The following is a 72,089-nucleotide window of genomic DNA, read 5'->3' as shown; positions in this document are numbered from 1 at the left end:
GTGCTCCAAATTTCGTTTTGTTATATTCAGTAATGTGCTCGAAAAGGCTATTGTACCGGATTGTACCGGATCAATGGAAAACTGCAAAAGCAATACCAATTCATGAAGCCGGTGATAGGCTTCAGGTGTGTAACTATAAACCAGTTTTTTTGCTTTGTTCTTGCAGGAAGGTTATGGAACATTTTTTTATTCAAGCATCTCGTCTCGTAGCCCTTGTGCCATTAAACCCCAAAGTCATCATTCAAGCATCTCGCGACTCACTTTGAGGCAAATAGCTTCATATCTGATCATCAGCAAAGTTTTAGGCTCGGCTTTTGGAAGGTTACGCAGCTTGTTCATACTGTAACTGAGTTTGCAAAAGTTCTTGACAAGGGGGGCCAGGTGAATGTTATTTTCTTGGATTTCGCAAAAGCCTTCGATCGAGTATTACATGAGAAGCTGTTTACAAAACTTAAGACTCTACTATGCAATGAAAGACTCGTGCGGAGGTTGGATTCATACTTAAGCAATCGTCATAAATTTGCTGAAGTCGGAGGAGTAAATTCCCCGACTATCCCGGTCATTTCTGGTGTGGCCCAGGGGTCTGTGCTCGGGCCTTTGCTTTTTCTAGTTTACATAAATGATCTTACTGTTGATGACAGCGCACAATGTCGGTTTTATGCGGACAACTGGGTATTGTTTTCAGAGGCAGGTTCGAGAAGTAATCAGGTAAAGCTCAGTAACTGTCTAAACAGTATAACGCAATGGTGCACGTATTGGCGGTTGTCGCTGAACAGTTCTGTGTATACATGTGCGTCACACGCAAGAAAACGCCCCTCGCTTTTAGCTACACCATTAACAACCATCCCTCAGAAACTGTCGATGAATGTATCTCGGTGTCACAATTACGTCAAAACTCAATTGGAACAGTCATGCAAGTAGCATGGATTGTGCAGAAAGCGATGGCAAAACTTTGGATCTTAAAAAGAAAATTAAGGCACTGTTCACCAAAAACAGAACTAGCAGCGTACAGCACTACTATATGCCCTGTTCTGGAATATGCTGACGTGGTATGGGATCCTACTTCCAAAATCAACGTAGACAGAATTGAGGGAGTTCAGAAGAAAGCACTTCGATTTGCGTACAACGAATACAGAAGAAAGAGTTCAATTACAAAATTATACAACTTATCAAAAGTGCCTCGTCTTAAAACCCGTCGCAAAATAAATCGTCTTAAGCTTCTTTATTAGCGGCGAGATGTTTTGGTGGCGCCCTCCTATGGTTCCCCCTTGTGACGTCATTACCTTGCAAACAACAAGTTCGATGGTGTTTGTAAATAGCATGGTGGAAGCTTAAAATCATTGCACTCTCAAAGGAACACTGCCAACACCGTCAAAATTAAAGTTCTTTCATTCCTCTTATTTCGTCAATGATAAATCCCCTTTCCGACGTCATAATCAGCGTTCGGCCAATCGTTGAAGGCCGACACCAGCGACGCTTTCGATCGCGCACGTCGCCAATACCATCGTGCACAACTCTTCGCGCATGTCATTCGAAAGGTACATGGGGTACAACTCAAGCAGGCATACGCGCAACAAGCATTCGAAAACTATGGTGGTCCCTTTCTGTAGAACTGACTATCTAAAAATAACTTTTTTACTCGAACAGTCAGCGACTGGAATACTTTGCCTGAGAGTGTTACAAATGCAGCCACAATGTCTTCATTTGCAGCAACGATAGAACGTTTTTCGCGGTGACTGCAAAAGGTATATCAGGTTATTATTGTTGCAGGTTATTTCTGCTTTTTTTTTATTTCTTTTACCCCCCACAGCCGTTGCTGTTTCTTGTTGTCGTTTCTGTGTGTGAGTACGCGATTGGCACCGTTTACTCAAAAGTTGAGAGTGTCAAGGGAATCGATGCCACTTTCTGCTACCATGATTGAACACTTTTTCTTTTCTTGATCTCCGATGATTTGTCATGTATGCTTGCTGTGTGCTAGGTTATCGTGCTTTCTTTTTGTGTGTCTGTCTATGCCCACCCCCGCCTTGGCTGTCAACAGGCGGCAGGCAGTATGTCCAAATAAATAAAATCAAAGAAGGAAAGCGCCATTAGCCCTTTCTCCTCTTCTCTCTCGCTCTCAAACTGGCGCTACCCACGATAAAGCGGTCTATGAAAGGCGTGGCTAAGAACACACCTCAAATCTACCAAGGGCTGTGCTGCCTGACACTGAAGGGGTATATAAAGGCATTCCATATACTTGCGTCTGTTGTAGTCCTTTACTTCTCAGCTCAGCACGTCTTGTGCAAAGAAAAGAACCCTATAGTTCGGACATCTGAGTGTGCAGGAACGACTTTCACGAATTGAGCTCTATAGCTTCGTGAAGTAAGTTTTTCTATTTTTCTATCCAATGATATTTGTAAAACATTTACATTTCTAATGGATTTGTTATAGTGTAGCCGCACAGCGTGACCCTCGCAAAAACACGCTATTGGAAATGCATGAGTAGGGGTTTACATCGTGAAAAATTTATGCGACATTCCTAGTAACTCGTGAGAACAAAACAAATAAATAGAAATTGGTACACACAACGCGTATTTTCAAAGTTCTCAAAAGTGTTTTGTAGTCACTTACACACATTAAGTGTAGCATTTTTGTTTTTAAATTGGCACTTCTAGATAAAAGTTTGTGTCAATAAGCGTACGAACATCACATTTCATGTCGGAGACCTCAGGAGGGTCACTTATGGTGATTAATGTTTACGCTAGCTTACGATAGCGGTGTCAATAACTACCTAAAAAGCGCCACAAAATACACAAGGACCAAACGGTGGACGACATGGGGCAAGCCTACTACTAACATTTATTGAAACTCCAGTCGTTTCAGGCGACTGACCCACTTCGCCGCTTTAATGCACCCAATAATTAGTTGAAAAAGCTTGGAAAAGTGTAAAGTATGGGACACTTTCACAAAGCCCCTCAAGAAATGTAATATAATATTTTAGGCACAAGGGTTAACCACGGTTTTTAAGTGGCAGAAATTGAATATTACTTGGAAGGGACGGGACTTGAAGTCACCTCGAACCAATTCTTGGCGATCAATCAAACCTGAAGATTTTATTTTTTTTTACCTTGAGCTTTTGTTGACTATCCGGTTCAGGCGTTGTGCGAGAGCTTAAATTGTCATTAGGATAAGTTAATATTTACTAACTGAGAGAAGAAACGTCTAGTCACGACGCTACAGCAACGTACGCCAAATATTCCAGACGAAATGTTAACACAAGTCAAGTTAAAGACCAAGTAGTTATACGGCTGTTTAGACAGCGAGAAGTTGTTCTACCTCAAAATGCCGACTTCTGTCCTTCCAGTAGAGCACTACTTTATTTAGTTTATAATTATAGCTTTAATAACAGCTTTATTTTCCAACAATGAGGAAACCCCGCTTAGAAGGACAGGGCATATCAGTCTTCGTTAGTCGACGTGAAATGGAAGAGCGCCCAGTATAACTCTAAATACAATGTTGTGCCATATCTGAACAAAAGTATTTAAGGTAATATTCTAAATAACCAGTTAAAATGTATTTAGAGCAGCATTCAAATTACTTTTACTACTTATTATCTTGAGTAGAGTACAAATTCTTTGAGAAAGTAATTGAATTACATTCGAAGATTCTCATGATGTGTGTTGCAACTTGTAAGTTGGTGATATTAGACTAAAAAGTCAGAAAAGGTGCTCAATTTCTGATTAATTTGCAGAAAATCACATTTTTATGTGACCCTAATAACTTTCAAGAAGCGCCTTGGCAGCTGCAATTTTAGTTTGCTTTGAAATAATTCGGGATATACAACATAATGGGTGGCGAAATATTTTTGGAACAAACGAGACTCCCGTCTCGTGGACATGGCACCTGCCGTGCTTGAAGGCAAGTTTGGCTCATGACGCATCCCGCAATAAGGTCGTAATAGGCCTCGCCAAGATTTGGGGAACTTGACACGTACGTAGTGCGGCATTGCATATCTCTAACAGCACTAGAAAATAATAAGGAAGCCAGACTTGTTGATGAGTACGCGAGTGGACGACACAATTGCACGCTCAGTAGAAACATCAACTTTGAGGACAGCAGTCTCTTTCGCTGATAAACAAACAAGAGCGAGTGCTTTCTCTCCCCAGTCAAAAGCGAGAAAAAGCACCTGTACTTTCAAACTGTAAAAAAGAAAAAAAAAAAGGAATGTCAAGAGGGAGACACAAGAAACATTGAAGAGCGTTCAAGAACCCGCTTCGAAACCCCTTCCCCCGTCTTCTGCTGCAGCCGTTCAAACCATGAGGTCAAGATGTAAGAGGTTTTAGAATCAGAATGCATCAGTTTAAAAAGAACTAACTCCACCTGGCAGAAAACTGGTTTCGAGCATTCGGAGGGCGAAATAATGTGCGCATTCGGAAGTAGACGAAAGAAACGCTTTTGAGTCAGCTTCGGAGCAAAAGTTAAGCCACAATAGGCATACAAGGAGCTTTGGGGGAATCCAATTCAGGTCACTCCAGCACAATAAAGCCAGCAGGGTCTAACTTCTTTGGCCGAGGGAGTGCCTGTACTCGCATGAATACACGACCGCGTAATTGTTTATTCAAAACCCCCTGAACCGGCGATTTCCGAAAATGGTTCATTGTGATCGTGCCGAGCGTTGGCGTCACAATTTTCTGCTGACGGAACCACTTTAGTATCAGACAAAAGGCGGGGTCTGAGTGTAAAATCTGGATGATGTCAACAGCACTTTGATAGCTACAAGCGGGACGTGCCATTCAAAGACAAAAAAAAAGTGAACAAGAATACGAATAGAGGCGGGCGTTCTTGGAGCTACGCATTTGGTTTTTGTTGGCCCTTGGAGACTGCGTTTTGCTCATGCCTTGTTTTCTGTTCTGAGATCGGTCGTTTGGATCCAAGTTTGGAATCGGTTCTACTTTGACCTACCGAGGTAGCACAAGAGGTGAGGCCCACGTGGGCAGTAGGGGCTCGGGCAGCTTCTACGAAACCCACGTTGTTCCCATGTGGGCGGAGCGTGGGCATGCGCAATACGGGCTGCCCACGGAATGCCATGCTAAGTCCCACCTCGTATACGCGAGGGCGAAGTCGGGCGCAGCGTGGGCGTGAACAACTTTGGGACTTTGGCTGCTCATGCAATCCTCTCATGGGTGCCACCTCGGCTATGCGAGGGCGCACCCAATTTAAGCTGCCCGAGCAATACCGCCGTGGTCCCACTTCGGCTGTGCGGGGGGAGAGTTAGTGCAGATGTGGGCTTTGGGGGGGGGGGGGGGGGGGGGGCAAAGTATGGCCATGCCCAACTTGGGCTGCCCGTGCAATACCTACGTCGGTCCCACCTCGGCAATGCGGGGGCAGAGTTAGTGAAGATACGAGCAAAGCCTGGGCACGCCCGAGTTGGGCTGCCCATGTGAAAACCCCGTGGGTCCCACCTCGGCTCTGCGGGGACCAAATTACCGACGGTGTGGGCTCCACAATGGCAAAGCGTGGGTGGGCATGCCCGACTTGGGCTGCCCATGTAAAACCCCCGTCGGTCCCACTTCGGCTCTGCAGGGGCCGAATTAGCAATTGTGTGGGATCCACGGCTGCAAAGCCTGGGCATGCCCGACTTCGGCTGCCCATGTAAAATGCCCGTGGGTCTCACCTCGGCTCTTAGGGGCCAGGTTTATTGAGATGGGGGCTCCATGGCAGCAAAGCGTGGGCATGCCCGTCTTGGGCTGCCCATGTAAAAGCCCTGTGGTTTACACCTAGGCTCCGTGGGGGCCAAGTTAGCGACGGTGTGGGTTCCACAGTGGCTAAGCGTGGACAGGCGCTACTTGGGCTGCTTAACTAAAACCCCCGTGTGTCCCACCTCGGCTATGCGTGGGCCATGTTAGCTATTATGCGGACTCCACGGTGACAAAGCGTGGGCGTGCCCCACCTGGGCCGCTTAGCTAAAACCCCGTGGGTCTCGACTGGACTGTGCGTGGGCCATGTTAGCAATGGTGCGGGCTCCGCAGAGGCACAGCGTATGCATGCAGACTTGGACTGCCCTTGGGAAACTCCCGTGGGCCCCCCTCGGCCACGCGGGGGCCAATCTCGCGGCGGTGTTGGCTCTAAGGGGGCAAAACGTTGGCGTGCCCAACTTGGACTACAGTGCAACTCCCAAAACGGCACTTTACGCTAATATTGAGAACATTCACCACAGGTTCTGGAAATGAAACTTAAGAGATCGGCTTAATTTGATACCAAATTACCGAGGATAGTAATTTTAGCGATTTTAGAGAAATTTGAGGCTTCCTAAACTTTATTACTAACTTACTACTCAGCGTGTATGTTGAAAAGCCGTTTTACGTGGGATGAATATTTTTACGCAGAGTATTGAATTTGAGGGTGATTTCGAAGCACGCTCGTAAGAATGTCATATCTGTTCTAAAATTCGGTGTCTGTAGACGGATCAAGCTGGATATGTATCCCGATTACCTGTCAAACATAATTTTATACAGAGATATGCACAAGTTGTTTGTGTTCTATTTCCTACACTTAAAACGCCCGATTTCTTACGGGCCTGCTCAAGGCGTTTTATTGATTTAATCAACAGAGAAAGTGAGGCATGCTCAATTTCGTATTCACCGCAATACCCTTTACCGTAAGGAAATTATGAAATGAACCCCCGAACGAAATGGTGTTCCTGGGGAGATTTCATCTGGGCTGCCCATGTAAGCTCACTGCGGGCCCCACGAGGGGGCCCATGTAGGCTTCCCACCTAGCCCCCTGTGGGCGCCAGGAAGGGCCCTTGTGGCTGCCCAAGTAGACCCACAGTGGGTCCCTCGGGGCAGCCCAGTTGGGCCGCCCAAGCGGGCCCTACTTGAGCCCGACTTGCAAAACCCACGCGGGACCCATGTGGGCTGCCGAAGTGGCATCCGCGTCGGCCTTCCTTTCAAATCCCACTTTGTGCTACTTGGGTGGAGCCTGACGATCTCTAGCTCCTAGATTGTTCCGGTGACAATTTTATTCCAAGGTTGCAAAATGTATTTTAAAAACCGAGTACAAGATAGTGAGAATTGTATTCAAAATAAAGTCGCGAATACTCGACTAAATATATTTGCAAGATACCAAAGTACTACCAAAAGTATTTTAAATACAGTATCCTGAGTATCGAAGTCCCATGTGTAGATTTCACGAAGTTGTTATTTAAAGAATCATGTGTCTTCAACTAAAACGACAGGTGCAAACAATAATATAATTATATAATTATATATTTTAAAGCAAGTCTCTACGGAGCACCACGCTTCTCACCAAATGCTCCCACAATTATGCGCAAAACAATTTTGCACTCCTTGTCATCTCGGTATCGAATCGTTCGTGAGCAAGCACGAGAGCACACGCTGCCGCGATAACAATGCGATAACGTTAAAAGTGCCTCAATCTTCTACTCCACATATTGGGCAGTGCTTGAAGTGCTCCTTCGGCATCTACTTTCGGAAGTTAGGGGAAAACATTTTCGAAGTAATGACCTTCTTTAAGCCCGTATCCATTTTCCCAAATTGTCATACCTGAGTCATCACCTAATTGAAATTTTAATTCACAGAATTGCAACAAGTTGGTGAGTGTGGGTAGTTGATTGATTACGTACGAGAAGCAAAAACAAACAGGGTGGTTTCATCTCAATTCAGGCACGGGTTTGGGGTCGAATTTTTAATTTTGAAAAAAAAACAAATATTTTGGGGAAAACCCTTTTGTGACAGGGAGTGTAAACCGCAAGTTCGGGCGATTTTTTGTTCTCGAGGTATGGACATATTAAAAAGCGGAGGTGCAAATGTAATGCAATTCAATGCAATGTAACTTTTTTCGGCCACTCTTAGAATAATAATTATTTATGGTTCATTTTTTTTGTGATTATTTATCTCCACTTTTGTTTATTGTCAAAGTGTGTCCCCTTGACAATATCTGTCAAAGTTCGACCGGCTCTTCCGTGTGACCTATTTGAGATATCGTAACATATTTGGCATTTTCAGAAAGCTGAAAGTATATTATTTCTATTGATAACAATTTTAATTGTGTGTGTAAAAGAGAAAGGGCAGCGTATTATCGTAAAGCAAGGACTATTTCAAAAGTTTTTCAAATTGGAGGTAGATTTTCTTAAAAACCCCACCTTTTAGTAGGCTGATTTTTTTTCGCTAGCTAGCCATTGCAGTGCTTTATAACGTAATATAAATAAAAATGTAAAATTTTGTTTGTACGGCTGCTATAAAAGCTTAAAATCGGACTTTGTATGACTGTTTTGTCAGTAAATCAACTTACTCGCAAAAATACACCAATTCCAAAGTGGCGACTCCTATTTTTTGAGTAGATACCTGTGAACACAATTATTCTGTGATAGACAATACAGAAGGCGCCTAGAGAAAATTTTACTAACTAGCCTGGGTAGGTCACCTGACGAAGTAGTCCAACAACCACTCAGCCTTTTACGTTCCTCTCTACTACTGGATGAAATAATTTGGCCAACTTACAATATCAATCCAGCTTCGGCGAAAAAAAATCTATACTACACTAAAGTGGTAACAACGCTAAAATCCAAACCAAGGCGAATCACTGGCACTGTTTTATTGAGACATAATACAATAATAACCAAAATATTTCTTTAAAATGACACTCGGATTTTCACCTATCAAGGTCAAAATGCGGCTGCCAGCTGCTGTTGAAACCACACTGGCCTACTTTTCGTGCACACGGGGCTTTTCCGCTGCTGTACATCCTAAAATTCGAGAAAAAAAATCCGTAGTTCTAATTTGCAGTTGTGTCCTAGTGACATATCTTGCACCGATATATTTCTTTGTTCAGAATTTTTGTAAGATCCATAGGTTTTGCTTGCTCGACATAGAATAAAATCATCCCCATACACTCTAAGAAAAAGTGAGCACCCCCCCTATTCATCATGCGTTTTGACGGCTGTAACTACCCCACAGGCTTACTTAACTACCCACTGGGCTCGAGCCATTGAGCGTTACCACCCTGTTGGCAAGTGACAAGCATGGGGTAGTCACGTTTTATAAACTCTTGAATTGAACATTCAAGTGCATGCAGTCGTTCAATAGTAAAAGTCACTTCAAAAATCTCAAAAAGTACTTGAAACTTGTTTTCTTTGTGCGTTGGTTACCATTTATTCAAATTTGAACCGGTCGAAACAGGCGTGTGGCTCGGTTCACCTAAACTGGCAGAAAACAAACATGCCAAAGAGTACAGGCAACCTTGGTAGGCACCTACTAAAACCTGAGGCAGATAAAAAGTATCGCGGTTGTCCTTTTTGGTTCCGTCGCGGGTTTTACCCTGTACTGCTAATAAACAGCTGGCAGCTGGCGTCGTGCTCGAGGAATTTAACCAAATCTCTAGAAAAGCACAGGAAGCTACGCACAGGCGTGAGTTGACTGGAATGTTCGCGGGACGAGATGCTCTTGTCTTTTATTGTGCGGTTCAGTAGAGAGCGTGCTCTCATTAAAGGTGTGATCGGCGAGTTCTGCGTGCAGATCAGGGGGGCTAAGCTAGCCTCCGGCGGGAATCTCTCCGATGCCACGTCACGAGGGAGGGAAGGAGCTTCTTTTGACTCCGCCCCGGCGAGTTTCCCACTCCCACTCTTACATTTCCGACCCCCCGGCGGCGGCGAGTTCCCCAGCGTAGCTCCGGTTTTTCCCTACGCTCCGCAGTGAAGGGTTCTTATTTTATTTAAATCGGGGGATCGGTGGCCGGCTGGGCTAGCGCACACCAGCTCGGAGCACGCCGAGCGAAAGGTCCGTTGCAGAACCCAGGATGCTGGGTTCAATTCCCACCCCTGCCCGTTTCGATGTTGATGAGCATCGTACCGGCGTGCAGTCTTGTAACAATACTGCGGGATGGACGTTAAAGACCCCAGGCTAGCGGTTGTACGGCACTGAATGGCTAAATTTCTCATCTACAGCTGGGAGAATCTTCCCCGTTTAGGCAGACCAAGTTTTAGGCAGTATCAACATACATACAGCCCAATTTTTTTTTAATTTAAATCGTAAATGACAAATGCTAATTTTACAAACATTGCTTGGATGTGGGCTAGTTGACTAGACATTGTGATGGTTTGCTGCGCCACGTAGATGCAAAAAAAAAACGTTCTTGAAACAGATATAAACTAAAGCAGAGTATAGACGAAAAACAACATACAGAAATGGCGCAGACTAACAACTGTGTAATTTCTTTCTCATCTTTCTCCCCCCACACCGCCAGACAGCCACAATATATATATATATATTTTTTTTTTCAGAATAGGGTGCACGTGGAGCGAAAGCTCGCGCTGCAGAACCCAGGATCGTGGATTCACCCCCACCCCTGCCCGTTTTTATCTGGATGAGCATCGTACCGGCATGCGGTCGTGTATCACTACTACGTGGTGCACGTTAAAGACCCTAGGCTAGCAGTCATACTGCACTGGCTAAATTGCTTATCTACAGTAGGTGACAATGTCGCGATGTTCTGGCATGTTTTCCTGCTGTATAAACAAGTAACGGCCAATTTGTTTGTCAAAATACGATGTGGAAGAAGAAAGATGAGAAAGAAATTGCGCAGTTGTTAGTCTGCGCCATTCATGTATATTGCTTTTCTTCTATCATCTGTTTTAGTTTGAATTTTATCAAGTGCGTTTATCTTGCATCTACGCAGCACAGCAACCCATCAAAATAATTGTAAAAGCCTGTAGGTAATGGTAAATTGCGTTCCTGGTTGCAGATTGCCGTAAAAACACATTTGTTTCTAGGATTAACTTTGTAGAATTTGGATGTAGGATTCACGACGGGGGCGATGGTCCATTCACGGCTCCATCGCCTAAAGCCCGGTTCGCCACGCAGTTCATCGCACAGCCACCTTACCACGTCTTTCGAGAGGCGCGATAGTGTTGTTGAAAATGAACGTCGTCGATGTCCAACACATTGGCGTGGTTTAAATACCTATGCTGACGGCAAAACACGAACGAAAACGCTGCTATTTTGGACGCTTCTCCCTGATCTCGCGCCCAACTCGCCCAAACTCGCCTAGGTCGGAGCCGGCAAGCTTTTCCCATCCGCGGCGGCTTCTGCCACGTCACAGTGACGTCACCGCATCTCGCCGCGAGTTCCGAATATGCAACTCTCCGACCGCCTCAAACCCTCCGTTTAAGAGGGGGCGCACCTCAGAGCCCCATAAAGAATACATGAGGTTTTTCACCAAATTAAAAAAATTCTCAGATAATAACGGCTGCGCAGATCTTCTTAAAAATTTCGGCTTTAAAGACATTGAGTCATTATCGAGCCACTAAGCGCAACAAATGTTTCATCATAAATTTAATTATATTCTTTAAGAAATCATGAAAATGGTCAAAATCGGCTAATTCGGCCCTTTTGCGTTCGGAGCGAATTTACAAAATTATCTAAATTCAAACATAAGAAGTATTGCGCTTAATGTCTTTTAAATTTATTACGGAATCGAATAATATTCAAATTATTCATGTAAGTCGATTTGTTCCGTGACTACAGCAAATATAAAGAACCAAGGTGTCGGTGCTTGTTTTCGTCGTTTTTAATGTACCTCTCTCTCCCGTGCGGTGGCGCTCGCTGTCCACGAAATGCGAAATCGTCCGTTCGGAGATCGGCCGGATCGGCACTGTGCGAGGTGTTCGTCCGCGGCCGTATTCCGCGCCCGTATCCTGTTTCATTCTGCACGCCGAGGCGTCAGTGTGCGTGTCTTGCTTTCCTGGTTCTTGCTTTCCTGGTTGTCGCTGGGTAGGTCTCCGTGTTTTCGCAAGCGGCAAATTCACCTTGGAGCTATGGGTCGAAGACAACCGTCCTGTGGCAAGCGGACCGCGAGGTGTTCCACAACCTCGCGGTCCGTCAACGCGCTGTGCTTTTTTCTACTTTTTTTTTTCTTTTAAAAACGGGCTTGGCCTTGAGGTCGTGGAAATCGGGGATGAAGCGTGCACAGAGTAGATCGTTGTTTTCCTCCTTTTTATTTTTCACGGACGTCCTGTGACCTCCGTACGATTCGTGGTCACCGCAATCTAACGCGGGGAAAAACGGGGCGCCTGCTCTGTAGTCAGGGTATTGCTAGGGTAGGGTGATAACTCACTGTTCTTCTGGAAATTCACATATCACCCAAAAAGGTGACATGGGTAATGATTACGCTATGTTTTTTCCGGTGTTTATTTTTGAGCGAAAATCGGTGCATGTTTTTCGGTGCTTATTTTTTAATCACCAGTGTATTATGCGTTGAACGTCTTGTGATGACGCTAAAAAGCGTTGATAACCAAAGAAAAATGCGATTGGACAAGAACATTTCAAATTTCCAATTCTATTCACATATCCATTACGCTCTTCTCGTGGGAGCATCTATCCTGACGAAAAATGCCTAAGTCATTGAGCTGTGAACGCATACTCAGTGTACAATCTTTCGGCCTAGAGAGGTATTGCGCACGCTCGAACGCGCTTCACAGCCCAGTAGACGAAGTTGGTGGCACCCAGAAGGCGAGTTTTTGAATGGTCTGTAGTAGGCAAAAGAAACAAATAACAATCAACGCATATCAGCTCTTCAAGCGAAGAGGCGCGTTTCTAAGGTCAATGGTTCCGGACGGCACTAATGTTGTGGGCGTTGTCGTAAGATGACGTCAGTTCCTACGAACTGACGTCATCTTACGTGATCACGTGACAGAAACACGTCATCTTACATGATCTCGGTACACGAAATGACGTCATCTTACGTGATCACGCTGCACGAAATGACGCCATCTTACGTGACCACGTAACACGTCATCTTGTAAGTCAACCTCTCCCCACAGCAGCGCGCTCCGCGCTTTCCGGGCCCGTGCAGTGCTGTAGTCGAAATCAAGCTCCCTATGGCAAGCGAAAGCTTCTGAAGTCTCACATTGAGAATACTCGCAAGCGACCGTCTGTGGAAGCTTCGCACGTTGAGGTTTTTGTTGAGATTGAGCCATCGTGTTCCATTAACTATAGTTGAAGTTATCGTTCAATACAGCCCTAAAAAATATGAATGTAGTTGGTGTAGACATCAAGATCTAATCGAAAATGCGGTTTGACGTCGTCTAATTAACGTGTATATACAAGTGTAGAAAAAAATGAGTCATTTGTGCACATATGTTTAAAAAAAGTGTTTATTATTCGACATAGGACTTCGGGAGAAGGATGTGTTCAGATTTTTCTTCATGAGCGCAAATATACCTGACGCAATAAATAGTGACGATTTCATCGTCCCAGTGGTGAGCAGGTGATTTCTTGCTCGAAACAATGATGCCATTTCATAAACCAAGTTCTGTGACATATGCTTTTCCAATGTCTGGTCACTATTTTGTAAACCTTTCAGTCCAAACGAGTATACTTCTGTTTGTTTTTGTTAGCTTAGGAGGGGGTCACAGAGCCTATCTTTTTGTCTTCCTCTAGGACAGACGTACAGAGTTATACCGCAACACGCATCTGTGGAGCACACAGAGCTATCGCTCTCCTGTTGGCGGTACAGTAGCAGACGACACAACGCAGCTCCGTAGTCTATCGAGGGCAGGCTAGCCGCGGCCCGTAGCGCGACCGTTCAGACTAGGGAAATGGTTTTGAAGAACCGAGAAATGGTATCTTGTATACAATATTCACATGTCGTTAGTATATTCTACTTGCTAAGCCAAATAAATATTTGCAGCTTGTGAGAATATGTTTGCGTGACGATTTACCGTTCACACTCCTGACGGATGTTAGCGAATCCTTCATGTTCGTGGCTCGCAGTTATCGGTACCCCCTCGGAGTGACTTCACCATATATATTTTTTTCTTGCTTGCAGGACATCATAAAAATCAAACACGCGAGAAAAAAGAAATCTTATGAGTACGCGTGATTTTGAGCTTCGCAGCTCTAAAGATGCCCGGTAAATGTCGTCCAGCTTGGGAAGAAACTAATTCTTCTTGTTGGAGTTTGACTATCGTATGCTGGCAGGTCGTTTCCGGTCTGTTTTGTCTATACTCCGTTCCACCGTAATTTGGCAATCCTCAGTCAGAGCTGCTGTGAGGGAATCACAGTCGCGGAGCAAAGCACGTGACAGCTACTTTTAGGAGCAGTACTATGGCACCTGCAGCGCGTCTCCGACCGGTGTGTTTAGCGTCTTATGCTGGCCATATATTAAAAGTGGTCCCGAAGTGCAACAAATGACGTCACAGAAGACGGAGTGTCACGCTGTTGCATCTCGCGATCCTGGCAATTCATCGTAGAAATGCTGGCGAAAACCACGAGGGAACAGGAGTGTCGCTGTCGTCATGGCGTCCCAACGAAAAGCAATTATACAATTTCGACGTTTTTGTAATTCGGTAATTTAAATTACTGTATACAATTTTTAAGAAAATAAAGACATCATAACCAAATAGGAACTTCCGTGCTAAAACATGCAGTGCGAAGTGAAGACAACTACTATCTTTTTTTTTTTTTCTTGATGTCCACAAAAAAAAAGGCTATGCAGCATCGATCCTACCGTTTTTGTTTTTTTTTCGCACATTATGTGATGTCCTCTAACACGAAAGTACCGACGTAAAAGCGCTGTAGAGACGATATAAAACAAAAATTTAAGTGAATCGAGCTTTGTAGTGGAACGGAAAAAAAATAAATAATTAACGACTTTTTACGGTAAACACTTCACCTCTAAGTAGAACTTCAAAAAAGTGTCGGTTACGCGCTTTCATGCCCATTTCAACAAAGTTGGGAGAACGATGTATTGCATCTTGTGAATAGACATGTGGAGCAGCATGTTTATGTTAGAGGCATTGTGTGTAATCGCTGCGCAGTACCTGCCAAAAGAAGATATTATTTTTGCACAGTCTCAACCGTTTCCGTCTGTGTGTGCTACGAATACAGCAACTCTTTTCGTAGAAGAAGTGATGAGGAAATGGCGTGCCCTTGATGATACGATTGTGATTATGAAATAAAATTTTTAATCAGCCAATAATTGCGACCTGTCCGGTCGCCTGGAACCCCGACAACAACTATCGTTCTCTGGAAAGTTCATTCTAATATTTACACGTTTTGTGGAGTTCATCGAGTGAATAAGAATGTTCCAACAATGAGCTAAACCTACACGAGTTCCCGAATCCAACACGGCGCTTTTGAATTTTAGCGCCGTAGATAGTTCTGCGAACAGTGTATACTTCTGAGCAAATATTTGTCTAACAGTTTTGCAACGTTGGAAAGCATCGGAACGATTCAGAATCACTGCGGAGTTGATACTCGGGAAGATAAGACGGGTTCTTGGGAGAAACGGACGGTGGCATTTGAGACAGGGGCACAACCGGGGGACAAACGTGCTACAACAATCGCATACTCTTCCAAGGTCATCGCTTGGGCGACCGCGCGCGCGCCCAAGAAACCATGTGCAAGAAACCTTTCTTTTTTTTCCTTTTAGGGGGGGGGGGGGGAGGGGAGGGGTGTAGGCGCTGATTGCTTCCTCCTTTGTGGCTTTTGACAGACGCACAACGAGACTGGCAGAACAAGCGCATGATTCATTTCTTTCGATGGAGGCGTTCTGTCTGTGTATGCGAACATGATTTTTTTCCCATTTTAGTAGTTAGTTGTTCTTGCCTTGACTCGGGTCCCAGTGGGTGCGTTGTCCTTGTATGCCCACTATTTTTTTTTTTTTTTAGTTTGTGGTAGTTTTTGCGCTGATGGGGTATCAAGGTAGACAAAAAGAAAAAAAAAGAAAAAAGGGCCTCCACAAAAAAAAAAAAAAAAAGTTGTTGCGATCAGGAACGTTTTCAAAGCGATTTTAGGAGCCTGCAGTGTTACCACAGGTGCAGGATTGAGAGCGTAACCCATGCACTTGAAGAGAAGGGGAAGCTCTCGTCTTATTGGAACTCTCTTTTATGGGTTTCCACGTCGCGATTGTCCTTCAAAATCAAGTGTCATTTATTTCTCGCTCGTGGCTTCCAAGTACTGGAAGCCACGACTCGAGCCACAATAGTTTTGCGAAATCAAGGTTTCGCTGAAATGGATAACTCTCACGTACAGTTCGACGCGTAATACCTTTGCCGTATTGACTCGCGAGAGATGCCCCCAACACGGCTGAGTATGGCGGTGCTCCAGACCTAACATCTAAATTTTGTTGCCTTACCTGTTACTATTTCGCGCCCATTTTGAGCCATATCAAAATGAAAGCGCATGATGAAATAAAAATGACACTCGTTTTCCGCTCGATGGAAATTTCACGCCAGCTCGCTGTCTTTGCTGGTACCTTGAGCGTTTCCCAGCGATGCGGAGAGTTAAAAAAAAAACAAAAAAAAACACGTACGATGGCATCCTTTGCACACTCATTACTTCTATAACACTGAGCCACCTCGTATCCTTTTGTTTTTATTTCATGGAACTAATTTCTTTCTGCGCATTACGGCTGTTACGACGCTAAGTCTGTCTGCCCTTCGAATTTGAACTTAGGCTCAGATCAGGGACGAACCAGTTTAGATCAGGAAATTATAATTAACACTGTAGCAAAGTAAATATATCATATCGATCGGAAATACGATTTGACAAATTCCATCTGAACACATATTGTGCACAGCGAATGCAATAGCGAGTCAGCGTGCAAAACGCCGCCACACTGAGCTACCATAACATCTCAGCGATTTTTGCATACCACCGAGCACGGAAAAGAGAAAACAGTTATTCATTCACATAAACGAAGCAAATTTATTTAAAGCCCAGACACTCCGTACGTCCAATCTAGCTAAGGTTATCAATAGACTCGACCACGTCATTTGTCGAAACAGATAAAAGACGTTGGCAAAAATGATTAGACTGAATAAGTGCATCTAACGCACGTATTTTACCAACCGACGGTCGCGCGCCTTCAATGCCCTTTCCAATTGTCATTGCGCACCTTGGACACACTTTGGGGAGCAATGCATATTTACATCGCCGCCCGAGGTCTCCATTGAACGTGTAGTGCTGACCCAAATAAAATGCTAACCTGACTCTCAATCGCTCACCGCAAAGGACGATTTCGAACAGGCGGTACTGTAGGTCACTTGAGATTAAAAAAAGAAAAGCAAGCTATAGAAACGAGCGTCGTAAAAAAGGGGACCGGCATTTTTATTCCTACCTCCGAACAGAAACGAGCGCCACCCACTGCATCACACAGCGCAGAGGCCGGACTCGGCCACCGCGCGTACATACCAAGCGCGCGCGAGGGAGGGAGAAACTTCCTCCGCCTGGAGAACACGGCACATTTCGGGATCTATTTCACGCAGCGGATAACGCGGGCCTTTTCACACCTCGATATTGGCGCCATCTAGAAGTTGCGCGTTCAACCACGTTTCGAGCCGCGCGCCATCTGGTGGCTGAAACGGACGAATAAATAGACGTACCGCGCCCTCTTAACGTCACGATCTAGGGAGTGTCGGCGCGTGTCGTCATGCACGGCGCCGACCAATCGCGGCGGTCGGCGAGTTTGGCGGAGAACTCGCCTCGATCTCGCCGCGCCGAGCTTAGCCCCCCAGTTGCAAATGGCCTCCTCGGTTCCGCCGAACTTGCACGCCTGTCATACCCATATTTTTTTTTTTTTTTTCAAGTGCAGTGAAGTATGAAGCATTGAACACCCCGACTGAGGCCGGACCGGACGAACGTACACAGATATCTGGGATCATGCCCTTGTATTTCAGTATTTCTCTGTCTTGGGATATATGATTCGCCTTCACTGGCTCATTTGGCACATTTCATCGAGCGTACTCGATAAAAAATGCTTCAAACAAGTGTGTGTCATCCAAGGTGGAGTACTTTGAAGGGGACTAGGATTTCAGGCCTTTTCGGCACGCGTTACTTTTACCTATATAAAAGATTCCAAGTAAATTTCCAAAAATAAGGCGTTGGCAAACACACACGTGCTACTTTCGGTTTAGATTTTTTTTTTTTTAGAAAACGTATTGCTGGAGAAGCCAGCAGGTGCAACGCAGAGAACTATGTTCTCGGCGTTCTTTGATGCTTGAGGCCGGTTCAGACATTTGCGTTTGAATGCGTTTGACAGCGTTGCGTCGAGAACCGAAAGCGACTCACCGGCACATCTGTGCTTCGTATGAAGCGTGGAATCCAATTCAAGGAATCGTCTTGGCACGCGATATAAGCTGCAGGGATGTACTGGTTTCTCGCTGCCGCAACGCAGTCAAACGCAACTGTCTGAACCAGGCTTCAGATCATTTAGCATACGTATTTCGCGTTCGCTGTAGGTGAAGGCACGGGCCTGGAAACGGCAATTCTGCACTGTCCTCTTGGCGCGAGCGCGAGCGCATAGAACGAATATTTAAAAGACACCCGTTGAGCAGAAACAATTGTAGCGAAAAGAAGAAAACTGAAACAACGCTTCGGGCAGGACCGGCGGATGGGCTTCGCTAGAATCACCTGCGCGCGCTCAGTGTACTCAACATTTACACAACCCCCGCTGAAGTCATTCGGATATGTAAAGAGAGAAAAGAAAAAGCATCAGCGTGTTGAGAAAGTTGTGATTGCAGAAATTGGTTTCGATAATTAATACAATTAATTAAACAGGCTTTTGTATACTTGAAGTGTTGGCAAGCGAGAAAACGAAACTGATCAAAACGTGACGTGTAGCGACAATTCAATTTGATTGAGAACCTGCAGTTCACTTTTGCAATGGATTACGTTAGAGATATGAGCGCTTTCGTAAGGGCAGCAGAGTAAAATAATACATACGGATAAATCTTGCACAGTCTTTTCGTGTTTATGCAAAATATGACAGTGGTCACCATCTTAGTATGTCACAAAAAATGCAGCAGTATATAAGCTCGTGGTGTCGACTAGTCGTGTATATAGGAATGTAGAGTGTCAATATCTCATGTTGTACCTCTAGCTGTTTGTGAACACGATCATGTATAATATTGTATGATGTCTGTATGTCGCGTGTGTGTGAAGTGTGGTGCGGATAATGTAGTACGTGCATGTCTCACGAGGCGCTCAGAGCAGACTATTGGTTTCTTTTTTCTTAGTTTGAGCGCTGTCCGTTAGGTGGCGCGTGTCGCCGCCCAATTCAAGGAGTCGCGCGTTTATTGTCTACTTATGTGAGTGAAAAACATGGAGGCGTTCCATGGCTCCACGGAGCAGCCACAAAGGGTTCGGTTCTCGGCCTCTCGTGCTCTCGTCTTAGTGGAAGCAGTCGCATAGCCAGCTGAATGGGTGTTCCGTGCGGAGAATAGTGCGTGCACAGACGCGGTGGGGATTACCAGGGACTTGAAAGTGGATAACGAACGCTAACAGGTGAGCAGGACCGTTGAACGATCGGAACCGACGCCGCTTGAATCGGTGATGCCTCGCCTCGCCGCTGTCAACCGAAAACGCCGGATCACTTGCGGCAAGCACAGCAAGCAGATTCTCTGTTCAATAAAGACATCATTTCATTTGTCGCTATACGATTCCTTTGAATGTTTTCTGGCCGCGAAGTAAACGCAGCCGGCCGCGCGGAAGCCCCCCTCACATCGCCGCCCCTACTCGTAATAGGTGCGGTGCCGGTGCTTCGAGGCGCGTTTTGGAGTGCTTTAGTGCGCACGGAAGGCAGCGAACGGGCGTGCGCACTTGAGAATCGTATTTTATCAAAAGCAGTCCAGCTAGCTAGGCCTTACTCGTATTGCTCCACTGTCGTTTGCCAGCCGCCATGTTGCTTTTAGGGGTGCTCACTGTGACTACCTGTTGATTGCACGCCGCGTGACTACCCATGGGGTCGTTAGTATTACTAAGGGGGGTAGCGATATCTGTGACGGCTTTTGACTAGGGCTGGGCAAATGATCGATTAACCTACCGATTAATCGATTAATGCTTTAATCGCGATTAAATCTTTTAACTGGTTAATCGGTAAAATTTAGACGAACTAAAAAAAACTCAAAATTAAACACTTCCATAACGCAGACGTGGACGAGTACGCCTGTACGAAGGGTGACCTTTAGGTCAAATTTTAGAACAAGGTAAACTGTACACGGGCGATATTTTTATAGCATCCGATTAAGTACAGAGGTTAAGCATGTCCCCGGCCATTTCAACGTAGTTCGAAAGTGTTTAGCGCAGTAGAGATTATTGTGAACAATGAAAGGAAGCCGCCCTTTCTAGAGAATATCAACGAACATCTTTGCCTCACGCGGCAAAAGTAATATTTAGCGAAAGGTCTCTGATACTCTTCTTAACTACATATCGAGATTAATTCATAATCTAAGTTGTACATTGCACCGTTTATCACAGATTCAGCAAAAAAAAAACTTTTTTTAATATATTGCAATGAAATAAACGAGACCGATTAATCGATTAATTAATCGAATAAAGGGTGGCGATTAATCGGGTTAAAACTTTTAATCGACGCCCAGCCCTACTTTTGACTACCCCAAATGTAGTACCCTACGACTACCCTTTTGTTGAGAGTGTATAAAAAGAAATTAGCAACGAATAGGCCAGGTATTGAAATGCTCTCTTAGGATACAGTACAACAAATATCCAGCTACAGCAAAATTTTGACCTTTTTCATAGACAATTATGGCTCCCTCAGCGAAGAGCAAATGACTAAAGGTCAGCGGGCAACGAACTTTGTCTTGTGGCACTAGGGCCATATTAGAAACAATCATAAAAAAACTACAGGCCAGACTTTCAAATGCTCTCCCGGGATACAATACAACATATATCAAGCTACACAACAGGTAGAAGTTTGATCTTCCCCATTGTTAATTGTGGCTTCCCGCTTTCCAAAAGGCCAACCGGCAATGAACCTCGTCTTCCGGTACTAGGGCCACATTAAAAACAAAACGATAACAAAGCGAATAGGCCAGATATCAAAATGCTGTCCCGATAGCTTGACACTATCTAGTTACACAATAGCTAACATTTAGATCTTAGCTATCGTTAATTCAGGCTTCCAGCTCGAGGCGCACATGCCCAGAAGGTCAGCGGGTAATGAACCTAGTGTTCCGAAACAAGAACAGCTACTTAAAAAATTCATAAAAAACGAATAGGCAAGATATCAGAATGCTCTCCGGATAGCTCAACTCATATCTAGCTACACAATAGCTAACATTTAGATCTTAGCTGTCGTTAATGGTGGCTTCCTGCTCGAGGCGCACATGCCCAAAAAGGTCAACGAGTAACGAAAGTAGTGTTCCGGCACAAGAGCAAATTTTTCAAAACTCAATAAAAAATAAAAAGAAACCGGATAGACCAGATACCAAAATGCCCTCCCGGCGTACAGTTTAACACATATCCAGCTGCACAATAGTAAAAATGTTGATCTCCTCCGTCGTCAGTTGTGGCTTCCTGATCAAAAATAATCTGTATAAAAAAAGTAAGCGCGTGGTTTGAAATTAAGAACATCCTTTAAAAAAATTATCGAAATAATAAGCGAGATATCACAATACCCTACCGGAATACAACACATCCAGTTACAAATAAATAAGAGTTTAATCTTTTGTGTCGTTAATCGCGGCTTCCTGATCAAGGTGTACATGTCAAACAAATTAAGCGGGTCTTAAAAAGAAGGCCTCCACACGCGTCATCATAGTCAGATCGATCGAGGGGAGAGATTGGGCACGAGTGCTGCGTCAGTGTTCGGCTGCGGCTCGTGGCCAATCAGCCCGTCGAAGGTCGGGCTCGGGTCCAATAGCCGACCGAGCGCGATCCGACTGTGATGATGTTTCATAGAAGAAGAAGAAACCATGCGGAGGGCTTCTGTCTAGGTGGTGTTCGTCCTAAAGGGGCCCTGCAAGGACTTCTTTACTGGTTTTTAATTTGCACCAAAATTGAGCGCACTGAACGTAGTAACTTAATAAAACTTTTCTTTTCTCGAATTTAGCTTTATTTTAAAAGTTATAGGCAAATTAAAATTACAAAAAAAAAGACAAGCAAAAAATAACCTCCATCATGACGTCCTTTGTTGCTTGAGCGGCCGTAAGCTAGAAGAGGGGTAGTGAGCTCAGCGAGCGCTCACGGCTGCCGCACTCCGTGCCAACGGCTCGAGAGGGCGCCACTAAAGCATGTTCTGGCTAGGCTGCATGAAGCGGGCAGCCAGGGCGGCTCGCACTGAATTCGCTGCGCGATTAAACACCTATTCGGCATGACACTTCATTGGCCACAAACGACAACAAACACGGGCTAAAGATCGGTTCAGAACGGGAGCCACATCGCGCTGCCACACCGCCAAAGGCGAAACCGCAAGTCAAAGCTGCTCGCCGAAGGCCTTGGGAACGCTCGGAACCGGTCGGATCCTCCAGTCCGTACGACTGCAGCACCGCCACGTACATACGGGACCTTTCTACGCTCGCGGCTCGTTGGCGCCTGATCCCACTACACCTTTCTAGTATGCGCCGCCTTTTCCACCGCTTGGTGGCGGGTATGTCGACGGGTCATTTCTTGTTTCCGTACTTTCTAAACTACATTTGTTTCTTTTCTGATCCAAAATACTGAACAAAAACCGATTTTATAAATAACTGAAACGGTTCGCACCACTTATATTTTGTATTTCGACAAAAATGAAGCTTTTAGCGGCTCTGACCAGTAGTAAGCACAGGACCTAAGACGTCACATATCGCGCGCTTACGGCACCGCGGATCGCCCCCGTAGGTGGAGGAGGTTTCCGCGTCGTCCGGTTAAAGGGGCTAGAGAAATTCCAGCGCTCATTTTCTAGCTTGATTGTGTTGCATGTTGCCACCCTAAGCTCAAAAACACCAGTCTTTCGTCGAAAGGCACAAGAAAACTAAAAAACTAAATAAACGATATTTTAATGTGCACCTGGTGGATGCATGCGGAGCCTATTTGGGGAGGTAATTTAGCAACGTTAAGGAACTTGCTACGTAGTCGTCACGTAGCAGATTCCTTCGGAGCAGCGCCGCCCTTTGGAATTTTAACATTTGCCTTCTTAGCTTTCCTCCTAATCGCGCATTGTACCAAACGGTCCAAGAAGACGAAAAGGAGGGACTCCCCTCTTTCTCGGAAACCTCGTTCGTGCAACCGAAAAACAGCCATTGTCCCCTAGAAGATTAGCCCGTCGCTCAAAACTCGAACAAAAGTTGCTTTCCCCACCCCGTTTAGCGGACAGTGTTGTGGAAGCTACGTGCTCCTACGGTGCCTTCATGTGCGCTTCGCATAGAGTGATGCCAACTGCCTGTTTCCCTTTCCCCCGCCGCCATTTTGTTCCTGATTGTTTCCCGTGCGTTTCCGGGGCGCCGGAAAGTGGCCTTTGTGTCCATCGGTCCCCCCATCCGAGGGGGGAAATGCTAATCCTCCGTCCGTGGATTCCACAACGCTGCTCCGAACTTGTGAGATAAGGTGTTTTTTTCCGGGAGGGTTTTAAGCCCCACGAATTATCGCCGAGACCAAAATGGCTGTCGGTTTGTCGGCGAGTGGTATTACAAAGGGTGGCACCACCCTAGCAAAGCGCACATGAAGGCTCCCTACGTGCTTCTTGGGCCAGCCACACGCTCGTCACTCCACGCCGTACTTCGAACGGCTCGGTTGTAACGCGCTGGCGTTATTGAAACCACCACAACGCTGACAACGCCACAAAGGGCTAAGCTCATAACCACGCCATCCTTGCGTCACGAATTCGGGGAATCTTTTCTTTCTGTTTTTGTTTGCGCCGGATATCCCATGACGCATCGCGCTCTCCGTTCGCTTCTCTTGGAGCGCTTGCTCGAGTGCACCGTTGGGAACGAAAAACATAGCCAAGTTGTTCAAAATACAAACGTGCGATTATCATTTACGGTTATTATCCGTCATGTTTGACTCATTTCCGAACGGAATTTGAATATTTATATTCTTGTTTCCGAACCCCTTTAAAATATGACGCACTGATATTTAGTTGCTCCCTCCGTGCCCGCTGGTTTGCCCCGAACCCCGGGGGACGTGGAAACCGCAAAAAAAGGGTAGACGCTTAAATATGATTGCAGGGCCCCTTTAAGCGCAGTTCACACATTTGCAACCAAGTAAGACGGAGAAAGACAAGACCGGTTTTTAATCCTCTTACGACGTCTTAGGACCAGCTCCGCAGCAGCGCGCCTGGTCCTAAGATGTCGCAAGAGGCTTAAAAACCGACCTTGCTTCTCTCGGTCGTACTCGGTTGAAAGTGTGTGAGCGGGCCTTTAAGGCCCGTTCACACTCTTGCAACCGAGTACGACAGAGAGAGACGAGACGAGACTTGTTAAAACCTCTTAAAATTTCTTAGGACGAGAGAACACATTGGCACGCTGGCGCCATCTATGCGGTGACCCTGAAGCTGCATTTCACGAGAGCGAAGGTTTTGCGGGATTTCCGAGGTCAAATGTGCGTAATACCTATAAGAAAGGCTCATTTATAACCTTGACAATAGTTTTTCGAGCCAAGAAAGATAGGATAATGCGCGGGAAAAATAGAAAATATGCCGGGCCTCCAAGTTTACACTGCTGCTCAATAGATGGCGACAGTGCATCCTCTCGTTGTGAGAGGTTTTAAGGAACCCAGTTTTAAGAGGTCGCAAGAGTGTAAACAGGCCTTAAGCCTCCAGAGCAAAGACCGCGGTGTGAAAATCGCGCTCCCCAGCTTCTTTCTGGAAGAACGGCCTCAGAATGAAGCTGCTTGCTTACACCTTCCAGACGTTGAAGTCTGAGATAAAGCTTTTATATAACTAGTATTTCACAAAATTATAATTACAGCTTTCGCTGGGAGGGTGGGAGAGGGGAGGAGAGAGAGAGACGCTGCCGTTGCCTCACCTCTGAGTAAGAAAACTCAGCTAGGGTAACAGCAAAGAGGGAAAGTACGCAGGCGAGCTGGATAGGAAACATCGTATTCTGGACCCTGAAACAAGCAGAAGGAAAAAAAAAAACTAACGATCGCAAACTGTAATTTAGTGCCAATTCAAACGCCGCTAACCCGACACCAAATGATGATTTGATTTTGCTCTCTGGGAATAAGCCAAGGAAACTACATTTAAAACGATAACACTCAAATATAGCTTTCGAAAGGGTTGTAATATTTTTCCCCGGGAGCTAAATGTTTCTTTGTTAATTTTTTAATTGTGGTTTATGAGATCTCCGTTGTTTCAGGAAGTAAATTTAATAGTCTTAGTGCCCTGAAGTTCTGAGAACATGTGGATTAATCTGCGAGTCCGGATTTCGAGAGTGCATTAAGATTTGTGGCTTAGTTATTAGTGAAAACAATAAAACCTATTTGGCCCGTTCACTTAAGGTCGGTTGCTGGTGCAAAAGCGGACAGACGGCGCAAGTTCACAGCTTCCTGCATGTCCCACAATCTTAGGGTTGCAACCACTAAGCTTAAGTCAAGCCCATAACGCAGTTCCTTTCTAGTAATTTAAGCTCCTCTTCTCATGCCATTGGTTCATTCCTTACTTCTGGATATTCGTATGTTTGATCAAGCTGGCCACATAAACAACAAACGCCATCGATCACAAGATTTTATTTCTTATTGGTTGTTCAAGTAAAAAAGATATAAGCAGGTTTTGACGACGACTGCTTGCGTGTTGCTATGAAGACTCCTTGAAAAGGTTGTTGAACTTTAGGAAAAAAAAGTTTAAACAAAAATAACTCCTGGCGTTATTTTAAGACTTTTTGTGTGTGTCACTTGTGCGCCGGACGTGACGCACACTACTCAATGAGTATATAAGTAGAATTGATCAAGAACATTTTTGTGCTAGTTCGGCATCGTTGATGCAGCTAAACGGGCAAGATCTTCCTGGTTGCACCTACCCGACACAGCTTAACTGGGTTTGCGCACTTTATTTGTTAGTTTACATTTACCACAGGTTTTTCTATGATATCTGTCCTCAAGTGCCAGCAGTGCCAAAGGGACTTTCTTATAGGAGTATTTTGCCATTGTTTACTATAATCTCTATGATCACTCTCAGAGTCGCCAAGCTCCTAAACACACCAGACGATCTTTTTCCCATTTTTGCTTTAAGTTTACTTGTACGCTCGCCATGTTGGGTTTGTGGCACTGCAGGGAAAATTGAATTGTATCCTAAAATTACAAGTCTAGGGATATCATAAAAGCAGATGGCGAGCTTTGTAAGAAAAAGACGTTGTCTTCTATTTAAGAAGTGCTTCCAATTGAATACAACATAATTAAAAAACGAAGTAGGAGGTAAAAACAAAGTTTAACACTTGGAACTGCTTTAAAGAGGGCCGCTTTTTCTCGTGCGCAGCCCGAATTAAATCTTCACTCATCTATACACCAACACACTGTTTACAAACATGCCCGCGTTTCCCAACACCTGGTGGGCACTGCACGTACGCATAAATCGGATTACCACCAGGTGAAGTGTCTGCGCATGCGCAGTGTCGACAGCAGCGCCACCGCAGTGATGTGAGGTCAGAGTCGAGTTGGTGTATAAATATTTTATTCTTCACCCTGCTCTAAAAGTAAAAAGAATGCGGTACACCTCAACATTTCCTGAATGCCTTTGTGCAGTTATTGAAACGCATCTCGATTTTGCATGGAGCTCTTCGAGAATACGTCCATATATATGGTGGACTTGGTTATTCTAATATCTCAGCTTAAAATAAGCTGAAGCGAGAGTGCAAGTGAGCTGGTTCAATGCTGACCTGTAGCACAGGAGCGGGGCAAGTGTTTTTCCTATTCCCAGGTCAGCTTGTCATTAAAATAAGGTGTGTTATATAGTTATATATGTGCTATTACCAATTATATATGTGTTAGATTATATAACACAATTGTATAACACATTATATATGTGTTATATATGTGCTATTATCAATTGTAAGAATGCGCTTTAAGAGTTTAGTTGCGTTAAGGGAATTCGCGTGTTTGTACTTTTACCTCCTGCTGTCGAAATGAAAATGAAACCTTTATTTTTGTTCCTTTTTGAGCTAATCTTTCATTAAGTAATACATACGTCAGTCATTTCTAAATTTAAAGTTACCCCACTAATAATATTTCATAAAAAAACTGAACGCCTTTGTTTAATATATGCGGCTAGATATTGCAAGAAAGGTGTAGCGTCTAAGTGGCAAGTTTCGACGTAATAACCCTGGGCTAGTTTCGGCAGGAAAAGCATGGACCAGTTCTGACATAAAAACCAAAAACGAGCTGGACGTTGGTACACCTACTCTTTTTACAATATATTGAGAGAAGTGGAAGTAATGTAAAAAATTCATCTTGGGGGTTTTCACAATTATCGCCTTGGTCAACAGCAATATAATTTTTACTTTCACAAAATAAATCCGTAGCAGAATTCTTACCCATAAAGGGAAATATGTATGCCCGTTATTCTTTTACGTCAAAGCTTTGAAAACGTAGGTTTACCGCGTCATTACACAATTTCTAAAAAAACATGTAATTTGTTTTTCTCGCTGCTTAGAAAATTGACGGCACAATAAAAAGAATTGCAATGTATTTTATTCCTTCATTAATAATTTCAATGCCTACCTTTTGTGGTATGGGTCGGGAGGTACAATGAATTTTTTATGTTGATTTCAGGTTACTATAGGAACCACAATGAGAGGAATACTGGCAGCATTCACTTTATTGTGTGTTTTAGCACAACAAACATTTGGTACGAAACAGACTGAAGTTGCCACCTTAAATCAAGATGGCTCGCTCCTAACAGACGATGGTATGATCTTTGATTGTGATCTATCTAAAATGACTGAGATCGATTGAGTCGGGAATCGCGGTTTAGTTGATTTATTTCAGTACAAGATAAAAATGCGCCAAGTCCGCTGCTTTCAACAAGTGCCTTAAACACATTGTAATCGAAGATGTGTTGAATACTGAGTAGATTCGGTAAGGTAAATTTTGTGCTATTCTTTTTTTCTGTAGTTTAAAAGCTCCTTTTTATGTTCTTCTGTAGCTGTGAACCTCCTATATTGCACAGTGTCTCTCGAAACACTTATCTACTCCAGTTACCAAACCGGGTATCCAAATAGTTTTCCCGACTTTTATAAAGAATGATTCTCATCACCTTCTCGCATGCAGGAATGCATCATGTCATATTATCTCGGCCGTAGTGCACTAGCCCGCTCTGCGTGCGCTGAGCCAATATTCCCATATTTCCTATTTACGAATGAACGCTTTAAATTCTAGCGGATTTCACTCGAAAAATATGTCAATTTTATATTTTCTCCCAAACGAGCCACATCAGAATGAAGTATGGTGACACTAACACGAAAACGGCCCCCGCGAGTAGAGCGAGGGCTACAGCGGATCACCTTACCTGGTCATGCTAAAGGGCACCCGACAGCAGCGGGCTTTTTCTTGGTTATCTACGAGATTTCCTTGATATACTTAGAAGCGCATATCATAAACCATCGTTCTTCCTTTTTGGCGACTTCAACTACCCAGATATTAACTGGACCGCAGTCGCAGGAAAAACTGCCCCAAATAAATCTAAAAGGTTCCTTGATTTAACACTGGACTTCACCCCCACTCAAGTCATTGACCAACCAACTAGACTTGGCAAAACACCCATGTTTTTAACCCCACTTGAGCATGTTCAAAACGTCATTCATTTGCTATGATTAAGTGTTCACCAAATCTTAAACATGACACTCACTTTCCATCAGCAGAAATATGCCCACGCTAAAATTTATCGAATATTTAAAAAACAAGACTGCATCTATTAACGCTGAACTTTACGCCTATTACATCAGTGAACACTTTACTTCCAGAACTGTTCAAGAGACCTGGAACCTATTTTGACATAAGCTGACCGATCTCATTGATGACTTTATTCCAACCATCTGCATTAAATCCGATAGGAATAATCTCTGGTTTAATACGAGTCTCAAAGCTCTAAGTAACAAAAAAGAAACGCCTCTATAGGAGAGCAAAACTTATTGGCCTCCTTCAAGATTGTGAAGCACACAAATAACTCTCAAGAAAATATTCCAAAAACATTAAACATGCTAAAACAAAATTTCTATCTGACGACATGCCATCAATTCTTCACACGAATCCAACTCGATTTTGGTAGCTTCTATCACTAAGCATTTATTTTCGATCACCGGAATTAACCAACAGCGACGAAGATCCCATCAATGATAGCGACTGCGCAACACCCCTAAACAACTTTTTTGTATCCGTATTCCCAGTTGAAAACCTTGACAGGATTAGCTCTCCTCTGTTATTGCCAACCAACGTCATGCGAATTGTTACAATATCACCCGCTTGAATAAGTTCTCTTATCAGCACACTAAAGCTATCATCATCTGCTGGGGCGGATACTATTAACTTCAAAATTCTTAAGAACACTTATATAACTGCCAGTTCATACTTCAGCTTAATTTTTTCCCAATCTCTAAACACTGGCCGTATAGTCCAAAAGATTGGAAAATTGGGAACATAATCCCCGCCTATAAATGGGGTAGCCGATTACTCGCATCTAATTACCGTCCACTTTCTTTGACTCACGTTCCATCAAAACTTTTTGGAACATATGCTGAACCTCCAGCATAATCAATCACCTTAACTCCATTATTTTTTTACCCTCATCAACATGGCTTTCTAAAAAATCTTTCTTGTGAAACCCAGCTCACCCAATTTACTCATGACTTGCATGTTAACATGAAAAAACACCTATCAAACAGATGCCCAATTCCTAAATGTTTCAAGGGCCTTCGATCGAGTGCCACATAATCGTCTTCTCACTAAGCTTTCAGTGCCTCGACTTGACACAGCCATCAATCCTGGAGTCATGATTTTCACACTTCCCGAGTACAGTTCACAATAGCTAATCAAAATAACTCATCCGTTGCAAACGTAACTTCAGGTGTTCCCCAGGGCGCAGGACGTTCCCCACTTTTATTTCTTATATACATTAACGAGCTTCTGCATGACATCAATTAAAAAATTACTGTTCGCCGACGACAGAGTCATTTACCATCCGGCCTCAAATCTCTTCGGTTATCTTACACTACAAAATGACTTGACACAAATTGTGGCGTCGAAGTCGCGCACCCGCACGCCGGCCGCGTGACATAACACCTAGCAACCGAGGTGCAGTTGGAAAGCGCCATGCCAAGGGCGTACTTGGGCCGCTGGCGGGGCGCCGCAAGGCGGATTGCGCAGGTGACCTGAGGTGGGTTAATATTTCATAATGGGCGTACGCAGACTTTCGCCGTGAACGAAGGGGCCGGGATGGGTCGACACGCACCCCGGTGATACACACCCGTTGTCCCCCATTGCGCGGCGCCGAAATTGGCGAAGGGGGACGTCGCTGCCGATCTTCGGTTGGTAGGTGTTACGTGGGGCTGTGGCGCCATCCCATGGCTATGTTGCCAACTTTGATTACGTATGCTCCAACCAGCCCCAGGTCAGAGCATGTAAAAGAGCACAAATGCGAAAGCATTGAAAAAAAAAGGCCCATAATGCACGCGTAGAATATTAATATTCCACTACTTCTCTTGATCTATGACCCGACGCTTGACTGAATGTTACCGAGCTAGAAAATGCTTATAAAGTGCTGATTCATAGTTTGTATTTATAGGCAAATAATTTTGTCTACAGTACGTAAACTAACACTTTTAAAGCACTTTAGACGGCCCGCGAAACTCGGTTTCTCGACGTATCGTGCTGCAATTTACTACAGAGGTGCAAGCAAATAAAAAAAGTTTCAGTAAAAAAAAAAAGAAAAAAACTTGCCTCGTTAAAAACAAGTTTAAAAAACCTGTTCTAGGCAACCTACGCCACCCCTTCTCGAACGATGTACGCACAGGGATAAAGGGGCTTTATACTCCAACGTCAACGAACGTAACGCGCGCCGGCGCAGACCGACGTTCGTCGGCCACTCTACGCCGCGCCGAAGAGCGCCTGAACGATGGTGTTTACAGTCCAGCGTAAACCAACGCTGGTTCAGCGCGCCCCAACGAACTGTCCCACTATGCGCATGCGCGTCTCCGTGGCAACCGTATCGTCTCTACAGGTTATCTATGGGCGGTAGCTTGCACCACCTAGCCTAGAGGCAACGGTCAGTGTGGTTCGTCCTCGTGTTGTCATGCCACGCTTCAAAACAGCCATACGGGTTAGCGGTCATCAGTTCAAAAACAAGAAAATGATGGTGATAACGAGTGCAAACCAGCATTTATTTTCTCCTAATGTCACACAAAGTTCAACAAAAAAAAAAGAGGAAAAAAAAACACGTTATCGCGTCTGTCGAACTTAGCTGCTTCCCGGGTTCACCAGAGTCGTCCCAAGCAACTCCGGCGATTCCGCCGTAATGCTTCCAAGAAATCGATATTCCACAGAGACCTCTTTCTGACAGATAGCCGGTGTGTTATCGTCATAGTAGACTTTCACGCTGACTTAAGAAACAGACACCGAAGAGAGCGAACGATGCCTAATATATGCAATGTACGCGTTCGAAATTGTAACGCACATTACAAAGCCTATACAAACAATACAGGATACAGTCCAATTGTTATCGCGTATCGCTAATATGATTTACAAGCTGAGACAGCCCAGTTGAAAATTTCCGTAATTTTTTTTTTCTAAACTAAATAGTTTAGATGTTTCACTGCGTTAGCCGTTCCCGTACATTCGACGACGCTTTTTCGATCGGGAACGACTGCCGGTGAGTGCGACTAGCACATGATAATAAATAGCACACGCATTAGGTCATCCCTAACTCAAATTAACCCTACCTTTGGCGCGTTACTGATCTTCCAGCTTTGGCCGGCACCCCAACACCACGGACCCCGTCACCGGCTCGTTAGTTCGATAGGCCTATCGAGAGCCGAGGTTAGCATCCTCAGAGCGGTCCACGTCCACGCACACACTCGCCCAGTCAAGCGCACGAACGTTAAATACGCACACGAACACGGGAACGACAACAGCACATGACACACGGCAAGAACGAACGACCGGTTCAGATTATAATGCAATTAAATGCAAAGGTGCAAGCGAGCTGGACAAGAATAACGAAAATAATTCCTGGAGAGGGAGACCAAGAAACAAAGGACAAACACAAATCTCCAAACACAACTAGGTGGTGACTGGTGAGCGACCGAAAAAATCTGCCTGGTCCAGGTATCAAATCAAATCAAATCAAATCAAATCAAAGCTTTATTTTCCAGAAACACTGGAAGGAGTCCCAGACAAAAAGCTGTTGAGACAGCTTGACTGGGTCTGGGACCCTTATTACATGGCAACAGCTTGGTAGTGCACAACACTCTCCTAGCGTAACATTTGAGAAAACAAAAAAATATAAAAAAAATCGGAACTTTGTAAACATTATAACACTAAATTAGGGAACAACGAAGATATAAGAGCGCAAGTCTGGTTTGCTAATCGTGTATATGTTTATGTTGTTTGTGAGGCATTTATTTAAAACAAGTGGTAGGTTGTAATGTAAAGTTTGAAAGTTGTAGTTCGTGCGGGAACAAGGGAGGACCCATGCTTCTCTGCGGCGTATGTTGACATCACTGCTATGCCTTACAAGCCGGGACCTCTCCATTACAGGTGGAGCGCTCTACCAACTGAGCAAACCAGGCGTTACACGTCACTAGAGCAAACGGGTTTTATCAGCTGCCGTCTAACACCAACAAGGGTGAAGCTTGCAATTTAAGGTTATAATTATAATGCAATTAAATGCAAAAGTGCAAGCGAATTGACAAGAATGACGAAAATAATCCCTGGAGAAGGGGAACAAGAGGGACAAAGCGACAAACAAAAATCTCCATCAGATCCCAGAAATGAGCGTCTCGCTCACTCCGACTGGCCCAGACGACTCGACAACCAGATTCCCGAATGCGACTTTCGCGCGAGGGCTTCTGGGATAGCCTTTGTCGGCGCCGTCGCCGTCCACGTTGAACGTAGGGGATGTCCAATTCCGTTGCAAGCTCCGCTGTCGCGAGTCGAGCTGCTCAGCGCTGCGCCGCGTTCAACTTGACGTTGGAGTATAGACACCCCGTTCACACACAGCGTCAGCGAACGGGAACGAGCGCGTGCGCTCGTTGACATTACGACGGAGTATAAACAGCCCTTAAGTGCTGCCAACAGATAACGTGCGCCGCGTCGAGGGACGGCCGGGCGATTCGGGTTAATAGCAAACGATACCGCAAAAAGAACCAGAATCAGCCGGCGCTCCCTCGACGCTGCGTAAGCCATCTGCCGGCAACACTTATTCCTACGCCAGCATCGTTTCTAAGTTGCAGCCTAGATCGCCCAGAATAAGTTTCTGTCTTGTTTATTTTTTCCTTGAACGAGGTAAGTTTATTTCTTGTAAGCATCGCCCACCTGCTTGCACCTCTGTAGTACACTGCAGCGAAACACGTTGAGAAACTGCTCCGTTTAGAACGATATGTTGATAACGCAACCAAAGGAACGTATTTTCAACGTGTTTACGCGCGTTTCAGCGGGCATAATCACGGCATTTGGCGGGTGCTTTTTTTACAGAATGGAAAAGGGGAAGGTAGGCCAACCACACACGGCGTTTTTTGTCCACGTCACTTTGGCGTTTGGCGCTGTGTGGCACGACTCGCGCTTTTCATGAAACGATGCAAAATGTAGCTGCTATAGACCGTTTTATCGTGGGTAGCGCCGTTTTGAATACTGTGGCACCATTTAGCGAGCGTCAGGTTCCGCAGCAACGCTGAGTGGTTAGAAAATTCGGCAAAAGTACTCTTCGTGGCGCCGCTCCCGCGTTGAGTCTTCTGTTGGGTGCTCCAAAGCTGAGTATTAGACCTAGGGCACGTCTTGCGTTTTCTGTGCTGCGAATGGTGTTTTTAAACTCATTAGGAAAGTTTCTTGCCCCGCATTATGACATCCGCCAGTGTGGCGATACTGAGAAGAGCGACACTGAACGTGCACCAATAGAAATTGAAGGCGATTACTAAAAATATTGTACGAGTTTACAGCGATTGAATTTCCCTTTGGGTTTTTTGTAGTTTTAAATGCGATACACCGGGATTATATTTGGCGTTTTGTGACGTCCACAACAATTAAATATAGTCTGAACAAGGATGCGCGAAATAAGAGCATTGCAGGGAACGAAGGCAGCTCGCTCTAGCTTGCAGTTGTTTATAGATGTTTTAACTGAGGATCCCTGTCGACAAGCGTGTCCTTTGTTTAGAACTGGAAAAAGCGAAGCCGAGATGGGCCCCCTGCCAAAGCGAGTCCATCAATGATTCAACCATTCAAAATCGATGCATCAGCATGTTTCAGCTACACAAATTAAAGTTTTCTTTCCAGTTTTCTTATGTACAAATCTGCAAAATAAAAATAACCCAACCGCGTTGTGACGGTCAACTAAGTTCACGGCTCTCTGCTGTCGTGCAGGAGATCGCGATACAAAAAAAACCCGCTAGAACTAACTTTTCGACAATTTCGAGTCATACCCTGTGTCGGAAATGAGCCTTTAACTAAGCGTCGTAGATGCTAAAATCAAATCAATGTTACCACTGCAAGATATCAGCGTTAAGATAAGTTAAGTAACGAAAATTTACAAGCAAAAAAAGCGATTGAACGGCTAGCATTTCAAAGGTTATGATGATAACGGAATTTATTGCATTATTATCATAACCGTAAAAATGCACGCCGTTCAGCTTTCTTGGTGTTAGATTGGTGGCAGCTGATAAAACCCCTTTGCTCTTCTGTCGTCTAACTCCAGGTTAGCTCAGTTCATAGAGCGCTCCACTGTATCGATAGGTCCCTGGTTCGACAACAGGGTCAGTCGGATGTTTCCAGTCGCGTACCAGTCACTTAGCTGTGTTTGGAGATTTGTGCTTGTCCCTTGTCCCCCTTTTCGAAGGCTTATTTTCGGCATTCCTGTCCAGCTCGCTTGCACCATTGCATTTGACTGCATTATCATGATGAAAGTGATTTTTCCAGTAACATGCTACTATCGTGGAAGGAACATCTCCAACGGCGAAACATTAAATCTAGAAGACCCTTGCGAAGGATGGACGTGCCACGCTCCGGAGAAAAAAGTTACAGTAATGGGGTAAGTGCATAAACTAGTGGATACTTCAGCTTGGGAGTTGGTTGTTCATGCTTATACTTAACAGCGCACAAGAACAGACACACCTCAAAGATTCACTCACACAAAGGAATAACACTCGCACTGCGCTGACTCTTAACTCTTGTTTGCATTGTGCTTTACCTTCATTTTCTTTTACACTTATATATTATGGACTAATTTAAGCTATGGCTGATATAACTAGGTAAGGTCTCCTAAATGATCCAACTCTTTTTTTTTTTTATAAAGCTACCGAGGGGTGCTAACATATAAGCTATCTAGCGTGATGTTGCTCGCGGTTTCTATGATTTCTAGCGTAAGTCTGTTATTGCTCCTCCCCAGTACGGTGCATGCAGTTGACACCTTTGGTGTCAACGCCTTTCAAAACGCTACTGGTCTGGCTATCAAGGGTTTTCTGGACTTAATAACTGTCTACTTGACACATAGAGATAATATATATACATACTAACTCTAGAGGAAAAGGTCCGCCATTTTCCCATACATTCTGGCTGCCGCAAGCGGCGGATCATGCAGGCAGACCCTCGGGGTCCCAAACACGGCTACATCATCAGAGCAGTTTCGTGAACTTCAACAATCCACGAACTTACCGGTGGAAAGATATTCGCGTTCCTTTCGAAGCTTTCTTTTTGCATAGCGCGCAGATGTACGGCCTCCCGTCAACACTAAACTAAACCATATACCCGGCTTCGCCGGTGGGGCGCGGGTGGGCGCGGTTGAGGAATACAAAACTGCGCAACCACCAGATTTCCGAGATTTCGACAGAAGGGAAGTCAATGCAGCTTAATGACTTTATTGCTTTTTATAAGCGTTAGAATAGCTCAGAATTTAGTTTACAACGTTAAATTATCACTGTTTATATTGCTGAGAGTTTTCACTCTTTGCGTTTACCATGGCAACGTTGCTTTCTTTCTCTCGTGTTCTGTCGCTCTCTTTTGCGATCGTTCACTCGGGACCCCGGGTGTCAGCGCACGGGATTTGCCACTACTCCTCACCCACCTTTACCTCCCTGACTTGACATCTACCTCTGCCATCTGGGACAACATAACATACTTGCAAAAAAACTGGAGTATGCATAGGGGTCTTGTATTGCTCCTGTCCTTAGTGACCTTTTTCTTGCCTTCCGTGACAGAACCTTGCTGCAGAACCTGGACCACTCAAAAATACTGCGTGTGCTTCGCTACGCTGATGATTACTTGGTGTTCCTGGACACTGACGATAACACCTTCACCACCTTGGTGGCCAGTGTTCTTTCCACTTTCAAAAACTGCCTGGATTCGTCAAAACTCACTCACGAACTCCCTGTTGAGCGATCCATAAAATTATTAGACCTTCGATTGTTCATGACAAACCATCACGTCCGCTGATATTACGAACCTAGGGCAAAAAACCACTCCTTAACTATAGCTCAGCAAACTCAAAGCTTTTTTTTTTTGTTCTTTTTTTGAAGGGGCATTGCAAATTGTTGTCTAAAAAGCTTTCTTATGAAGTCATGCACGCACAGAGTACACACGAGCTTCGAAATGCAAATCTCTCAGTTGGTCTCAGCAGGGTACCCTGTCTTTATTAACAGCAGTTGCTTAATGCCTATTCAGGGAAGTCAATTATGTAGGAGCTATGACACGCAGTCCAAGAGACTGCACTACTAGACCTGTTATTGTGCCGTATCCTCACAACTTTTCCCACGAGCTGAAGGAAACAGCCGATCGAGTCAATATTGGCATCATCTTTTCCACTCGATCCGCATAAACTTTACAGCTTATGTAAAAAGGTAAACGGGCCTTCTATACGACCAGCGTGCTGCACCAAGAACCACCAAACTAAGTGTGAGGGAGTGATTTATTCCTTTCCCCTTTCCTGTAAAAAGCGCTACATCGGACAAACAGGAAGATGTCTCAACGACCGACTTCGGGAAAACAATAAAAATGCTATCAAGGCCGACTAAGTTCATTTATTCCTGTGCCACACGGACATGGCAAATGCCATTCAGGGCGAATCTCATTCGGGAGCCGAATGACATTACATTTCAAGCCCGTGCGACACGTACATTTCTAATGTCATTTTACGCCATGATGATGATAGCGCCTGCTCTCTAAAGAAAACTAATTGTAAAGTTTTTGTAAGCTAAATACGTTTGTGCAAGGTTATGATCACTAAAAATTGTCTATAGGTAGTTTTAAGCAAATTTTGCAGTAAATTACTTTACGTTTTTTGCGTTTCCGCTGTAATTCGTATGTTGGTGACGCTCTAGTTGCTCTAGCCGCAATAAGCCAAAGACTGAAGCTGACTAAAGCGAAAGGAAATGGCGCCTGTACATTCGCGAGTGTCGGTCCTTGTACCGGAGGACGGTAAACGGGTGCCACGGTTAATCAGTGCCCTCACTTATTTACGTGTCAAGCACCGTGCCGAGCAGCAAAGGCTCGAAGTAGAAGCTGAGGACGCTCACACTCGCGTTTGTGAAATCGAAGAGCAGCGCTGCTCTCGAACTCCGTGGCTCTGGCTGCTGCTTTCGCTGCGTAACGCCCAGTGCACCGATCGCGGCTGCTTGCGGCGCTTGCGGCTCCATCGGAAGAAATTCGGAAGTTCGAACAAAACGTAACAAAACCGAGAAGAAACGCGAAAAAGATGGCGACGCAGGCGAAGTGGCTGTGTCTACTGGGTTAAAGAGCAGCCACTTGCAATTATGTGACAACCCGCGCTTCAAGTCTAGTATAAAAGAATGCATACATAAAAGCAAACACAAATAAATAACTTTTAATTCAGGTATACTTTGATTAACGTAATCACATTGGAGTTTTTTTACTTGGGGCCTGGGGTAGAGGCTACAAATTTGGCCCGTGACCGAATGAGTTCTGCCGAACCCCTTCAGTGGCAAATGACATTTGCAGCGAATTCCATTCGTGCAGGCCGTGTAGCACCAGCCGAATGACATTTGGGGCGAATGTCATTCGTTGTAAATGGCATTCGAGTTGACCGTGTGGCACGGGTCTAAGACATTCATTGCCGAGATTGCGGTTCCACTCCTGGCCAACTGCGCCGTACTAGGCAGAAGCAATAACAAACTTACACAAGAAATCATAGAAACCACGAGCACTGTCACGCTAGATAGTTCGTGTTAGCACCCCTTCGATAGCTTTATCAAAAAAAGAAATAAAGAAGACTAGTTAGGAAACGTTACCTTGATATATCTGCCATAGCTTAAATTAGTTATTTATATATAAGAGTAAAAGAAGATGAAGATGAAGGACAATACAAACTAGAGTTGAGAATCAGCGCAGTGTGAGTGTTCTTTGTGTAAGTGAACTTTTGAGGCGTGTCTGTTCTTGTGGACTGCGAAGTGTATGCACGAACAAACATAGCTTACAACATTTGAGCAATAGAGCGATTTACTGTGTGGTATAAGAATTTAAAATGTTTGGTAATTTTATCAAATTATTTATAAAGGTACAGTGCTAAAACAACTTAACGCCTATACTTAGCCGTCATTTTACATGACACTATTGCTTTCAATTAATTCATTTAATTGCTCATTGCCGAAAATGAATAGTAAGAAAGAGACACTACCCTTGTAAACAGTTCAAACACTTTCGGGAATGTCTGTTTCGAAACGGAAACATTCGATCGCATATAAGTAGGATTAGCGAAATAATGCACACGGTGTTTTATTTTATTCGAATAGACTTATAAAAAAAAAAGGGGGGGGGGGGGTTGCAATACATGAGTAATGTTTTCACTGCTTGTGTATCTGGCTTGGTGGTCAATAAAGGGGAGGATCATCCTCACGATCAGCAGAACCACTAACATTCGTTAATTACCTTTTTAGTCTATGGTTTTATGGGTCACGTTGCAATCGCAATGTTGACCGCAGTTAGGATTAGAGCAAAGTGTGAAGCGATAACTTTATTCTGCCCCGCAATGAAGGAAAAAGAAAACCATAACGCCATAGACACAAAACAGAGGGGAAACAAATGCACTATACTCCGTTTAACGATAACTTGGCGAACTGTGGAAACTGCGGCTGCCGTAAAAAAATAAGAGCGTCGGAGCGAGGTATGTGACATGAAGTCACGGGAACATGTGTGCCAGTGCACCGAGGAACCGGCTGTTGTTTGTTGGCCAAGAGTCGTCTGCTGCGAAACCAACCAACTTCGGATGAACGTCCACCGTCGCAACATTGCCGTCCGCTAGAGTAGCGAACTCTTCGGGAACAGTTCATGAGACGACCCGCTAATTTGTCGCGGATGCTAATAGGGGCAACGGCGCTACAAGGAGACAAATATTGGGACCGGATACGGATGTGGCGTAACTTTTTTAGTTTAAATATATTTGAAACTCATAAATTCTTCAATATTTAGTCGTGAATTTTTCATATTCGGGAGTGAATAAGACTGCATTCAAACTGTAACGTCTGAAGCGTACGAATCCTGGGTATGCCCTACTGCAAGGTCCACGAAGAGAGACAGTCGGGAGTGACAGCGAATGTTAGGTCCCCTACCCCTCCATTGCCGGAGGACCGTGACACAGTGGGAGTGGCAGCCGAAATTGCTGAGATGAGCAAGAAGTTATCGAGTGTTTTGAACAAGGTCACGAAACGAGAAACGATATTGGTAAAAGTACAAATAACTACTTAAAAAAAACTGATAACCAGGAAAATACGATTAATGAGCTAGCCGCGAAAACAACTGGCCTGGAAGCCAATGTTGCGGACTAAGCGTGTGAGATCACAAACTTAAAGGCAGCATTAACAAAAATGAGCAGTGCTCTAGGCGCAAGAACATTGAAATTCCCGGCGTGAGACAGTCGGAGGACGGGAATGTTCTGAACTTAATAAAGAACCTCTCAGAAAGATTTGAACTGCCGACAATATCGGAGCATTCTGTAGAGGCAGCTCACAGACTAAGGACGAGAGAAGGACGAGTAGCTCCGATATTCTAGTACAACATAGCTCCAATATTAGTCAGGTTCACGGAAAGGAACACTCGGCCCTCTATGGATCAAAAAACGGGTTGCACTAAAAAAGGAAAGAATTTACGTAAGCAAGAATAAACATGTTTTCGTTAGACAGAGAGAGGGTGTTGCAGTGATCCGGAATTGAAAACGAAACCAATTTATACAAAGGGAGCTAGGTGAATGAATGGCTCCATCAATGAAATACATTATTTTGACAGTTTTACTCATTGGGACGAGTAAGTGAGTCAGGTAACAGATAAGGGAAAATCAAAGGAAGTACTAAATATAATACAGATTAACGTAAGGAGCACCAGAAAAAACTGGGAACTTAATGTGTACCTAGGAAGAAGACTAGGTAGTGTTGTGTTAGTTATAAGAAGAACACATAAAATCAGAGGAGGAGTGGGATTATCAGTTACCTGGTTTTCACTCTGTGTCATTATGCAGAGAAGAGAAAAAATGAGAAGGCGTACTCTTTTATACAAAAAAATGAATGGATAGCTGGGCATGTTGCAGCATCTCTAGATCATGCTGAAATAATCGTTATTTCAGTAAGCAAAAATTACCTTTCTTTTCTTGCTGTAGCCTTATACAGACCACCCAGTGCAGATTTAAATTTGTTTTACAATGAGCTTGAAGGTGTACTAAGTAGGTTTAACAACAACGACTGTGTAATCATCATTGGAAATCTGAACATTGATGTTATAAACCAAAGCAAGTTTGGAGTTGGAGGCGATCTAGACATATTGTCTGACCACGGTTTACAGAACGGAATCTGTGATTACACGAGAGAAGAGTATCTAGGTGACACAGTAACTAGAACCTGCATAGATCACGCGATTATCTGAATCAGAGATAGGATAACTGTATCCGGTGTTATCAAGAATAAAGTCGAGGATCATTACTTTATAACCATAAAAGTTTACGTGCCAATTCTGCTATACACAATAGTGATAATGATGGTTTTAAATGTATCATAGATTCCAAAATAATAGACCCTCTTATATGTGAATATAACTGGGACTATTTACTGGGAAAAGACCATGTTGCAATTTACGAACTTATTACGCATAGAAGCACATATAGAGTTATTCTAAGAGGAATAAAAGTTTAAACAGAGAATACGAGAAAATAACTGGATAAATAAAGACATTTTAGAACGGTGCTATACTGAAGATTATTTGTGGAATTGACGCAAAAAAAAAAAAAAAAACCGACCGACATTCAATCATGAAGAGAATTCAGGGAAATAAGAAATAAAGTGACTGAAAAAATACGGCAAGCGAAGAGGAACTGTCACAATATCGAGTTCCACCGGTCAAAAGTGGAATGGGGAAAAAACGTGGGAAGTAGTCAGTAAGATAATCGAAAAAACTACCGAAGAAAGCGTGGACGACGCTATGCGCAAACGATTTGGCGGAACAGAGTTTGACACTCTGGGTAGTCAATTTAATCATAGCTTCGTGAAAGAAATACAAGATTTGCGGAGTGAAGCGCAAGAAACCGTAGAAGCCCCTGACAGCTTAACTAGTTACCCAAACTCAGCCTATTTGCCGTCCATGACGGAGCAAGACTTGAGTGACATAAAAACAAATCGTAAGGGTGAAGGCGAGCTGGTGAATATTAACCATGTTGAATTAACCTGAGACTCGAGTAGAGAGGAAACATCAAACTGTAGAAGGGAAAGAAAATATTACAGGACGACGTCTCACCAGCCCACCTGCACCCTTACGATTTTTTCTATCATCATCCCAGAAGCAGGCTTAGTCCCCTTTTCTTTTTGTTTTGAGACGTCGTCCTGTCTATTTTCTTTCCCTTCTACGTTTTGATGTTTCTTCTCTACCCCAGTCTCAGGTTAATTCAACATGGTTGAGCGACATATTAAAAATGATAATACTCACGAAGCCAAAGGGATATGATCGGATTGGAGTAAGAGATATATACCATAATTTTGATCAAATAAAAGATATCTTGCTTGTCATATTAAATGAAATTATTGAAACTGGAACAATGCCAGATGTGTTGAATGTGGCATTAGTCCGTCCAATATACAAAAAAGGTAATCAAATGTTGGTATCAAACTACAGACCTATAGCAGTTCTACCAGTTATATCCCAGATTACGAAAAGATTGTCTGAAATTACGCAATCGTATTGCCAAAATTGTTTCTTTATTAAATAGCTGCCAGAACGGCTTTAGACAGCAAAAAAGCACAACTCTCTTGTTGGAGGATTTTACATACTACATTCACGAGAGAATAGAGAACGATCATATAGTCCTAGCACTTTTTCTCGGCCTAAAAAAAGCGTTCAATACCATTGATCACGGCTTGTTATTAAATAAACTAAAACAATATTGGCTTCAGATGACCTTTTTTATTCAGCTCTAAGAATTACTTTCATAACCGTACACAACGTGTATGGATAGGAGGTAGCATAAGTGACGCCTATTCCGTTCCTTCCGGCGTACAACAGCGGTCTATCTTAGGTCCCTGCTATTTAATTAACATTTAAAGAAATGACTTAGATAAACTGTATCTAAATCCTTGGTTATATCAATACGTGGACGACCCTGCAATTGTACTGGAACATAAAAATTACGAATATGCAGTTTCCATTTTTCACAGTGACATAAACAAACTAGTAGATTGGTTCTCCTGGAATACTATATTTGTAAACAAAACCAAGACAAACTCTATTGAAAAATTTCATTTATATGAGAAATTTTTGTGCCCAATGAAGACATACAAATTATACAAGATAGATATGAACATATATATAAGAGAGATATAAGAACCATATATAAGAACTGCATCAGGACCATATAAGAAACTTGAGAGAAGTTTCTTATATATCTTAAGCAGTTCTCATATAGTTCTTATATGTTCTTTTATGTCTTGTATGATTCATATGTGTTTATTGAACACAAGAAATTTCTCATACAAATGGCTTTTTCACTACGGAACTTAATGTCCTTCCGGACACACAAAAAAAATGAACCTTGTACGTCCTGTCTATCTCCATTCCACCTATTTTAATTCTTGTGACTGCTCTCCGTTCCTATATGCTGCCGAAACAAAATATTAAGGAAAAAGTTTAGATGAAAGCTTAACAAGAAATGCACACGTTGAAAATATAATAAAGCGCGTACGACTGGTTTTTGCGTATATATGTACGAACTAAGAAATGTCTATTATATTTTACTTGGGAAAAGAGTGTACGAAGCACTAGGAGTCTCCCTCTTGCGTTACGGAAACACTAATCTGCCTAAAGGAATAGATTGATTGATTTTGGGGGTTTAATGGCGCAAGAGCTACGAGGCCATCTGCGCCTAACGATAGTGACAATCAGCATGCTTTGGTGAGAGTTTTAACAAAGTGCAACCTAGGATTTGGTAAAGCTATATTTGGTATAAAATGCCAATGCTAGTAAGAAAGTCTATTACCCTGCTAAAAGGGACTATGGGATTCTCCCCCAGCAGAGGGCCGGATGAAACGGGATCTGTTGTTGAAACAACTCGGGAAAATAAATACGATGCTTGGGCTCCAGAGCGGGACAGGACCACAAGATATGCAAAATTGTAAGAGAATCACCAGACTGATCACAAATAGGAGGATCTTCCCCCCAAAGTAGGTACTTATGAGTGATGAAAGAATGCCCAATTCTCAGACGGCACAGCAAGGTTTCATAAAGACGACTCTTGCATGAAGAGCTTTCCCAAGCTCCAAGAACAGGCTTTGTAACGTGGAGCTTGTTTTCGCACTCCCTGTCCCATTCCAACTGCCAACAACGAAAAAGTGAGGACTTTACTAAAGGCTTTATATCCTGATATGGTAAACAGAAAGACGATTGGACTAGGTTTCCCACAGACCCTGCAAGCCTGTCGGCCTTCTCGTTGCCCTCTATGCCAACGTGACTAGGTACCCAACAAAATGTTATGCTTTGACCATCATGTAGAGCAGCGTTGAGTTTACTCTGAATTTGTTGTACAAGCATGTTTTTAGTGTCTTTAACAGAGCAAACTGCAACAATCACACTTTGAGAATCAACAAAAAGAACAGCCCTAGTTATTTTCTTATGTAGAATGTAGTCTATTGCCATTGATACTGCATAGAGTTCTGCAGTAAAAATGCTAGCAAATGAATTAAGTCGCTTAACTTTAGAGAAGCGTTCTGAATACACAGCGCAGCCAACGAAGGATGAAGTCTTGGCGCCATCTGTGTAAACGTGAAGATAACCATCATACTTGATTTGTACTTCACAAAACTCTTGCAGTATTACAGCATGGGAAATGCCATGTTTGTTAAATTTTGTGAGCGACCAGTCACAGACAACTGGCAGTGTCTTCCAGGGTGGAATACGGTCGTCGACATTTCGAATGAGGCCGACCTGGTCCAATGAAAGATGCAGTGAAGTGCAAAGTTCTTCAATGCGGGAGCTTAATGGTGTCACAATGCTTGGCTTGTTGTTAAAGAGACGGGAAAATCTTGACCTTGTAAGGGAAGAATAAGTAGGGTGTTGAGGGTCAGCCAGAATCTTAAGAGCATACGTTAGGCTAAGATAAGTTCGTCGTTTGTTCAGTGATAGCTCATTAGCTTCTGCATATAAACTGGAGACAGGGGATGTTCGGAAAGCACCAGTTGCTAGTCTCAACCCCAGGTGGTGAACTGGGTCCAACATTCTGAGGGCAGATGGCCGGGCCGATCCATACACTGCCGCACCATAGTCAAGACGAGATCTTACAAGAGCATTGTACAACCGTAGAATACATTTTCTGTCAGAACCCCATGACTTATGAGATAGAACTTTCAAAAGATTCATAGACTGAAGACATTTAGTTTTTAAAGCTTTCAGGTGTGAAATAAAATTAAGCTTTTTATCAAATGTCACACCAAGAAATCTGTGCTCTTTCCTGACAGGTACAGGGTTTCCATTTAGTTCCAGTGATGGGTCCAATGACAGCCCACGACGCAAAGAAAAGGGCACACAGACTGTTTTGGATGCAGAGAAACGAAACCCGTTCTCATCAGCCCACTTGGAAAGTTTGTTTATGGCTATCTGCAACTGGCGCTCACAGCTGGAAAGGTTACAAGAGGAAGACGAGATCTGTATATCATCAGCGTAAAGAGAATATGAAACAGAAGGAGGTAGCAGTCGTGCAATTGAATTCATTTTTAGCACAAATAAAGTTACGCTCAAGACTCCTCCTTGAGGGACTCCATTTTCTTGCACGTAGGAATCAGATAGGTTGGAGCCAAGACGAACTTGAAAAGTCCTGTTTGTTAGATATTCCCTTATGCATTGCAGCATACGGCCACGGATATTACATGCATACAGATCTTGAAGAATCCCATGTCTCCACGCTGTATCATATGCCTTCTCCAAATCGAAAAAAACTGCGACACAGTGCTGCCGGTTTACAAATGCCTCACGTATAACAGTTTCCAAGCGTACCAAGTGATCGAGAGTAGAACGACCTCGGCGGAATCCACACTGGTTGTTATCAAAGGCCCTCTGCTGTTCCAATACATAAACCAGTCGCCTGTTTATCAGCCTTTCAAATGTTTTTCCGAGGCAGCTCGTTAGTGCGATTGGGCGGTAACTTGATGGTTGTGAAGGATCTTTATTAGGTTTTAGAAGGGGAATAATATATGCATGCCTCCAAGCCTGAGGAAAACAGGCCTTTTCCCATAAGGAATTAAAAAAAAGAAGAAGGTTTTCAAGGGATTCCGTGGACAGGTTACGAAGCATTTCATAGTGAAGCCCATCGGGCCCAGGAGCAGATAGCTTTTTTACATTAAGGGCCATCTCAAGTTCATATCGCGTAAATGGCCGATTATAAGAGGCTGCCTTTCCTCCAGTTACGACTAGCTTTTGTTGCTCCGCACGGGCTTTAAACTGTGTGAAGTTAGCACTGTAGTTGGCTGAGCTGGATGAATTATAAAAATGTTCTCCGAGGACGTTAGCAATGTCTTTTAATGACGAACAAGGAGCATTAAACGTTGGGATTAGGGATGTCGCGAACCACCCTAGGTTCGATTTCGAAAGGTTTCGATATTTGCGAAGCAAACTGAGGTTCGATTTCGAAAAATTTCGATATTTTTGTACCGACCGAGGTTCGATTTCGAAAAATTCGCAACTTTTGTCCACAGCGGAGTTTCGAATTCGAAAATTTCGAAGCTTTCACGGTTTCTAAAATTTCGAATTCGATTATTTCGAATCTTTTTTTACTTCAGGTTCGATAAATTCGAAGATTTCGAAATTCTTTGTTAAAAAAATTCGAAAACTTCGAACGCTTCGAATTTTTATAGACATAAAGTTCGAACAATTCGAAGATTTCGAATTTCTTTTGGCATAAAGTTCGAAAGTTTCGATTCTCTTTTAACGCTAAATTCAAAAAAAAAAAAAAAAAAACCTTCGAAGATTTTGAATTTTTTTTTAATCCAAGTTTTCAAAGTTTGAAGTCCGATTTTCAAGTTTTTCTACAGTTTCAGTTTCAAATAACGTTTTCAGGACTCACTGGTTTTCACAAAATCAAGTTTAGAAAAGTTAGGGTGTGATATCTAGATTCTGCGAAGTTGGTCAGGCAATTAAATGAGACACGAGTGTCCCGGACGTGCTAGAATATTTGCCAGTGCAGAATTGTGACCGCCAGCCCGGGGGGGGGGGGGGGGGGTCTTTAACCTGCATCACGCAGTAGTGATTGCACGAACACACTGTTTTACGAGACTCATCCAGTTCGAAACGGCCAGGGGCGAGCAGGAGGTTGAGGCTCAGAAAAACCTGGAAGCGACCTGGCAAACTACCTCGCCACCCCTTGCACGCTGGTAGTAATCCGATCCGGTGAAGTTTATAATTGTCCTGGAGGTTTATTTTCTGGGACGGAGGAATCGCCTCGCAAAAAGCACAAAAGCCGACACAACTCGAGGTCGAGGAGCGTTCTACCATACAAGTGGCGTCGGAAGAGGAAAAACGGGGGAAAAGAGGGTAGCGGGGGGGGGGGGGGGGGGCTTTAGCCTCTTTTTCCCCCTTGCAGGTATTTTGGACTGTTAAAGAAAACAATACGGGGAAAGAGGGCGTGGTCGAGCTTATTTTAATCTGAAATTATTTATGCATATGTATAGCTACTGTCGCTCTTCACTGCATAAAAGGTTGCGTAGATGGTCACTGTTAGAAACTCGTTGTCAGAAGGCACTGCTCGTCACATGCTTAGTGGTTCGGAAGTTCAAAGCTATGTCTTTTCGACCTAAACACCTGTGCCGATAGTAACAAAAGAAGAAAAAAAAAGAATAAATGCGGGAATAAAAAGCAGGAGAAAAAAAAAACTATCAAGAATACGTCGGAAGTGTTCTATTCTTGCATATTCAGAGGTTCAGAACTTCGAAACAAGTTTCTTTTATTAAAATGTGTACAGGCTAAAAGAAACACGTCCCAGGAACGTGAAGCGAAAAAAAACAAAAAAACGTTTTCTTTTAATGACGTGCTGAACTTGAACACTACTAGAAATCTTCTGCAATGAGTTAATTTATTCCTTAACGTGAAAAAACAATAAATTTATATATTATTTTGTATTCTGCAGATGGCAATGATATGTACTGTCTGTGGTGTTAATTTAAATGAGATACCTCAAACAACTTAGACGAAAATAAATATCAAGTTTAGGTCATAATTGCATGCAGATACATGTTTGGACATTTCTTCGAAACTCACGTTGAATAACAATAATCACATCTTAAGACGGCACTTACCTAGGCTATACATAGATCATTCTTAAAAAAAGTATAACATATCTGCCATAAATAGCTCCGGCTGCAGCGTGCTTCAAATCTGGCACAAACAATAATCGTCAAAAACCCGTCGTCCGTCCTCGCCCCTTCGGGGATTTATTTCTTTAAACCTAAGCATGCCAGAACATTGAAATAAATGACATTGTCTTTCGTAAGAAACGCAGCACCGCGTGTAAAAGTTCGAGAAAAAAAAATTACGAATGTACCCCACTACTTGAAATCAAATGAAACCGTCCGCCGGTCTTTCGAAGTTCGACGAACGTCGAACTTTTACCCTAAAAGTTCGAAGTTCGTCGAACTTCTGACTTTTCAGAATTCGAAAGTTCGAAACTTTTCAAATTTTCTTGATAAATAAGTTCGAAAGTACGAAATTCATCGAATTTTTTGGTCAGTCAAGTTCGAAAGTTCGACAAGCATCGAACCTTGCAGCGCAATAAGTTCGAAAGTTCGAAAAAGATCGAATTTTTTAGCGTAATAAGTTCGACGGTTCGAAAAGCGTCGAACTTCTTAGCTTAACAAGTTCGAAAATTCGACCTCCGTCGAATTTTACGATATAGACAATTCGAAAAATCGAAATCTTTCGAACCTTTCGAACCGCTTGATTCGATCATCGAAACTTCGATTCGAAAAAAGTTCGCGGCATCCCTAGTTGGGATGGCAAAGCACCTATAATCCCCATTTACTTTCCTATATCTGTCCCAGGCCTCTTTGGCAGGGACAAAACTAGTTAGAGAAGACAGGTACTTCATCCAAGACTTCCGTTTTGCCCGCTTCCTAGTCCAACGAGCCTTGGCTTTTCGGCGTTTAAACTCCACAAGGTTGTGCGAAGTGGGATATCTACGAAATCTTTCCCAGGCCTTGTCTTGATCTGCCAGGGTTGTGGCACACTCCTTGTTCCACCAAGGTTTACATTTTTTTGGCACATTACCAGAAGTTTGTGGAATAGAGCGCTGAGCAGCCCTTAGTATCTGCTCAGTAACATGAAGTGTAGCGTTCTCGGGTGACAAAGAAGAAAGGATCGAAGGATCTAAAGTGGAGTGAAGATTAAAAAGTGTCCAGTCAGCCTTGTCTAATTTCCACCTAGGGGGACGCTTTAAAAGATTAGGCAACGGAACAGTACTTTCTAAAACAATAGGATAGTGATCACTTCCAAAAGGGTTATGGAGAACCTTCCATGAAAAGCAAGGTGAAGCGATAGAAAGATCAATAGATGTGAATGAGTTGTGTGCTGCACTAAAAAAAGTTGGTTCTTTCCCGTTAAGAAGACGCAGCTCAGAAGACAATAAAAGACGTTCAATAACACCACCCCGGGAGTCTTGACGGGCACTGCCCCACATGGGATGATGAGCGTTAAAATCACCCAAAACTAAAAACGGTTGAGGAAGCTGTCCTACAAGTCCCTGTAGCTCTTGAAGATTGAAAGGAATATTTGGTGGTAAGTATAAAGAAACAAGCGTTACAAGGCGGTCCACGAGGAGACGCACTGCAACAGCCTCCAGAGGTGTGCGGAGTGGAACTTGACAGCAAGCGACTCCACTCTGCACAACCACCGCAACGCCACCAGAAGGACTGGAAGCAGGACGGTCTTTCCTAAAAACCTGATGACGTCTTAAAATGTTAAAAGAATTAGAGTGAAGATGAGTTTCTTGCAAGGCAAGAGCGATGGGTCGAAGCTCATCCATAAAATGATTGACATCATCAATATTTCTTAAAATACCGCGACAATTCCATTGCATAAAATGTAACTTTGTCATCTATTAAAAAAGTGTGTAAATATGTAAATATAAGGAGATAAAACCTAGCAAAATAAATAAAACTATGGAGAGCCAACTCGAGCTAGGTGGAAGATGTGATCACAATGCAACCGCTATCGGGGCTATCACTTGGGCGCTACTACAGGTTGCTTCTTTTTAGATTTACGAGAAGCTGTCTCCCATTCCATACCATCCTGGTCGGACCCAGGAGTAGACTGACTGTCAGCATCAGTTGGTATTTTCATGTCCTGTGAAGTGTCTGGTGGATGGAGCATGACAGAGCTAGTCCGGCCTGACACGCGTGGGGGAAAACCCCGGCCACGACCGGATGGAGGAGTGGCGGACGAACTGGGCGAGGGGTCACCCAAGCTTGTCTTCCCACCTCCTTTCACAGGAGCTGCATGGGTACCATGCTGCTCCTTCGGTAGGGGGACCCTCTCCAGCGAGCAGGAGCGAGAAGCTCGCTCCTTCCTAGAAGGGGACCTAGGAGAGGGGACAGGCGCGGCAGCTGCCGGCCTGTCCTCGGATGGAGGGGCAGCACGCGTGCTACCACCAGGGACTGGGGGAAGCTGCTGCTGCCCCTGTCGGGGAGCTGGGGCCCTGAGGTCGGCCGCCAAGATCTCGGGAGAGACCTGGCAGGCCCTTGACTCCGAGCGCGGTGCAGGGCCCCTGCGCACCGCCTCAGCATAACTACCCTTTGACAAAAAGGAAAAACGCTTTTTTGCTTCCACGTATGTAATATTTTCTTTGACTTTCAGGGCAAGAATATCTTTTTCTTGCTGAAAGAAAGGACAGCTGCGGTAGTAAGCGGGGTGTGGTCCACCGCAGTTAGCGCAATGGGCCACGGCCTCGCAAATGTCGGAGACGTGGCCTTGACTTCCACACTTTGCACATGTCTCCCTTCCGCGACAGCTGCGTGACCCGTGGCCAAAACGCTGACAACGGAAGCACCGCTGTGGGTTGGGGACATAAGGGCGGATCCGGCAATTAAGGTACCCTGCTTTGATTGTCTCTGGTAGAGTGTGTCTCTCGAAAGTCAAAATAACATGCTTAGAGGGAATTTCTTCACCATTCTTTTTAAACATTATTCGTTTGACGGCGATGACACCAGAGCCTTCGAGGCCCTCAAGAAGTTCATCCTCACTGGTATGAAGGAAGTCATCCTCAGAGAGGACACCACGAATGGTGTTAAGTGTACGGTGAGGGCTCACCGACACTTTCAAGTCAACGATGTTGGTCATCTTAGAGAGTGCTTCACTTTGTTTTTTTGTTTCTACCTCCACAAGGAGGTCTCCACAGTGGAGCTTCTTAGCCTTATAGGAGAACCCTACAAGGTGCTCAAGAACTTTCGCTACAACAAAGGGTGAGAGCTTTGCAACTGGTTTCTGTTCATCCAGCGAATGAACGACAAAAAACTTTGTAAAGGTTTCTTCCTTAGATTCCTTTTGAATGGTTTTGTGTTCAAGGCAGCGCCTTTTAAAGGCTTGCCCTGAACGGGGTTTGGAGGGGTGGGGCGCCATAGGAGGGCAAAGAGTGTTCGGTATCCGCGGTGCACCGCCCACCACCGAGCCCAACAAGGGGTTAGGTAACGCACCATAACAAGAAGGGCTTGGCTGGAGACGTTACGCTAACAGTGCTGCCGGGAAACTATACCCAAGTGTGGGTCAAGACAGAGGTCCATTGCCACCCAAGGTTAGCCCTTGCCGCCAAAGAGGGGTGAAAAATGAGTAAGATAAGTAAGAGAGAAGTAAAGGAAGCAGGAAAGGTAAAAGTGAAAGATCGGAGTGGATAGTAGAAGAAATGGCGACTAGACTGAATCATCCTGGCCGGGCCTTACCAGGACTCCCGTCTATGAGAAGCGGGGGCCGAAGTGGTGTATTGCCTCACCCGGGGGGCCCCGAAGGGTCCAAACCTGACCCGGGCTCGGCTCAACCACCAGGATTCCCTTTTCCCCAGACACGGGAAAGCCACGCACAGCCATACGTGGGCGGGCGAACCCGCATGGCTCGGGGTCCGTGGAGACGCCACTCTCCAAACACCTGCTTTCACAGGTGCCCCCTGCGGGGTGCCTAAAGGAATAAAAGGTTAGGCTAATATATATAATTCAGATAGTATTGCATATGGTTCGAAATTTGAAACTTATGATAGCGGTAAAAAGTTGGCCTCTCTACAAATATTTCAGGTTGAGGTATGAGGGAAATTTGTAGTTTTAATGAAACATTATTATACTAACGATTTCAACTATAGAGTCAACAGACAAAAACATCCGAGGCATTGCGAAACCTTTTCCATTCCTATGGCTTACACGAATTACGGAAGGCGTTTAAGAAACTATTATATTCCATTCTACTTTAATAAACATCCGCAAGAATTTTACGACTAGTCGTTTCAGAAAGACACAAAACAGAAATTGAAGGAGTGGCGCTCTCGTTATGTTTGAGGTGTTTACATACTGTCCTTTCATTTGCATGTTCACTTTACCAGTGCTGTGTTAACATTTTATAGCCTGATCTGAGTAAACTGTTTGTATTACCATTGTATTAATTATTTTGAGCACTCTGTTGGGTTGCCACGGTTCCGCACATAAGCGCTCGCGCGCTTATGCGGGCCTTCGGTCAAATTACGTACAAGAATGGCTCAATAAACGATTTATTATTATTATTATATTCTAAAGATGAAAATGCTCGAGTTCAATTACCGTTAAAAGAAAACGAAACCTAGAACTACTTTTTCTCGCGGACGGTACTGTTGCTGTGGCGGTGAGGAGGCCTCTGTTGCCTCGACCATGGAGTGTTCTCACGTGACTTGCTCCGTTCCTCTTGTTGGGTCGCGGGGGCCGCAGCCTCCACAGTTCGCCAAGTTACCGTGAAACGGAGTATAGCTTCATCATGCTGACAAAGACCGGGGAGCACATAATCTGTTGTGAATGAGCTGGGCACATGCAATGTCCGTGGCATCATAGAGTCACATGACTGTGGCATCACACAACGTCAGGGTGTAGCGTGACGTCATGATGCCACATGATATGCTGTCACGTGATACGGAATCACGTGACCTAGAGCAAATCTAGCAGATTGCATTTTTATAGCAATTCTACCAGACGGACACAGCGCTACCAAGCAGTGCTGTATTCCGTGCACTTCTTATACTTGTGTCGTTCGTTAATTTTTTTTTTTTGCGCCGGTTCCATTTTTACGATCATCAACCAACTCGCCCAACTTACCGCCTTGTTAGACCTTATACCTAAAGCGAGGTCATGATGTCAAGTGACGTCATAATTTTATTTGATGTCACGTGACGTCAAGTGACACCGTAACACCAGTCACATGATGTTACAACGTCACAAGGTGACATGACTAACAGCATACGACGTCGTGGTGTCATGTGACCCGACGTGGAGTTTTATCGTGATGATGTCACGGGACACTGAGATCACGTGACACCCTAACGTCATAATGGCGTCACCGTCACTTCAGCCTCCACGGTGGGCGTGGGTAGCAAGTCATCGCAAGCCTATTCGCTCCGTGCGACGCGGCTCGCGCGCCGCCGCGCCAGTCGCGTCGCACGGACTTTAAAATTTTAACTTTAATGGCATATATTGACGATGGGCAACACAATTTTAAGTAAATTGTACCAGCTGGGAGCAAATATTTAGAAAGGTAATTAGCAAATTTCCCGTCATTAAGTGGATATTTTTATTACGTCAGCTCGCTTTGCAGTTAATTATCACTTTATGCTATTTACCTGCGTACGTATTAGTCTATTACATCGCTCTACACGGTCAAGACCAGTGCATAGAGTATATCTAAATTCTGAACGCGGACATCGACTTCATCAAAGGATTGGCCCAATTTGTGTGAAGGACTGCTACGGGTGATGGGTGGCTAGACAAAAAAATGTCCTACCTGTTGTTTTATGCTTCTTCCTTTCACACATTTTCGCATAGAAACAAAAAACAACAAATGTCGCGAGTCGGTGTTGTGTGTGTGTTCTTCTCCTTGTTCTTGTGTTTATTTGTGCTGTTTACTATTATGCATACAACATTTCCACCCTGTATTGGAATAAAAATTCTTCTTGACCACATGTACTTACACTCAACACCAAACTTAAAAGACAGAACATGATAGTGACAAATGTGTTTCGAACTTCATTTAATTTATTTATCTAGAAACGCTGGCAATAATAAAAGCAAAACAAAAAAAAAAACAAAAAAACATTGGGTCATAAGTTTGTTAATAGATTCAACACGAAAATTAAGTAGGCTATAAAATATCTTTACTCAAAGATACATACGAGTTGGACATACGAGTTGCGCACCCATGTGCTTGGCTTTACATTTTTGACTGCCAAAGTCTAGTCTACATTCAATTTTGAATAATATAACTTATTCTTGTTCCATTAACAATGGTGCATTCAGGGGTGGTGCATTCAGGGGTCTACATTGACTTGTTACTTGCTTTCAGGTGCCAAATCAAGAGGAGTTACGGCAACTGTCTCTTACGTTTCAAAAGTGGTGAATACCCAAACTGTTGTCCTGGCCGTTCATTGTGTTAGAACACAACAGTCATAATAAAAAAGTCATTTTCGGTGTAGTAATTCATTCAGTCATTGAGTGCAACATATTTTTCATGTTGCTGTAGCAAAACGAAATTGAATGCTTCTAAGTAATCGTTCTTGTGTAAGATATTATGGAAGTAGTGTTATGATGGTGACTATGGTGATTAGGAGTTTATTGGCGCAGCAGCTACGACGGCCATAATGCGCCAAACTTAACGTATTTAGAGCATACTATAATCAAATTTTACTTTGAAACTAGATATTTACAAATGGTATAAATATCCAGTTTGTTTTAAAAAGTCTAAGACACGGCTGAAAGGGACTAAAGGTTTATCGCCAAGCAAAAACGAGGGATGAAATGGGAGATGATCCCTAAAAGTTCGAGAAAACATGATTGACGGAGTGGTTGATGGGACGAACAATGCCACAAAATGTGCAACACGGTCAGAAGCTCTCCACAATGTTCACATAGTGCAACCTCTTCACCACGAAGCAGATACTGATGTGTCACGCGGGAGTGACCTATTCTTAGACGGCACAGAAGAACCTCCAGACGACGTTTCCTGTTATAAGAGCTCTCCCGAACGCCCAGAACGGGCTTGATAATGCGAAGTTTGTTGTTGCTCTCAGTATCCCATTCAAGCTGCCATTTGAGAAAAATAGATTTCCTCAGAAGTGGTTTTAAATCTTGGTAGGGTAAGCAATTGAATGTTATAGATGAGCCTCGGGCAGACAGGGCCAATTTATCCGCCTCTTCATTGCCCAAAATCCCAACGTGGCTTGGCACCCAGCAGAACTTAATGTCGCGACCGCGTCGCAGGGCGCTGTTGATCTTACCATGTAGATGTTGTGCAAGGATATTCATTGTGGGCATCAGGGAGGACACAGCCAATAAGGCACCCTGTAAGTCGAAAAAAAATTCAGCTTTCATTATACTATTGTCGAGTATATGTTCGACCGTTAGTAAAATAGCATAAAGCTCTGCGGTGAAAATGCTTGCCCTACAGTCAACTTGTGTGGCTTTGCTGTAGGAGGCGGAATACAGAGCACATCCTACAAAGGACGACGATTTGGACCGATCTGTATAAAACTCCAGGTAGTTTGCATATTTTTGTTGCAAGGAGAGGAATTCCTGCTGGAGGACTTGTGGTGAAATGACCCTCTTACTGTATTTTGCGAGTGACCGGTCACAGAAAATCGGCAGAGTATCCCAAGGAGCAACCCTATGAGTGTTTTAAGCAAGGAAATCTCATGGAGGGGGATACTCAGGGATTGACAATTGTACTTTGCAAACGAAGGCTTAATGGACTAACAATGCTCGGCTTGTTTTCGAAAAGCTGTGAACTTCTGTAAGTATGAAGGACACTGTAGGAGGGATGTTTTGGATTTGAAAATACTTTGTAAGCATAAGAGACGCTGAGGTACTGCCTCCGTTCCTCGAGGGACGTTTGATGCGTATCGGCATACACTCTTCACAGTAGATGTGCAAAATGCACCTGTAGAAAGTCGTAGTCCGAGGTGGTGTATTGGGGCATGCACCTTAAGAGCAGATAGCCGCGCTGACCCATATACTACTGCACCATAGTCGAGGCGGGATCTAACTAAGGAGTTATACAGTTGCAGGAGACAGCGCCTATCAAAACCCGAGGACGTATGCGACAGCACCTTTAAGATGCTTGATGACATCAAGCATTTCCGTTTTAAAGTTTTTAGATGGGGCACAAAGGTAAGTTTCTTGTCAAAAATCACACCCTAAAATTTGTGCTCTTTTGCTTGACTTATATTTCAGTGCTATTAACATGCAAGGAAGGATCAAGAGATAATCGTCAGCGTAATGAAAAAGGAACACAGACTGTTTTTTCCGGAGAAAATTCGAAGCCATTTTCGTCTGCCCACTTACACATTTTATTGATTGTAAGTTACAACTGTCGTTCACAACTGGAGATGTCACAGGAAGACACAGAGACTTGCACACCATCCACATATAGAGAGTAAGCTACTGAAGATGGCATAATCTTAGCTAGACTGTTAATCTTAACAGCAAAGAGGGTAACGCTCAGCACTCCTCCTTGAGGAACACCCTTTTCTTGAAGAAAAACATCTGACAGTATAGAGCCCAGTTGGACTTGAAAAGTTCTTTCGCTGAGAAAGCTCTGTATGCACTGAAGCATGCAGCCCCGTACACCACAGTTGTATAAGTCACGAAGTATTCCATACCTCCATGTGGTATCATATGCTTTGTGTAAATAAAAAACACTGAGACACAATGCTTCCGGTATACAAATGCCTCACGTATAGCGGTCTCTATAGGCGAACCAAATGATCTGTGGTCGCTCGTCCCTCCCGAAAGCCGCATTGGTTTACATCAAAAAAATTCTCAGTCTCTAAGAAATGGACAAGACGACGATTCACAAGCCGCTCATAAGTCTTCCTTAAGCAACTTGTGAGTGCGATGGGACGATAGCTCGTAGGAATGGAAGGGTCTTTCCCAGGTTTCAAAAAAGGAATTATGTGGGCATGCTTCCAGCAACGAGGAAAGGCAGCGGCTTGCTATAGATTGATGAAAATAATCCCTGGAGAAGGGGAACAAGAGGGACAAAGGACAAACATAAATCTCCAAACACAGCTAGGTGACTGGTGAGCGACCGAAAAAATCCGCCTGGTCCGGGTATCGAACCCGGGACCTCTCCATTACAAGTGGAGCGCTCTACCAACTGAGCTAACCAGGGGTTAGACGTCAGTAGAGCAAACGGGTTTTATCAGTTGCCACCAGTCTAACACCAACAAGGGTGAAGCTTGCAAGTTAAGGTTGTAATTATAATGCAATTAAATGCAAAGGTGCAAGCGAGCTGGACAAGAATGATGAAAATAATCCCTGGAGAAGGGGAACAAGAGGGACAAAGGACAAACATAAATCTCCAAACACAGCTAGGTGACTGGTGAGCGACCGGTCACCAGTCACCTAGCTGTGTTTGGAGATTTATGTTTGTCTTTTGTCCCTCTTGTTCCCCTTCTCCAGGGATTATTTTCATCATTCTTGTCCAGCTCGCTTGCACCTTTGCATTTAATTGCATTATAATTGCTATAGATGATTAAAAAACGTTAACAGACCATACATAGATTCGGGGGACAGTTTCCTCAACATTTCATAGTGGAGTTTGCCTATCCCTGGTGCAGACTGTTTATTTGCACCAAGAGCGACCTTGAGTTCACACATTGTGAATGGTCTATTGTAAAAATATGAACCACCCTCCGACATCGAGATGGGCTGCTTTTGAACAGTCGACTGGAACTTCTTGCATTTTTCGCTAAACTTAGAGTCACCAATAAGCTGGAAATGCTCCCCGAGAACATTTGCATGATCTTTCAGTGATACAGAGGGGGACGAAAACAGAGGAGTTCGGAAAGATTGGTAATCTCCTCGAACTTTCCGCAGGCGATCCCACACTTCTTTAGCTGAAACAAAGCTATTTAGAGAAGATCTATATTTTTTCCATGATGTCCTCTTCGCCTGTTTCCGTGTCCAACGTGCCTTGGCCCTATATTTTTTTAATTCAATCAGGTTAAAAGCAGTGGAATATTGGCGAATTATACCCCATGCATGGTTCTGTTTCCTGCGAGTGACTGTGCAGTCATCATTCCACCAGGGTTTGCACCTCCGGGGCAGGACGGCGGATGTTTGCGGAATAAAAGATGCAGCAGCATTAATTAGACATTCAGTAACAAACACTGTCGCCTCCTCGGGGGACATGAAAAACACTGTCACCTCCTCGGGGGACATACTACGAAAGAGCAATGGATCCAGTACAGCAATGAAACCAAAAAGAGCCCAGCCAGCCTTTTCTAACTTCCACTTTGGAAGGCGGGTCGAAAGCGAAGGAAGGGGTATTGAGCTTTCTAAAATTATAGGGAAATAATCGCTGCCAAATGGATTATCTAAAACCTTCCATGGAAAGCACGGAAGTAAACCTGGTGATGATAAGGAAAGATCTATTGAAGTAAAGGTGGTATGAGCAGCACTAAAAAACGTTGGCTCCTTTTTATTCAGAAGACATAGCCCGAAGGATAATAAAAGTTGTTCTATAACTCCACCACGGGAATTCTGACGAAAACTACCCCAAAAAGGGTCGTGGGCGTTAAAATCACCTAGAATTAAAAAAGGCTTAGGCAGCTAACCTATGAGTCCTTGTAGCTCGTGGAGCTGCATTGGAACGTTGGGTGGCAGGTAAAGAGAGACGAGGGTGATGAGTTGGTCAAGGAGAACGCGAACTGCTACTGCCTCGAATGGTGTTTGTAGAGGAACCTGAGCACACACAACCGCGCTCTGAACTACTACTGCGACACCACCAGAAGAGTTAGGAGAAAGGCGGTCCTTCCTAAAAACCTGGTGACGGCGTAAGAGCTGTGTGTGCATGTCATTCAGATAGGTTTCCTGTAAACAGAGTGCCACAGGGTGAAGCTCATCGAGAAAAAAATTAGCGTCATCAATATTACGAAGAAGGCCGCGACAGTTCCATTGCATGATACCTAATTGTTTACACATAGCAGTGCTAAAATTAAAGTAAACTTTAAGTTATAAACTGCAAAAACGGGTAAAAACGGGTTACTAAGGTTTAAAATCAATTTTTATGCGCGGAGCGTTTATCTTTTTCGCGCAATCATTCTGCTTCCCACTAGAGCTAGTGGGAGCAGCGAGGGAGGACTCCGATCCCAAGAGGGTAGCCTCGTCGTCGGATCTGAGCACACACTCTTCCATGGTCTCTTCCGGTGGTGTCGTCAGTTGACCCTTAGGGGCCAACTGCTTCGACGTCTCACCGGGCTTCCTCGGGGCAGCGGTTCGGGGTGGCTGGCCCCGGCCCCGGGGGAACACAGAGGCAGGGGGGGGGGGGGGGGGGGGGTGATCCCTGCTCGGAGGTGGATGCTGGCGGGCCAGCACCCTCCCTGGGCTTGGGACATGGTACCGTTGGCACCGTTCCCGTGGGTTTGAATGGGGACTTCGACGAGACCCGCAGATCGTCCGGAGACGTCTGGGTTCCCGCCGACGCCATTACTCGCCGTGCAGGTCCCCTACACACGACTTCGGCATATCTGCCTTTCGCCAAGAAAGAAAAACGTTTTTTTGCTTCATGGTAGGGAAAATTTTCCTTTGCCTTTAGAGTAAGGAATTCTTTCTCTTGCTTCCGCAATGGACAGGAGCGGGAGTGTGCCGGGTGCGGACCGTCACAGTTCGCGCATTTTGGATTGTTCTCACAAGTGTCAGCAACATGCTCTCTGCTGGAGCACTTGGCGCAGGTGTAGGCTCGCCTACAGCTTCGTGACCCATGGCCGAACCGTTGGCACTTAAAGCACCTCTGAGGGTTCGGCAGATAGGGCCGTACACGGCAACGTGGGTAGACAGCCTTAAGTTTCTGGTAGTGGGGTCGAATCAAAAGTCAGAATGACGTGTTTGGTTTTCCGTTCAACACCGTCTCGGCGGATGGTGATGCGGCGCGCAGCTACCACTCCTTGCCCAGAAAGGCCCTCAACGATCTCTGCCTCAGATATTTTAAGTAAGTCATCCTCAGAGATGACTCCCTGTACGGTGTTCAGCTTGCGATGAGGTGTTACACTGACTTTGTAATCTGTGAGGGAGTTCAAAGCTAGGAGAGCTTCACTTTGTTGTTTTGTATTAGTTTCGACAAGAAGGTCACTCGATGCCATCTTTTTGGCATTAAAATTCATTCCAATAATACCTTCAAGCACCTTTGATACGAGAAAGGGGGATAATTTTGCAAGTGGCTTTTCGTCCTCTGAGTGAAGTACTAGAAACTTTGGGAATTTTAAGAATTCAATACGTTGTGCAGGATGGTCTTTTACTTCGGTGCGGACCCTTTTCAGGGCCCTATCAGTGTTTTTTTTGTTTAGAACCCATATAGATGGGAAGGGAAGTTCAGTGCCCGGGTCACCACGGAGCCCAACAAGGGGGTAGGTAATGTGCCATAGCAAGAAGGGCTTGGCTGAAAGAATTACACTATACCAGTGCTGCCCGGGCACTATACCCTAGTGTGGTTACAGGCACAGGTCCTGTTTCCACTCAAGGTTAGCCCTTGCCGCCTAAGAAAGAGAAAAAGGAAGGGAGTGTAGAAGAAAAGAGAATGAGGTGGGAGGAAAAGTGAAAGAAGGAGGAAGAGGTTAGAAGAGGCGACTGACTGAATGTTCCCGGTCAGGCCAAGCCAGGACACCCGTCTACGAGAAGCAGGGGCCGAAGCGGTGTATTGCCTCGGCCGGGAGGCCCCGAAGGGTCTAAAATACCCCAGGCGCAGCTCAACTATCAGGGTCCCCTTTTCCCCGGACACAGGTTAAGCCACGTACAGCCAGACGTGGGTGGGCGAACCCACATGGCTCGGGGTTCATAGTGACGCCACTCACCAAGCACCTACTCTAAAGTAGGTGCACGCCGCCTGCGTGCGGGTATGGTGGCCCACGCGGCTGTGGTCTGTGGTGACGCTACTCACCAAGCACTTAGCACACAAGGTGCAGGCGCCCCCTGAGGGTCTTGGGGTACGTGCAGACACCACTCTCCAAACACCTGTTTTCACAGGTGCCCCCTGCGGGGATGGAAGTGGTGTTGAGGAAACAGCTTTTTTTTTTTAAAGTTTTGATATAACACAACACAACAAAAAGTAAAACATACGCGCAGTAAATGTTCCTACACAGAGTTGAAATTATAATGAAACATTGGACTGCAGTATTTAATTTACAAAAGCGGTGTTTTACTACAGTATGTAATTAAAACAAAGTAAAATTTGGGAGTTTACGTGCTCAGCCAACGAAGGGCATCTGGTCGGGCCAAGCCAGGACACCCGTCTACGAGAAGCAGGGGCCGAAGCGGTGTATATATGCCTTGACCGGGGGGCCCCGAAGGGTCCAAACATACCCCGGGCTCAGCTCAACCACCAGGGTCCCCCTTTCCCCAGACACGGGTTAAGCCACGCACAGCCAGACGTGGGTGGGCGGACCCTCATGGCTCGGGGTTCATAATGACACCACTAAACCAAACAACTACTAAGGCAGGTGTTCCTGCGTGCGGGTATGGCGGCCCACGTGGCTGGGGTCCGTGGTGACGGTACTCACTAAGCACCTAGCGCCTAAGGTGCAGGCGCCCCCTGCAGAGCTCGGGGTCCGTAGAGACGCCACACACCAAACACCTGCTTTCACAGGTGCCCCCTGCGGGGAACTTATGGTTGTTCCCCCATGTTGGACGGTGCGCAGGTGGAGGAACACAACAAAGGAAGGTTAGAAAGAGAGTTGCTGGAGGTAGCAAAAATACATGCTTGCGACAAAGACGTTTGCATTAGTGTTGCATCTTAGTATATGCAACCCAAAGAGTACAGCTCCATTACACTGTCTAGCTTGGTAACACATTTTCCTTTCCTCATCCGGGTTGTGCTGCGGGGTGATGCAGCTGTTTTGCTGACTTTCTGAATAGGCGGTGGGCGGGCTATATCTACTGATTTGGCGGTATTCCGGGCTTCTGTTGAGATGATATTACGCCCATGCACAGAGATAGCAAAGTTGGAAGCGTTCAATAAACTTTTAGTTGCCAGTTAGCGCTTTTGTGCTTCTTCGTCTTTTAGAACGCAGCTCTTAGGCGCCCGTTTCCGGCTTGAGCGGTGTCGCGGTCGCCGTCGGCGTCAACGTAATTGCGCGGTGCATTATGGGACAATTCCCATAATGCAACGCGCGGGGAGGAGGAGGACGAGGGGGAGGGGAGGAGAGAGGCGGAGGGGGAGGAGGGAGGGGAGAAACTTGAAAGACGAGGGGAGGTGAAGGAGGAGGAGGAGGGAGGAAGAGATGGGTACTGTCGGAGACCGTTTATAACGAAGTCAGTTATAACGAAATAGCGGCTACAGCGAAGCGATTTCCCATTCCCTTTTGCACTTCGTTATAACCGAAGTCGCTTATAACGAAATAGCGGATATAGCGAAGTGATTTCCGATTCCCGTTGACTTCGTTAAAACCGGTCTCGACAGTAGCAGGTAAGATACATGGTTTTGCGCAAAAAAGATGGACACAACAGAGAGAAACAAACACGAGCGCACAACAAACTATTTTACAGTACCAGGTAGGGTGGGAGGTGAGGAGGAGGGAGGATGGGTTTACCCTTCCCTGAGTACCCTTCCCTCCTCCTCCTCAAAAGCTGCGCTCTAATTTGGCGTTACAAGGTGTTGTAAACGTCTCGTTCTAGAGCGCAGCCCTTAGGCGCCCGTTTCCGGCTTGAGCGGCGTCGGCGTCGCCGTCGGCGTAACCAAGGTCACCCAAAGGTCACGTGACCCCCCCAACGTCACGTGACCCCCAGGACACGTGACCCCTCCCAAGGTCACCCCAAGGTCACATGACCCCTAGGTCACGTGACCTCCCAGGTCACGTGACCCCCGGTCACGCGAGCTCCCGGGTCACGTGACCCCCCGGTCACGTGACTTCCTAAGGTCACGTGACCCCCAGGTCACGTGACCCAAAAGGTCTCGTGACCCCCAAAATCACGTGATCCCTTCAAGGTCACGTGACCCCCAAGGTCTCGTGACCCCCCGAGGTCGCGTGACCCCCCGAGATCACGTGGCCCCCCAGGTCACGTGGCCCCCCTCCCCGAGGTCACGTGACCCACCCTCCCCCCTCGAGGTCACGTGACCCCCTCCCCCCGAGCTCAGGTGACCCCCCCGGAGCATACTAAAGAATGAGGGGAGGAGGAGGAGAAGGAGGGGTCTACCCTCCCCTCAGTACCCTTCCCTCCTCCTCCTCAAAAGCTGCGCTCCTATTCGGCGTTACAGGGAATTGTAAACGGCTTTCACTTTTTTTGTCCCATCATTTTTGCGCTATTTTCAATAATGCCGCGAACACAGCTGGCGAAGTAGGCAGCGCGCGCGTAGCCTAGTGGCGCATACACACTGGGAGCGGATCCGCGTTCGCGAAGCGGTTGCGGTTCGCGAGCGACCCCGTTCAGACACACGGAGAGGCGGTTGGCGGTTTCTCGGCAATCACGCGTGATCTTTTGAGACTTGCGTTTGGCAACCCTGTTGTACAATCCAAAATCCACTTTAATCCCCAATCCAAAGCCGAACTTTTGCTGTTTTGCCACTCTGAAGATTTTTTTCCGGGATGTTCGCTCGCATCACGAGTTCAGGCGGCGAAAAAAGAAGCATGGACCCGCCAAACTCGCCTGTGATTCCCTCGACTTCGCCCACAAGCAAAGCCCAGCTAGGCGCGCCTTGCTGACTCAGAACAGGACGCCCCCAACCTTTTCTTCGAAGTGGACCCTTCCCGCACGAATAGCTGACCTTGTTTTCGGGATAAGGGCGAGTTTTCCCCCCTCGTTGTTCGCTCTTATCATTTTCGAAGTTGTGACTAAGCCGTGGGGTGGACCGTGCTGTGGGGAATGTGTTCGGTGCTAGCCGGTCGTGGCTTCGTTGGTGGCGGACTTTGCTCTCGTCACTCGCACGTCGATCGAGTGTACTGTTTGTTTGACATTAAGCTCAAATAAACGCCGTAGGGATTACCTCTGCATAGTCTAATACGTACACTTATTCCTTGATTAGGTTCCCTTTATTTATTTTGTTAGTAGTAAACGGTACAGGTCGAGCTAGAGCAGGTACCCTGCCCGCTCCGCGGTAGTACGTTGGCTACGCAATGCTCACGACGTCTCTATCGGCCTTCGTGGTGGTCACGCACGGTATCGAAAGCTTTCAATAGTTCACGCGACTATCTTAGTGGGTAGAAAAACTGTCATTGCGGTCCATCAGGGGCGGGTTCCGACGTTCTACGGGCAGATCTTGTTGTTTGGGGGTTTTACGGCGCAACAGCTACGGAGGCCATACTGCGCCAAACAAAATTAAAAACAAAACAAGCTGTTGTTGTTGATGTGCTACAAAATAATAATTAGCTATGCAGAACTAGATCTGATTAATAAAACCTGCGCTGGTAATAAAAGTCAACACACGGTCAAATGGAATGAGGGGATATTCTCCCAGTAAAAGAGCTGGATGGAATGGGATTTGGAAATTAAACAATTCAGGAAAGTGAGTACGACGTTCATTGTCCAAAGCTGGACAGAGCCACAAGATATATATGATGGTAAGTGTATCCCCACAATGTTCACACACCGGTGGGCCCCCCCACCAAGACGATATTTGTGCGATATGTAAGCTGTGAAGCTTACATATCGCACATATTACAAAGCATATTTGAAGCTGTGAGAGGAGCTCTCCCAGAGCCCAAGAACCGGCTTTGTAATATGAAGTTTATTGTTGCACTCCAAGTTCCATTCAGACTGCCATAAACTAACAAGGGATGACTTTATTAGACGTTTAATGTCTTGGTGTGGCAACCAGGCGTGAGACAGGGGAAGATTACCTGATGATGTAGCGAGCCTGTCTGCTTCCTCGTTACCTTTTATTCCCATATGACTGGGCACCCAACAAAATTTTATGTTTAGGCCTCCATGTACAGCTTTATTAACTTATTTCGTAGTTGCTGCACCAGCATATTTTTAGTAACTCTCAAAGAGCATATTGCGGTAACAGCACTCTGAGAGTCTACAAATAGGACAGCCTGCTTTATTTTAGCCCGTAGAATATAATCTATGGCCATAAATATGGCATAAAGTTCAGCTGTAAAAATGCTGGAGAAAGCATTTAGACGCTTCACTTTCATAAAACAATCAGAATGCACGGCACTGCCAACAAATGACGACGACTTAGCACCATCAGTGTAAAAATGAGTGTAACCTTCATACTTCTCAAGCTCAGAAAATTCCCGTAGGATGATAAGGGCAGAGACAGTATGCTTATTAAACCTTGTGAGAGCCCAGTCACAAGCAAATGGCACTATGTCCCAGGGGGCAACACAGTCTACATTTTGCATGAGGTTAACTTCGTCCAAATAAAGATCAAGTGAAGAACAAAATTGCTGTACTCGGAAACTTAAGGGTCTTACAATGCTTGGCTTATTCTCAAAAAGGCGGCGAAATCTAGATTTTTGGAGGGAGTGGTAGGTTGGATGATTACGGTTCGCAAGTATCTTGTAGTAATATGTTAAGCTTAGATGTTGGCGTCTTTTCTTGAGTGACATCTCATTTGAATCAGCATACAGGCTGAGGACCGGGGACGTCCGAAAAGCACCTGTTGCGAGTCGCAGACCGAGGTGATGGACTGGATCCAACATCTTGAGCGCAGACGGTCAAGCAGAACCATAAACTGGAGCCCCATAGTCGAGCCGGGATCGAACAAGAGCGTTGTAAAGACGTAGAAGACATTTTCTGTCAGATCCCCAGTTTTTATGGGCTGGGACTTTTAGAATATTTGCGGTTATGAGACTTTTTTTTTTTTTGAGTGACTTCAGGTGAGAAATAAAATTGAGCTTTTTGTCAAAAGTGACACCTAAGAACTTGTGCTCTTTTCTGACAGGGATAAAGGTTCTTTGCAGTTTCAGGGATGGTTCTAGTTACAGACCACGGCGTAGTGAAAATTATTATTATGATTGGGGTTTAATGGCGCAGGAGCGACTGTGGCCATATTGCGCCAAGAAAGTTAGCTTAAAAAGCCTAGCATGCAGTTATGTTTAAACTTACTTGTCTACCTATATCAGGTGCAAAAAGCCAATTGCATGTAGGAAACTTAAAACGCGACCAAATGGTACCAAGGGTCTATCACCAAGCAAAAAATAAGGATGAAATGGAAGGTGGTTCCCGAAAAGTTCAGGAAAATATCTTCGACGTTGATGATCAAGAAATCTACAATTCCAAAGGATGTGAAGGACAGTTCACAATTTCCCACACTTTTCACAGAGCTTCACATCTTCACCACAGAGCAAGTGCAGGCGTGTCAATCGAGAATGACCAACTCTCAAGCGGCACAAGAGGACTTCCGAACGGCGGTCCTTTTATGGGAGGAACTCTCCCATACTTCTAAGTTGGGCTTAATAATGTGGAGTTTGTTATCGATCTGTGTGTCACAATCGAGCTGCCATATCTTAATAATTGACTTGTGTAAGGCTGGCTTGAGGTCTTGGTGTGGCAGGCCAAAAGACGTTTCCGTGTAGTTTTTTGCAGAAAGTGCAAGGTGGTCTGCATTCTCGTTACCAGGAATGCCCACATCACTGGGCACCCAGCAGAATTTTATTAAGTTGTCCTAGATGGAAATCTTTGTTTATCTGAAAGCGAACCTGCTGCACAAGAGCATTCTTGCTGTCTGCTAAAGATGAAATAGCTAAGAGAACACTTTGGGAATCAAAAAACACAACTGCTTTGTTAATGTTATTTTCTAGAATATATTCAACAGCAATCAGGGTACCATACAATTCGGCGGTAAAAATAGTTGCTAGAGGGTTGAGTTGCTTAACTTCACTGAAGGCGAGAGAACAAACTGCACAGCCTACGCAACTCGATGTTTTCGAGCCATCAGTGTAAAAGTAGAGATAGTCACTATATTTCTGCTCTACCTCTGCGAACTAAAGAACAAAAGGAGGAACAACCTTTTTGTTGTACCTTGAAAGGGACCAATCACAACAGATTGGCACCAAGTCCCAAGGAGCAACCCTATAGGCCTGTCTCAACAAGGGAGGCTCATCAGAAGAAAGGTGCAGCGACCATGCCATGCTCTCAGCCCGAAGGCTCAAGGGCCGAACAATACTAGGCTTATTCTCAGAAAGGCGCAGTGATGCAGAGGTCTGCAGAGCGGAGAATGAAGGGTGGTACGGATCACTATAAACTTTGCAGGCATAACAGAGACTAAGATATTGTCTACGTCGCTCAAACGACATCTGATGCGTTTCAGCATAGACTCAGCACGGGCGAGGTGCGAAAAGCACCTGTGGCTAGACGCAGCCCCAAGTGATGGATTGGGTCTAACATCTTCAAAGCAGATTGTCGTGCCGACGCATATACCGGTGCACCGTAATCCAACCGGGACCGCACCAGAGAGTTATAAATTCGCAGCAGACATCGTCTGTCAGACCTCCAAGTAGTGTGTGACAGCACCTTAAGAATATTGGAAGATCGTAGGCATTTTTGTTTCAGTTCTTTCAAGTGGGGTACAAATGTGAGTTTTTTGTCGAATATCACGCCTAGAAACTTATGCGCCTCCATTACAGCGATGGTAAGGTTATTCAGATGCAAGGTAGGGTCCGGTGACAACCCTCGACGCAGCGAAAAAGGAACGCATACGGTTTTGTCGGGGGAGAAACGAAACCCGTTTTCGGCTGCCCAGTTGCTCGTTCTGTTGATTGTCAGTTGCAATTGCCGTTCGCAACTATGGAGATTGCAAGAAGAAACTGAAATTTGCACATCATCCAAATACAGAGAATAAGACACTGTCGGTGGTATCACCTTAGCCAGGCTATTGATTTTAACAGCAAAAAGTGTGACACTCAGCACCCCTCCCTGAGGGACACCACTTTCTCGAAAAAACACGTCCGATAAGGTGGAGCCCAGACGTACTTGGAAGGTACGTCCCATTAAGAAGTTTTGTATACATCGCAACACGCGACCCTGAAAACCGTAAGCATAGAGATCCCGTAGGATCCCATAGCGCCAGGTCGTGTCGTACGCCTTTTGCAGATCAAAGAACACAGAGAGACAGTACTGGCGGTGTACAAATGCCTTCCGAATAGAGGTTTCAAGGCGGACTAAGTGGTCAAGGGTGGAACGTCCAGCTCGCAAACCACATTGATTAATGTCAAGCACATTCTCAGTCTCCAGGAAATGAACGAGACGTCGATTAATCATTCTTTCGTAGGTTTTTCCCAAGCAGCTTGTGAGTGCAATGGGACGGTAGCTAGTTGGTTGAGAAGAATCCTTACCAGGCTTCAGAAGAGCGATTACATGTGCTCTTTTCCAAACATCGGGGAGTGCAGAGCAGTGCCACAATGAGTTATAAAAGGTCAGCAAACTGGCTAGAGAATCAGGTAACAGGTGCCTCAGCATCTCATAATGAATATTGTCTGGTCCAGGAGCAGACTGTTTCTTTACACTGAGAGCCACTTCGAGCTCAGAGAGTGTAAAAGGCCTGTTGTACGGAGCGTCACGAGCCCCAGACAGAATGATTGGTTGTTTCTCTGCTGTCGAACTGAACTTTTTAAATGCTTCACTGCAGCTGCGTAAACTAGAAACGTCTTGGAAATGTTCCCCAAGAACATTTGCTTGATCTTTCAGGGACGTTGAAGATGACACAGAGAAAAGTGGAATTCTGAAGGGTAAGTAGTCACCCCTAACCTTTCTAAGCCGATCCCACGCTTTTTTTGCAGGTACAAAGCTACTTAAGGACGTCAAATACTTCCTCCAGGAGCTTCCCTTCGCCTGGCGCCTTGTCCAGCGTGCTTTAGCTCTTCTTTTCTTAAACTCAAGTAGGTTCCTAGAAGTTGAATATCTACGAAAGATGCACCAAGCTTTGTTCCGAGACTTTCGTGTTGTTTTACAATCATCATTCCACCAAGGCTTGCATCTTTTAGGAAGATGACCAGATGTTTGAGGAATACTCCGTGTGGCAGCGCTTATTATAACCTCTGTGACATACAGTGTCGCTTCATCTGGGTTCAATGTTCGAGGTTGGAGAAGAATCGATTAGTGCCTCCAATTGAAAGATGGACCAATATGCCTTGTCTAGCTTCCACCGAGGCATTCGCGTTAAAAGAGTCGGAAGAGAGACAGTACTCTCTAAAACGATAGGGAAGTGATCGCTCCTAAAAGGATTATTAAAAACCCTCCATGAAAAGCATGGAAGTAATGAAGGTGAAGTAATAGAAAGGTCAATACATTTAAATGAGTTGTGAGCAGAACTAAAAAAAGTAGGTTCTTTCCCTTTAAAAATACACAAGTTAGATGATAATAAAAACCGCTCAATTACTCGGCCTCGAGAATCAAGGCGAGTACTGCCCCACATAGGGTGATGAGCATTAAAAATCTCCTAAAATTTAGAAGGGTTGAGGAAGTTGCACTACAAGCCCTTGGAGTTCGTGAAGTTGCAATGGAACGTTTGATGGCAAATAAATGGACACAATTGTTATGAGGCGGTCTAAAAGAAGGCGTACCACTACAGCTTCGAGCGGTGTGCAAAGAGGAACCTCCGAGCAGGCAACCCCACTCTGCACGACCACTGCTACCCCACCAGAACTGGAGTTCGAACGGTCTTTGCGGAACACTTGATGATGTCGCAAAATTTGTGTATGATGTGTTTGAAGATGAGTTTTTTGTAAAGAAAGGGCAAATGGCCGAAGCTCATCCACAAAATAATTAACATCATCGATGTTGGGTAAAAGACCTCGACAGTCCATTGCATAAAATGCAAGTTTCTCACTTAAGTAAAAAAGTACACGAATAAATTAATTAAAAGGAAAGAAAAAGAAAATTAACGCTCGCGATTAAAGAGGTAAATTGGTATAATCTATTTGGGAGCAGTCACAGGCTTCTTCCCTTTCGATTTACGGTTTGGGGTTTGCCACTCCATGTCTTCATGGTCAGACGCAGGAGCAGCCGGATCAGTTACCTCGTCCATCGCCTCTACCTCCTCAGACGAGACTTTTCCTAGAGTTTTGGGTAGGTCCTCAGCGCGGGGTGGCAAACCCCGTCCACGACCACCCCCCACTGAAGAGGCAGGGGAGATACTGGGCGTGATATTGCCCGAGTCCCTTTGTTCCTGCCCCTGAGATCCTGAGGGGGCAGCCCGATGCTGCCCTTTGGATGAGGAGGACCTCTCCAGCGAGTTTTGGCGAGAGTGCCACTCCTCACCAGAGGAAGTCCTCAAACCATGGACAGGCATTGCCTGCCCATTCTGACTCCGGGAGTCAGCTGGTGTGCTTCCCCCCGAAGCTGGAGGTTTCTTGGGTGAGGAAGTCCTCTTCTGAGAGGAGCGAGGGGCTCGCTCGCTCTCTTCCAAGGACGACCTGCGAGGGATGGGCAATGGAGTCACCTCCATTGCCTCGATGGCACCCGACTCTTTGGAATGACCGGATGCCTCGGCTGCCTTGGCAGCCGAGAGGGAATGCCCAGGAAGAGAAAGCTTCAACTTGGGCGTGGAGGACTGGAGTGGTTTCCCAGGGTTCCCAAGGGACACCTGGGTTGCCACTGATACCTTGGACGGTGCAGGTCCCTGCTGGACACTGCCTCGGCAAAAGAGCCCCTCTGGAAAGCGGAAAGGCGACGCTTTGCTTCTTGGTAGGTTATGTTCTCTTTAACCTTAAGTGCAAGGATTTCCTTTTTCTTTTTGAAGTGCTCACAAGATCTGGAGTAGGCAGGAAGGTTGCCACTGCAATTCGCACATTTGTTTTCAGCTTTACAGCCCTCAGCAGTATGATCCCTGCCACCACACCTGGCACATGTCTCACGACCGCGGCAAGTGCGGTGTCCGTGACCGTACCGCAGGAACCGAAAGCAGCGGAGTGGATTTGGGACGTAAGGTCGCACCTTGCAATTAATGTAGCCTGCCTTTATAGATGGAGGCAAAGTGTGCCTCCCGAAGGTCAAAACGACGTGTTTAGTGGGTCGTTCCTCACCATCTCGACGGATTGTGATGCGCTTTGCAGCAACAACTCCTTGGTATTGCAGACCTACAACTTCTTCCTCGGTACTGTCTATCAAATCGTCTTCCGAGATAACACCGCGGATGGTGTTCAGTGTACGATGAGCTGACACTGTCACTTTGAAGTCTTGGATCATTTGGAGATTTGCCAAAGCGGTAGCTTGGTATTTCTCGCAAACCTCCACAAGAAGGTCACCCGAGAAGAGCTTTTTGGCTTCATACTTTGCTCCTAGCGTGCCTTGAAGCACTTTGGCAACAAGGAACGGAGACAGTTTTGAAAGCGGTTTGGATGCGTCATCGAAGTGAAGAACAAAAAATCTTGTAAAATGGTCGTTTACGTTTTCCTTGGAAAGAAATGTTGGTAGAGCTTCGGTGCGGGTCCTTTTCAGGGCCCGATCGTTTGGTTTAGTTTTGGAACCGATATAGATGGGAAAGGAAGTTCAGTGCCCGGGTGCACCGCCCACCACGAAGCCCAACAAGGGGGTAGGTAATGTGCCATAGCAAGATGGGCTTGGCTGACACGATTACTCTACCAGTGCTGCCCGGGCACTATACCCTAGTGTGGTTGCAGGGACAGAACCTGTTTCACTCAAGGTTGACCCTTGCCGCCTAAGAAGCTGAAAAAGGGAGGAAGAGAGTGTAGAAGAAGAGAGAAAGAGGTGGGAGGAAAAGTGAAAGAAGGAAGAAGAGGATAGAAGAGGCGACTGGCTGAATCATCCTGGTCGGGCCAAGCCAGGACACCCGTCTACGAGAAGCAGGGGTCGAAGCGGTGTGCCTTGACCGGGGGGCCCCGAAGGGTCCAACATACCCCGGGCTTAGCTCAACCACCAGAGTCCCCTTTTCCCCGGACACGGGTTAAGCCACGCACAGCCAGACGTGGGTGAGCGAACCCACATGGCTCGGGGTTCGTAGTGACGCCACTCACCAAGCACCTACTAAAGTAGGTGCCCCCTGCGTGCGGGTATGGTGGCCCACGTGGGTGGGGTCCGTCGTGACGCTACTCACCAAGTACCTAGCACACAAGGTGCAGGCGCCCCCTGTGGGGCTCGGGGTCCGTGGAGACGCCACTCTCCAAACACCTGCTTTCACAGGTGACCCCTGCGGGGTAGTGAAAATGGGACGCAGACGCTTTTCTCGGGAGAAAAGTTACAACCATTTTCATCTGCCCACTTGGCAAGCTTATTTATGGCAAGCTGTAGCTGGCGCTCACAGCTCGAAAGATTGCACGACGATGCTGACATCTGGATATCGTCTACATAAAGCGAGTATGCAATGGACGGCGGCAAAACCTGGGCAAGAGAATTCATTTTGATTATAAAATGTGTAACGCTCAAAATACCTCCCTGGGGAACGCCGTTTTCCTGGACGAACGGATCCGACAATACGGTCCCAAGTCGAACCTGAAACGTCCTCCCTGTTAAGAAATCTTTTATGCACTGCAGCATACGACCGCGAATTCCATAGCCATAAAGGTCTTGGAGGATGCCATATCTCCACGCTGTATCGTGGGCTTTTTCTAAATCAAAA

The 72,089-nt window shown here is 45.0% G+C and overlaps 1 protein-coding gene across 1 annotated transcript; it reads left to right on the top strand.

Moving 5' to 3' along the window:
* The first annotated feature begins 27,497 nt into the window (after positions 1-27,497).
* LOC120847458 lies at positions 27,498-54,015 on the top strand. Its single transcript, XM_040219227.1, has 3 exons — positions 27,498-27,615; positions 34,827-34,938; positions 53,925-54,015. Exons 1-3 carry the CDS (start codon positions 27,498-27,500, stop codon positions 54,013-54,015), a joined length of 321 nt encoding a protein of 106 aa, XP_040075161.1.
* The last annotated feature ends 18,074 nt before the right edge of the window (positions 54,016-72,089 follow it).

Source organism: Ixodes scapularis, unplaced genomic scaffold (assembly GCF_016920785.2).
Source record: "Ixodes scapularis isolate PalLabHiFi unplaced genomic scaffold, ASM1692078v2 PGA_scaffold2__306_contigs__length_199485367, whole genome shotgun sequence".
Taxonomy (NCBI): Eukaryota; Metazoa; Arthropoda; class Arachnida; order Ixodida; family Ixodidae; genus Ixodes; species Ixodes scapularis.
This window is presented reverse-complemented; position numbering and strand designations above follow the sequence as displayed.

Bases quoted from the DNA above. Each gene is read 5' to 3' on its own strand.
- LOC120847458 (XM_040219227.1), top strand. From the start codon at position 27,498: ATGAGAGGAATACTGGCAGCATTCACTTTATTGTGTGTTTTAGCACAA. The intron at 27,616-34,826 runs GTATGATCTTTG...TGATTTTTCCAG, and splicing joins CTCGCTCCTAACAGACGATG to TAACATGCTACTATCGTGGA. The intron at 34,939-53,924 runs GTAAGTGCATAA...ACTTGCTTTCAG, and splicing joins AAAAAAGTTACAGTAATGGG to GTGCCAAATCAAGAGGAGTT.